The sequence below is a fragment of the Pyrus communis genome, chromosome 10, assembly GCF_041283825.1.
Source record: "Pyrus communis isolate YQ-2024b chromosome 10, ASM4128382v1, whole genome shotgun sequence".
NCBI lineage: Eukaryota > Viridiplantae > Streptophyta > Magnoliopsida > Rosales > Rosaceae > Pyrus > Pyrus communis.
In genome coordinates this window covers 9863550-9935638 of record NC_142574.1, presented here as the reverse complement: position 1 = coordinate 9935638, position 72089 = coordinate 9863550, and the positions used below count along the sequence as shown (strand labels likewise).

The following is a 72089-nucleotide window of genomic DNA, read 5'->3' as shown; positions in this document are numbered from 1 at the left end:
CCAACAAAGAAAAAGGAAAAGCCTTCATCTTCAATATGTTGCTGTCCACGTTCACCGGTGTCATACTTGAGCATACGACTTCGAACTCCTTTAAATGCTTATTGGGGTCCTCCATCGATAACCCATGGAACTTGGGTATATGATGTAGCAAACTGGACTTCAACTCAAACTCATCGGTCTTTTCAGGGGCTGCATTGGGGTATTGGATGCAAAGAGGGGCTGCATTGGCCAAACCCGAGGCAGAAAGCTCTTTGATGGTTCGATTGTCTACTGCCATGGTTGGTACTTCCTCTTCAACCTCAATTTCAACTTCTTGCTTTTCTAATTCAGGTTCGGGACTAGGAGGATTAGACGCTTGTGATTTCTTTTTCCTTCTCAAATTCCTCTCGAAATCACCGTCAAAGTCGGAGATATGCTCACGAACAGGTTGTGAGCCACGGGTCATAAACTAGTATCTACACACAAGAGCAAACAAGATAAATAACCAACTTAATAGACTCGGCACAAGTAAGGAAATAAGGTGCCATACACGGCACAAAAACAAAACACACACACACGGTGCAAAAGAAAATTAAAACAAAACAGAAACTAAACAATTTAAACAAGACTCAAGACAAAGGATTAGCAAATTTGCCAATCCCCGGCAACGGTGCCAAAATTTGATGCGAGATTTTATACGCACACACAAATTAAACCCTATTTGTGACAATTGTAGTAATGATGTAAGTAGGGATCGTTCTAACCGGGGATTAACTAGGGGTGCTAATCTACTTTGAATTGACTCAAAAACATAAAAACTAAACGTAAAGACTCTTAAGAAGACTACTATGACTCAGAACAGCTTTGAAACACTCAAACTGCCTAAAACAATCAAATTGACTCAAAGAGAAACTAGAACTTGATTTGGACGAATTTAAAAGTGTTTATGACTCCAAATGCTTAAAGACACAAAAATAAAAACAAATACGAATTATTACGACTCAACAGAATATGGGGGGAATGTGTTTGGACGAGATTAAATTAAATGGATAGATTATAATTAAAACAGATTGTAAAACAAATTGTGATGAATTAATGGATGATGGAATAGCCAAGGGGTTCTTCTCCACACATGTTACACTTGCATACAAGATGATTTTCAGTTGGTCTTTCGATAAATTATGAAACTCAACACCCCGGGTTAATTAGGTCCGCTTAAATTAACCGTCAAGTTTTCCTTAAGTTAATGAATTGGATGGGTTTGCGCAACGCAATTCACAACATTCTCCAAAAGTCCTTTACGTGAAAAGCACAATAAAGATACAATCAAAGATCATTAAGCATTATGAAAACTATAAGTGTTGACGAGGCCTTCGTTACTATGATGAGCATGAAACTAGTGCCAAGAATTCATTTAACGCGATTGTTTATATGCAACCTCCACTACTTGTGAATATAAGTTCATAACTATTAGGTGAAACTCACTTATATTCTAGCGTCATATTCATGCATGAAAATTAAGCGTGCACTCTCAATAAACATACATAAATAAGTTATCAATCAAACGGTTAAACAAATTGAATCCACAACTTATGAAATTCCAACCAAAGGTAATCAATTCATATTGCAAGCATAAACATGGTTTCGAATCACCCCCTAGCTAAAGGGGGTTTAGTTCCTTATCCGTACAAGACAAAGAGAATTGAAATTAAACATTGAAATCAAAGAAACACCTAAACATTCCAACAACTCAAACTTGAATTGTATGAACGTTTAGGCCCTCTTCTCTTCCTCTTCGTTGCGGCACAAGGTCTAAGGATAGGTTTTGGAGGGATGAGGAGTGGTTGGAGTGGCTGCAATGAAGAGAAAATATGCAAAAAATGGAAGGGATATGCACGGCAAGAATGGGGGATTTTGTGTTGGTGTGTTGTGTGATTGTTTTGTGTTGAATGGAATGAATTGTATGAATGCATTGCATGGTTTTATAGGGAAAGAATGGATGGGAGAGCATGTGAATGGCAGCTAGGAATGATTAAAGAAGGGAATGCATGTGGAATGACAACTAGATTGGTTGGTGGAAAGCTGAAAATGCAAATGGGAATGCTGGAAATGCAAGGGATAGGCACGGCATGGGTGTGTTTGGTGTAATTATGGGTGCATGTGGCTGAAATATAGAATGGGAATGCATGTGAGTGACAACTAGGGTGAATGGTGGGTTGGAAATGCATGTGGAATGCTGGAATTGCACAAGGGAGTGGACGGCAAAGGTGAGGATTGTGGTGCAATGATGAAAGAACAAGTGCATGTGGCTGAATTGGTGGTGAATGATTATGAATGATTATGAATGCATGTGGATAAAAGAGGGGATATGGCTGCAAGGTTAAAGGGCTAGGGTTTAAGTACATAGAATGGGCTTAAAATATGGTGGTTTGCATGGCAAGGGAAGGGGAGAAGGGATAAGCCATGGCAAGGTTATGTAATTGGGCTAGGGCCATTGTTTTGTGTCCTAAAGTGCCTCAATTTCATCCAACACCTTAGCTCCAAACATAAGGTATCCATTCCAAGCCCAATTTTGCTCCAAAATGCTCCAAAATGCACCTTTTTGCTTCCTTAGCCATATAAACCTAGAAACACACGAAAATGGCATAAAGGACTAAACTAACTAAAGAAACACAACGTAAATGCACGAGAACAAGCCAATTAAGTCGCATAAATATGCTCCTATCAGCTACCCAAGGAGTTACAATTGTTTTAGCATTTCCTCTCACTTATTGTCATCACTAAATGGCTATTAGTGGGTTAGTTAAGGAGAAGAAAATGATGCAGCAAGAATTGGTTTAAAAGAAGTGTTGGGGAATGAAGGAAAGAGGAGGCCTTAATCGATTTCTTTCGGTTCTATTTTCTCAAACTCATGTCTATCTTTTGTTTTAACTTAAGGATTGTGTAACCAAATTTTTAGTAGTTAGGGGCTGTTTTGAAGCCCCAAATATGATTGCAAGTTTGTTATGACATTTCGTTTGAATTACTTTTTTGAATGGATGAAAATTGATTCACTACTTGTCTCTTTATGTGTTTTCTACGGATGCATACTTAGTAAGCATATCTAGGATTCTAATGCTATGAATATGTGTGTGCCTGCCCTTGTCAAATGAGGACCTACATATGTTCTAGAGTAGTACCTGTTAATTGCGATTAACATGTGAACCAATTTCTAGGATAAGTAAGACAACGCCAATACTTACGATGCCTTGTGATGACTCAAACTCTTTTTGTTCTTAATGATTTCTACTTGTTAAATCTATGAACACGCCATTCTAGATTGCATGTTAGGGACTAAGTTAAGTTGAAAACGCCATTCTCTTAACATACTACATAAGAAAGAGTAATAGGTTGATTTCTAACATTGAGCCAACTTAAGCATCTTCATCCGGAAATAGAAGGAATTTGAATGAAACATAACATGTTTGCATGATTATTTGGTGGTGGATAGCAATTCCCCTAACTCGTTTTTCTAAATTTGCTAACTACTTAAAATCAGTTTTTGTCCTGTTTTTGTTTGATTTAATTTAAATAGCAAATCAACTCCAAAAATCCCAAATATTTGTGTGATGTAGCTCTATGTGTCTAGTATCTGCATATAAAATTTCGTAGACTTTAGATAAGTGTAAGTTGGTCTAATAATTATTTTTCGATGGCTAGTCAGTAGGGACAACAGCCCAGTTTTTGTGACATTTTAAGTAGTTAGATAAAACAATCTTCTGTAGGAAAGACCCTTATTTTCATATGCTACAATTGATAAATCTTATTGTTAATAAGGAAAATTAATAGGACATTTGTCTGCTACTTTGTGGTGTTCTTTTAATCCTATCAAACATAAACGTCCTTATAGACTTCGATCTCGGGGAATTTTGAACCCTCCTGAAATAGAAAAAGATAAGAAAAATGTTAGTGCGCAAAAAAAGAAATTATAATTTGTCACTGATGCGAAATATATAAGCACACAAATTAAAACCCTCTTTTGACAATTGTAGTATATGTATAAGTAGGGATCGTTCTAAACCGGGGATTAGGAGGGATTGCTAAATCACTTGAAAACTGACTCAAAAAGGTAAAACAAAGGTTAAAAACACTAAACTAGACTCAAAGAATGCAAAACTAAACACTCAAACACTAAAACAAACCAAAAGACTCAAAACAGCACCAAAACACTCAAAACTGCCTTAAAAACACAATCTAGGCAGTTTTGAGCACTTACACTAATTTGGACGAATTTGGGTGATGAATTGAATCAAAACACTTAGAAACACAAACTAAGACACTTTCTAACTAAATTGAACACTAAAGTAAAGGGGGATTTAGTTTTGACGAAATTAAAACAAAGTGCACAGATTGTAATAAAAACAGATTGTAAATACGAATTTGATGAAAATATGGATGGAATGCTAGCTAGAAGGTTCTTCTCCACACATGTCACACTTGCATACAAGATGATTTTCAGTTGGTCTTTCGATGAATCATGAAACTCAACACCCCGGGTTAATTAGGTTCGCTTAAATTAACCTTCAAGTTCTCCTTAAGTTAATGAATTGGATGGGACAGCGCATACACAATTCAAAACATTCTCCAAAAGTCCTTTACGTGAAAAGCACAATAAAGATACAATCAAAGATCATTAAGCAACATGAAAACTATAAGTGTTGACGAGGCATTCGTTACTATGATGAGCATGAAACTAGTGCCAAGAATTCATTTAACGCGATCGTTTATAAGCGACCTCCACTACTTGTGAATATAAGTTTGTAACTATTAGGTGAAACTCACTTATATTCTAGCATCATATTCATGCATGAAAACTAAGCGTGCACTCTCAATAAACATACACGAATAAGTTATCAATCAAGCAGTTAAACAAATTGAATCCACAACTCATGAAATTCCAACCGAAGGTAATCAATTTATATTGCAAGCATATACATGGTTTTGAATCACCCCCTAGCTAACTAGGGGTTTAGCCTCTCATGTTCACAGAAAGAGAAAAATAATTGAAATTAAACATAGAGAACAAAAGATTGATTACACCTAAAACGCCCAATGATTCCACTTGAATTTCTGCACTTTTAAGCTCCTCTCTCTTCTTCTTCTTGCTGCGGCAGAGAGTTCTTAGGATGATTTGGGATGTTATTTTGGTTTAGGGAGGGATTTAGGGTGGTAAAGGGTTGCGGCAAGGGGTGTGGGTGGTGTAGGGAGGTTTGAATGATGTTTGGAATGGATGGGAGGCTACGGCAAAGAGGTTTTAGGGTTGATGGTGGCTGCAGATTGAAGGAAGAAGAGGGAGGGTGGCTGCGGCAGAGAGGGTTTTGTGGCTGAATGATGAAAGAATGAATTAGAGAAAACCTAGGGTGCGGCTAAGTGCAAGAATATATAGGGTTTCATAAAATAAAACCCTAGCTTATTTTGGTTAATTAAAATTAAGTCAAAGGCTTCTAGAATTAGGAAATTAAATCAGAAATTAAAAGGGAATTGGCTGCAAGGTGCGGCTAGGGTTTAATTTAGAAAGGGCAATGTGTTTAAGTGCATAAAATAGGACCTAAATACCCCCCCTTGCACGGCAAGGGAAGAAGAGAAAGGGGGAGGTGCGGCAAAGGTGTGTAAGTGGTCTAGGGCCTTTGTTTTGTATCCTAAAGTGCATACAAAGCCTTCAAAGTAGCTGGAAAATACGGACTTTTAAGATTAGGAAAGGTTACCAAAATGGGAAACCTAGGCTTAACTTTCCTACTTCAAGTAGGAATCCTTGTTGGAGTAGGAATCCTCGTTAGAGTAGGAATCCTCGTTGTTCTAGGAATCCTCATGTGAGTAGGACTCCATCTTCGATTAGGAATTCATATTTCTTCAAGTCTTCAACTCATTCTTTCCTCTTTTGCTCCAAAAGACTCCAATTTGCATCTTCTTGCACACTTTGGCTTTATAACCTGAAAAGACACAAAAGTGACTTTAAACACTAAAATAACTAAGGAAACACAACATAAATGCACGAGAACAAGCCAATTAAGTCGCATAAATATGCTCCTATCAAATTCCCCCACACTTAGCTTTTGCTAGTCCTCGAGCAAAACAAAACAACTAAAGAAAACAAGACGAAACAAAACAAACAAAACATAACCTAAACCTTCCAACGTTTGCCTCAGGGATTTCCAATTAACATGACATGTCAAAGATCATTACTCACATAGCTTTTCGTCTTCCTTCCCCTCGAGCACATACTTAATCATAGTCACCATTCACTAGCTTGCATTTAATCAATTAAAACAACATTTTGAATGTAGTAACATGCCTTAGAGAATTCCCTCAATTCCTCACTAGTTATGCACTCAATTTTCACTCAGATTTTCTGACTACACACCCAACACTAGTTATATGTGAGAAGATTGATGTAAACATGAAAGACTAGTACTCACATATGATATAACAAAGAAAGCAATTTCTGGAGTAATTAAACATGTTTAGATATGATCTCATGAATGGAATGCTACTACTTAGATGTGAGAACCAGTGACACCATATGCTCATACCAAATTCAAACTCCACAAATTGAAATGCAAAACACTCAAGATAGAAGTCAAGGGTTGTAAAGAGGCTTAGGGTATTGGCTAACAAGGAAAGATAGGGATAAACAAAAGTTCTTTAAGCAATAGCAAGCAAAGTAATGAATTTAAGACTTAGAATTCACTTGGAATGCAGAAATCAACTTTTAGACATAGAGGGGAGATTCAAACAACTCTTAGGGCCTAATTCATTGTTTTGGGCCCTTCCTTCAACAACAATACTTTGAAACTCTTTTCACTTCTTTTCAACTCTTTTTTTTTTTTTTACAACTTTTTTTTTTTCTTCTAGCCGTGCCTATGGCACATAAACTCACATAAAAAATCCTTCCCCCACACTTATTTTTTGCAACACATTAATCAAAAGGAATTCATTTTCAGTCATGCTTACTATGCTTCAAGAACAAGGGTATGGATGGTCCTAATCTAGGCTAGGTGAGGATAATATGGGTTAACAAAGAACATGGACTAACACGGCTCAATGGGGTTAAACTTAAACACAAAATGAGTGAAGGGCACATGGCTATTTGACTTTGATGGTGGTCACTACACAACTTCATCTTGAATACGTGTTATGCAAATCAATAACATGCTTTGAATGAAATGGGCATGAGTTCTAGCATTTCGAACTAAGTGATGAAACGCCTTCTAAGTAGTAACCAAGCAAAGAATAATGAGATCATGCAACGACTTTAGAAAACAATGATGCACAGATTATTACTCTCCAAATAAACGTTTAGGCTCAAGTCTCACAGGGATGTAGCGTTAGTTTGAGTTCATTCCTTCAAGCATGTTACAAAAACTAATTTTCCTTTGTGATTACATGTGAATTCGTAAACTATAACTACAACCAAGCATAAACCAAAGAGTATATCAAACGTCCATCCATGTTTGTAACTTTCTTTAACCATCATGCAATTAAAAACCAAATCCTCATCATTGTGTTGGAAGGTAACTGATAGGAGCATATTCATGCGACTTAAATGGCTTGTTCTCGTGCATTTACGTTATGTTTCTTTAGTTATTTTAGTACTTTAAGCTATTTTCGTGTGTTTGTAGGTCCAAAGGGCTAAAGGAGCAAAAAGATGCATTTTGGAGACTTTTGGAGCACTTTTGGGCTAAGGATGGATAGCTTATGCTTGGAGCCAAAGTGTTGGACGAAATTGAAGACCTAATTGAAGACCAAAGTGTTGGAACCTTGTTCCCTTTAGTTTTAGGACATTTAAACCTTTCCAATTTCCTTAGCCGTGCATAACATTCCAACATTCCACTCCTTCATTTCAGCCACACTCCCACATATCATTACTTATCATCACATATCATATCACTTATCACTTATCACTCATCACTTATCTTATCATTCACCACTTATCATATCATACACTCAATCACTTATCACATAGCACTTATCACATATCATTCACCACTTATCATTCACCACTTATCATATCATACACTCATTCACTTATCACTTATCATCATCACTCTAGCTTTAATTCACATGCACATTCACTCACCACAAACATTTCACATGCACTTGTTCCTCCATTAAATCAGCCACATGCACTTCCCACTCATCATAACCTAGCTGCACAAGCCACCCCACATGTCCCTTTAATCATTCAAACATGCACTCCCATTAATTAAACCATGCAGCCACACCTTTAATCACATGCACATTCAAACAAACACAATCATTCCAGCCATACCTTGCATTTTCAGATTGTTCCTCCATCATTGCACCATAATGCAGCCACATGCACTTGTTCCTCTAACATTTCAGCCACATGCACTCATAATCATTCAACCAACTTTGCACATGCATTCATCATCATAACCTAGCTGTCATGTTCCCCCCATTTCACCTATAAATAAGCATCCATTGCATTCATTTTCATTCACAACACAATACACTCTTCCATACACATTCATTCACGCCAGAAATTCATTCCCTCTCTCTAACACAGCCATACTTCACCATCCTTCATATTTTCTGCCCAAGAACACTCCTTGCCTTCCCTATTAATCCAAACACCACTCCCCAAACCATTCACACCATCAAACTATCCTTAGACCTTGTGCTACAACGAAGAGGAAGATAAGAGTGCCTAAACGTTCATACAATTCAATTTTGAGTTGTTGGAATGTTTAGGTGTTTCTTTGATTTCAAAGTTTAATTTCAATACTCTTTGTTTTGTACGTATGAGGAATGGAAGAGAAGAGTGCCTAAACGTTCATACAATTCAAGTTTGAGTTGTTGGAATGTTTAGGTGTTTCTTTGATTTCAAAGTTATGAGGAACTAAACCCCCCTTGGTTAGGGGGTGATTCAAATATATGTTTATGCTTGCATTTTGATTTGAATACTTCTAATTGCGTTTCATAAGTTGTGGATTCAATTCGTTTAACTGTTTGATTGATAACTTATTTATGTATGTTCATTGAGAGTGCACACTTAATTTTCATGCATGAATATGACGCTAGAATATAAGTGAGTTTCACCTAATCGTTATGAACTTATATTCACAAGTAGTGGAGGTTGCTTATAAACAATCGCGTTAAATGAATTCTTGGCATAAGTTTCATGCAATCCATAGTAACGAATGCCTCGTCAACACTTATAATTTTCATAGAGCGTAATGATTCTTGCTTGTATCTCTTCTATGCATTCATGTTGAGGACTTGTGGGGAATGTTTTGAATTGTTGTATGCGCTAACCCATCCAATTCAATAACGTTAGGAAGATTTAAAGGTTAATTAGTGCATCACGGTTAACCCGGGGTGTTGAGTTTCATGGTTTATTGAAATGCAATTGGAAATCATTTTATTATGCAAGTGTAACATATGTGAAGATGAACCCCTTAGCTAGCATTCATTCATTTCAATTCCATTCAATTCTATCACACATTCACATTTACATTTTGCTTTAATTTACAATCTGTGCAATTTAATTTAATTTCGTATAAACCTCAATCCCCCTTTACTTTAATGTCCAATTTAGTTAGAAAGTGTCTTAGTTTGTGTTTATAAGAGTTTTGAGTCATTTTGTTACACAAATTCGTCCAAATTTGTGTTTGTGCTCAAATCTGCCCAGAAAGTGGTTTTTAGGCAGATTTGAGTGTGTTTGTGTTGTTTTGAGTCTTTTGGTTTGTTTTAGTGTTTTAAAGTTTAGTTTTGCATTCTTTGAGTCTAGTATAGTGTTTTATATTGTTATTTTACGTTTGAATCAAGCCATAATCTTAAATTCGTCCAACATTGGGTTTAAGGTCAGAAACTGCCTAGTTAGTGTTTTTAGGCAGTTTTGAGTCTTTTGAACTTGTTTTGAGTCCTTTGAGTCTTTGTGAACGTTTTTAACTTTGTTTTTATGTTTTTGAGTCAAATCCAAGTGATTAACAATCCCTCCTAATCCCCGGTCCAGAACGATCCCTACTTATACATATACTACAATTTGACGAAAAGAGGGTTTAATTTATGCGCGTATAATTCTCGCATCAGTAACCTACGACACAAACAAACACACAAAAACAACTCTTTTTGGGTTTTTCAAAACAATTTTTCAAATTTTTATGGGTTTTTTGGATTTTTAAGTCAACACACACTAAAAAACTCTAAAATAGCTTAAAAACACTTAAAAACAGCAAGGAACAACATTGGTTACCCCCCCCCCAACACTTAAATCAAACATTGTCCTCAATATTTCAAGCCTAAAATCCCACTAAACAAAAGTAAACACACAAACAGCAACTAAACACATTAAACATGGCAGAATGTAAATAACAAAGAGAAGAGGTTAGGGACGCAAATCTGGTTATGGAGTGTAAATGCCATCCTCTCCTTGGTGATTGCATGGGTTGCCTCTCACGAAGCGCTTGCTTTAACGTCTTGCAGCCGGATGATGGTATGCTCATTCCCCATTGGAGCCCACAGCATGCAATGGGATCTCCTCCACAACATGCTCAACAAAGTTCTCATAGTAGGGTTTCAACCTATGGCCATTCACCTTGAATTCTTGTCCAGTTTTCAAACTTTGTATTTGGACTGCACCATGCACAAAAACATTAGTGATAACAAATGGACCAACCCACTTAGAACGTAACTTACCGGGGAATAACCGAAGACGGGAATTAAATAACAACACTTTCTGCCCGATTGAGAAGGTTTTGCCTCTAATCATCTTGTCATGGATTGCCTTGGTCTTCTCTTTGTAAATTCAGGCATTCTCATAAGCCTCATGCCTAATCTCTTCAAGCTCGTTCAATTGTAGCTTCCTATGGGTTCCAGCCGCGTCCACATCCATATTGAAGGTCTTGACCGCCCAATGTGCCTTGCGTTCAAGCTCCACGGGTAGATGGCATGGCTTGCCATAGACTAGCCGAAATGGGGACATACCAATGGGCGTTTTGTAAGCCGTTCGATACGCCCACAATGCATCCTCTAAGCGCAAGCTCCAATCCTTCCTATTTGGCCCAACGGTCTTTTCTAAGATTTTCTTTATTTCTCGATTTGAAACTTCGGCTTGGCCACTGGTTTGGGGGTGATAACGTGTAGAAACCTTATGCATCACGTTGTACTTCTTGAGCAACGCCGCAATGGTGCGGTTGCAAAAATGAGACCCACCATCGCTTATGAGCACTCGAGGCATCCCAAATCTAGAGAAAATGTTAGATTTTACAAAATCTGCAACAACTCTAGAATCGTTAGTTCGGGTGGCTTTAGCTTCCACCCACTTTGACACATAATCAACGGCAAGTAAAATGTAAGTAAAACCAAAAGAAATAGGGAAAGGACCCATAAAATCAATACCCCAAACATCAAAGATTTCAACAACAAGGATTGGGCATTTGGTCTCTTTACCCTAAACTTCTTGTCTTTTGACATCGATCACATGTTAAGCAAAAAGCCCTAGCATCTCTAAACAATGTAGGCTAATTAAAACCACTTTCAAGAACCTTAAATGATGTGCCTTGTGTACCAAAGTGTCCACCACATGCATATGTATGAAAAAAACTCAAAATGGAATTAAACTCAGATTCATGAACACAACGACGCACAATCTGATCCGGGCAGATTTTCCACAAATAAGGGTCGTCCCAAACATAAAAACGTGCATCCTTTTTTAATTTATCACGCTGGGCCTTGCTTAAGGTGTTAGGAACTTGCTTAGACACCACAAAATTAACCAAATCCGCATACCAAGGGGTACTTACCTCAACGGACAGAACTTGTTCATCCGGAAACGTTTCTAAAATGGGAAGGGCCTCTTCTTCATGCACCATTCGACTTAGGTGGTCAGCCACCACGTTTTCACATCCCTTCTTGTCCCTAATTTCAATGTCGAATTCTTGAAGTAGGAGCATCCAACGAATGAGCCTTGGTTTGGCCTCCTTTTTGGTGAGAAGATACTTCAAAGCTGCGTGGTCAGTGAAAACAATTACTTTAGTACCAATTAGATATGATCTAAACTTATCTAATGCAAATACAACCGCCAAAAGTTCTTTTTCAGTTGTAGAATAATTCAATTGAGCATCATTTAAAGTGCGTGAAGCATAATAAATAACATGTGGCTGTTTGTTTTTCCTTTGGCCCAAAACAGCTCCAAGGGCATAATCCGATGCATCACACATCAATTCAAAGGGAATGGACCAATCTGGTGGAGTGATGATTGGTGCCGTGGTGAGGAGGTCCTTGAGATGGTTGAATGCTTTCTCACACGCCTCGTTGAACTCGAAAGCTACTTCCTTTTGTAGGAGACGGCATAGGGGTTGTGCAATCTTGGAAAAGTCCTTGATAAATCGTCGATAGAATCCTGCATGACCAAGAAAAGAACGAACCTCTCTAACCGAAGTAGGAGAGGGTAAGTAGCGTACAAGATCTATTTTAGACTTATCAACTTCAATTCCTTTTTCAGAGATTATATGACCCAAAACAATACCTTGTTTAACCATAAAGTGGCATTTCTCCCAATTTAACACAAGGTTTGTTTCAACACAACGTTTTAAGATTAAAGTGAGATTAGCCAAACAATGATCAAAGGAATCACCAAACACACTAAAGTCATCCATGAATATCTCAATAATCCTCTCAACATAATCAGAAAATATGCTAACCATACACCTTTGAAACGTGGCAGGAGCATTGCACAAACTGAATGGCATGCGTCGATATGCAAATGTTCCAAAGGGACAAGTAAAAGTGGTATTTTCTTGATCATCCGGGGCAATAACAATTTGATTATAACCAGAATATCCATCAAGAAAACAATAAAATGAATGACCTGCTAACCTCTCAAGCATTTGATCTAGGAATGGCAATGGGAAGTGGTCCTTCTTTGTGGTGGCGTTTATCTTCCTATAATCAATGCATACACGCCAACCGGTTTGGATTCGGGTGGGCACAAGCTCATTCTCTGTATTTTCCACAACCGTCACTCCAGATTGCTTGGGAACACATTGGATAGGTGAAACCCAACGGCTATCGGAGATGGGGTAAATCACTCCACAATCAAGGAGTTTGATTATCTCCTTTTTCACCACTTCCATCATAGGAAGGTTGAGACGGCGTTGAGCCTCTCTAGTTGGTTTGGCCCCCTCCTCAAGAAATATGTGATGCATACATGTTGTGGGACTAATACCTTTGATATCGGCCAAGGTCCAACTTAGGGAAGATTTGTACTCCTTCAAAACATGCACTAGTTTCTCTTCTTCTTGTGCCGTGAGTGATGAAGAAATAATGGCAGGTAAGGTCTCCTTTTCCCCCAAGAAAATGTACTTCAAATGGCTAGGTAGTGGTTTGAGATCAAGGGTAGGTGCCTGAACTATGGATAGAAGCAACTTGTTAGTCGAAATGGGAATTGACTCAAAGTTAGAAGACTTACGATCGTGCTTAGGCAATGACTCAAGGGCAGCGACCAACTCAATGCATTCCTCACTAGGAGGCACGGCATGGGATAGAACATGTGTGCCGTGGGTTAGCAAAAATTGCCCTCCCTTGGTTTTGAGTTCCATGCTTCTTGTAATGACATTTTCAAGTGCATCGGCGTTTAAATCTTCAAGGTATCCCTGCACCAACGAGTCAATTATATCAATGGAGAAACATGAATGATTTTCACTAGGATACTTAATAGAATCAGATAGACTAAAATTAACAACTTCCCCATCAAATTCCATGGACAAAGTTCCATTAAACACATCAATCTTCGTCCGAGCCGTCTTCATGAATGGCCGTCCAAGGAGGATTGGCAACGAAGGGGCATGGTCAGATTCATCCATCTCGAGCACATAAAAGTCCGCCGAAAAGATTAAATGATTGACCTACACTAACACATCTTCCAAAACTCCCTTTGCATAGGCATGAGATCTATCGGCCAATTGTATGATCACACCATCATTTTTCAATACTCCTAGGTTCATAGATGCATAAATTGAATATGGCATGACATTTATAGAAGCACCTAGGTCTAGCATGGTAGATTCAAAACGAGTGTTACCTATGACACAAGGAATGGTAAAACTACCCGGATCTTTGCATTGGGGGGGTAGTTTGCGTTGCAAGATGGCGGAGACATTTTCACCTACCTTTACCACTTCTTTGGTCGACATCCTCTTCCTAGTGGTGCAAAGCTCCTTTAAAAACTTGGCGTACCTCGGGACTTGCTTGATTGCATCCAAGAGGGGTATGTTAACTTGAACTTTCCGAAATGTCTCAAGGATGTCCTTCTCGGCTTCTTCTTTCTTTGTTTGCATGAACCTACTAGGAAAAGGCACATTCGAAGGAAAAACATTAGTAGGAACCGAATTTGACACATTCTTACCCTTTTTGGACAAATTGGACATTTTTGGATCACTAGAAACTTACGGCAAAGGTGTTTCCACCTTTGCCGTGGGTTGGCTTGCTTCCTCCTCTTCAATTCTCAGTTTTTCATCCTCGTTAGGACCTGATGGTGATGGTGTAGGACCTGCCCCAACTTCTTTTCCACTTCTTAAGAGTATGGCCTTTGCACTTTCGAAGCCTCCCTTTGGATTTGGAATGGTAGAACTAGGAAGTTGGCCTTGGTCACGAAACTTCCCCACAAAATTTGCAATCTGCCCAATTTGTTTCTCCAATTGATCCACCTTCTTGTCTTGGTTTTGTATGGCTTTGGCTTGATTTTCTTGGCCCTGAGACAAATTAGTTAGTAACTTAAGAAGTGTATCATTGTCTAGGGATGTACCTGAAGCATTTGGGGCGGATTGTTGTGGAGCATGTGTGGGTGCGTATGGCTTAGTAAAGAACCCCGGGGGTTGTTGTCTAAAGCCTCCTTGTTGTGGTGGTTGTTGGGGCTACCTCCACTTGAAGTTTGGGTGGTCTCTCCAACCTGGATTATATGTGTTAGAGTATGGATCGTTCCTTGGTTGGTTTTGGCCTTGAAATCCAATTGCATTTGCGCTTTCCCATCCACCATTTTCAATTAGTTGTGGGCACTTCTCAGAAGCATGTCCTTGGATAGAACACACTCCGCATACAATTGGTCCTTGCATCCTCATTCCTTCAACCATCTGAGACACAATGGAAGTAAGATTAGCTAATTGTGAATGAATGTTGGGTGTGGAACTTACCTTATGAACTTGCTGCCGTGGGGGTCCTCTTTGGCCTACTCCTTCGTATTGTTGATAGGAGCATATTTACGCACCTTAGTTTAGCTTTTTTTGTGCATTTATAGTGCTTTTCCTTAAGTAAAGTAGTCTTTTAAGCTAGTTCTATGTGTTTTCAGGTTTTAAGGGCAAAGTATGCAAAAGGATGCATTTTGGAGCCTTTTGGAGCAAATTAGAGCTTGGAATGGACATCATATGCTTGGAGCCCAGATGATGGACGAAATTGAAGATTTGAAGATGATGTTTCCTACTTGAACAAGGTTTATTAGTCGAAGTAGGAAAGCGCCTAATTAAAAGATGAAATCCTAGTCAACAAAGGATTCTTAATTGAAGAAGGATTCCTAATCAACGAGGGATTCCTAGTTGAAGATGGATTCCTAGAAGAATGAAGATTCCTACTCAAATAAGGTTTCCTACTTGATGAAGGAAAGTCAAAATCCAAATGGTCTCAAGTGAAGCAACAAAGAAGTTTTCCAAGTCCAAGAAGGAAAAGGAGTCCAAGATGAAGAAGGAATGACGAAGACAAGGTTTCCTAATCCTAATAGGCAAAGTTTCCAAGTGCAATGAGGAGTCCTTATCCATTTAGGGCACTTTATCCATTTAGGATACCTTATCCTTGTTCTAGAAACCTTATCCATCCTTGTCGTGAGTTTTCCTTGCATTAGAGGGTTTCTAGAAGCCCTAATCTGCCCTATCCTTTAGTGCCACACCTATCCCTTCTAGAAAGCTGCTTTCCCTTGCCTTGCAAGGCATTCTAGAAGCCTTATCACCTCATCTCCTTACCTGCCGCACCTAGGAAGCATTATCCCTTTTTATTTCTGATTTCTAAGCCTATTTCCTTGTGGATTTGGGTTATTCAAGTCCATATCTGATTACCCTAGGGTTTTAAGTGCCTATATATACTCATATTAACCCCTAGATCAGAATACGACCTCTCATACACATTCATTCATTCCAGAAATTCGTCCAACCCTCTCCACACCCTTGCCGCAGCCACCAAACACCTTTCTCCTTAGTTTTAAGCTTTGCCGCACCATCCCCTTCCCTTAAACACTACTACATCCCTCTATGACCATGCATCCATACACCTAAGGCCCTAAACCTGTCCCTAGACCTTTGCCGCACCAAGGAGGAGGAGAAGGAAGCTCGGAAGTTTATGCAATTCGAGTTCGCGTCGTTGGAATTTCTAGGTGTTTCTTTTCCTTTGATTTCAATGTTTAATTTCAATTCTCTTTGTTTTGTGCGTATGAGGAACTAAACCCCCCCTTGGCTAGGGGGGATTCGAAATACATATTTATGCTTGCGATATGAATTGATTACTTCTAATTGCGTTTCATAAGTTGTGAATTCAATTTACTATGTGAATTACATTGATTTGTGTGTGTTGGTTGAGAGTGCACGCTTAATTATCATGCATAAATGGGATGCTAGGATATAAGGAAATTTCACCTAATCGTTATGGAATTATATTCACAAGTAGTAAAAGTTGATGATCTCAATTGCGTTAAGTAAATTCTTGGCATAAGTTTCATGCAATTCATAGTAACGAGTGCTTCGTCAATGCTTATGGTTTTCAAAGAACTTAATGATTCTTGCTTGTATCTCTATTATGCAATTCATGTAGGGAACTTGTGGGGAATGCTTTGGGTCGTCGTATGCAATCATCCAATTCAATAACGTTAGGAAAATCTGAGGGTTAATTAGTGCAATTCATGGTTAATCTGGGGCGTTGAGAATTCATGGGTTATTGAAAAGCAATTGGAAATCGTTTTATATGCAAGTATAACATGTGTGGAGATGAACCCCTTAGCTAGCTTCCCATCCATTCAATTCCATCAAATTCGTTTTTACAATCTGTTCTAATTTAAAAAGTTTGTTTTGTTTTTAAATTCATCCAAAACCAATCCCCCTTTACTTTGTTGAGTCATAGTAGTTAGAAATCACTTTAGTTTGTGTTTTTAAGTGTCTTAGGTCAAGTTAAAACCAATTTTCGTCCAAAGTTGTGTCTAGTGTTCAAAACTGCCCAGATTGTGTTTTTAAGGCAGTTTTGAGTGTTTTGGGTGCTGTTTTGAGTCTTTTGGTTTGTTTTGGTGTTTTAAAGTTTAGTTTTGCATTCTTTGAGTCTAGTATAGTGTTTTAAACTTGTTTTTACGTATTTGAGTCAGTTTTCAAGTGATTTTGCAATCCCTCCTAATCCCCGGCCTAGAACGATCCCTACTTACATACTTACTACAATTGATAAAAAGAGGGTTAATTTGTGTGCTTATAAATCTCGCATCAATTGTTGAGCGTTCAACGCTCGATTAGCAATTAAGACCTTGGCAGCCATGGGTGTCTTGTCCACCAATGCTCCACCCACCGAGGCATCGAGCATTTGACGTTCAATTGGTAGGAGCCCCTCGTAGAAGTATTGTAGAAGTAACTCCTCCTTCATCTGATGTTGTGGACAAGAAGCAACAAGTGATTTAAAACGTTCATAATATGTAGGAAAAGACTCACCTTCTTCTTGCTGAATTCCACTTATCCTTTTACGTAAAAGGATGATTCGAGAAGTTGGGAAAAACTTTTCCATAAATGCCCTCTTCATACTCTCCCATGATGTGACAGTTCCGGGAGCTAATTCATACAACCAATCTTTGGCTTTGTCCATTAAAGAGAATGGAAAAGCCTTCATCTTCAAAATACTTCCATCAACGTTGACGGGAGTCATGCTTGAACACACCACTTCGAATTCTTTCAAATGCTTGTTCAGATCCTCCATGGACAACCCATGGTATTTTGGAATGTGGTGGAGCAAACTTGACTTCAACTCGAACTCTTCGGTCTTACCTTGGGCAAGTGGGGGATATTGGATACACAAAGGTGTGGCATTATCCAATCCCGAAGCAGAAAGCTCCTTGAGTGTCCGGTTGTCCACGACCATGCCTTGTGGTTCTTCAAAAATCCTTGCCGTGACCTCTCCTTCCTCTTCTAGGACTTGTTCTTCAAGGCCAGGTTCTGGGCTTGGTGGATTTGATTCGTGTTGCTTCCTTTTCTTGCACATGTAGGATTCTATAGGCAATTTATCAAGGATTTTTCAAAGATTGCACAACCTCTTTGCCGTCTCCTTTAAAAGGAAGTGTCCTTTGAGTTCAACGAGGAGTGTGAGAAGGTATTCAAGCACCTTAAGGACATGATTACCACGGCACCAATCATAGTCCCACCAGATTGGAGCATGCCTTTTGAGCTAATGTGTGATGCATCCGATTATGCAATAGAGGTTGTTTTAGGCCAAAAGAAGTACAAGCAACCACATGTCATCTATTATGCATCCCGGACCTTGAATGATGCTCAATTGAACTACTCTACCACTGAAAAAGAACGTCTTGCCGTTGTGTTTGCTTTAGATAAGTTTCATTCATATTTACTTGGCATTAAAATTGTTGTTTATTCTAACCATGTAGCCTTGAAGTACTTATTCACCAAAAAGGAGGCCAAACCAAGGCTAATTCGTTGGATGCTTCTCCTACAAGAGTTTGATATTGAAATTAGAGACAAGAAAGGGAGTGAAAACGTGGTGGTTGACGATTTGAGTAATTTGGTGTGCAATAAGGAGTCTTTACCCATCCAAGAGACATTCCCTGATGAACAATTGCTATCCATTAAGGTAAGTGAACCTTGGTATGCAGATTTGGTGAATTATTTGGTGTCAAAATGAGTTCCAAACACCTTAACCAAACACCAACGTGATAAACTCAAGAAAGAGGCACAGTTTTATGTGTGGGATGACCCATATTTGTGGAAATATTATGCAGATCAGATTCTTCGTAGATGTGTGCATGTTTGTGAGTTTAATTCAATTTTAACTTTTTGTCACACTTATGCATGTGAAGGACATTTTGGCACACAACGCACAGCCCTTAAGGTGTTAGAATGAGGATTTTATTGGTCTACAATCTTTAAAGATGCTAGAACTTTTTGTTTAACTTGTGATCGTTGTCAAAGAATGGGCAATATAGGTGCAAGGGATCAAATGCCGCAAACCCCTATATTCAATGTTGAAATTTTTGATGTTTGGGGCATTGATTTCATGGGTCCTTTTCCTTCTTCATATGGTTTCACTTATATTTTGCATGCGGTTGATTATGTTTCCAAATGGGTGGAAGCAAAAGCCACCCGTACTAATGATTCTAGAGTGGTTGCATAATTCATCAAAACTAACATCTTTTCTAGATTTGGGATTCCTAGAGTGCTCATTAGTGATGGACGGTCTCATTTTTGTAATTGCACCATTGAGGCGTTGCTCAAGAAATATCATGTCACACATAAGGTTTCAACACCTTACCATCCTCAAACCAATGGCTAAGCCGAGGTTTCCAATAGAAAAATCAAGCAAATTTTGGAGAAGACCGTTGGGCCAACAAGAAAGGATTGGAGCTTGCGTTTGGAGGATGCATTATGGACATATCGTATGGCTTACAAAACACCCATTGGGATGTCCCCCTTTCGGCTTGTCTATGGAAAACCATGCCATCTTCCCGTGGAGTTAGAACACAAGGCACATTGGGCTATCAAAACATTCAACATAGACATAAATGCAGCTGGAATTCATAGGAAGCTTCAATTAAATGAACTTGAAGAGATTAGGCTTGAAGCTTATGAGAATGCTTGCATTTACAAGGAGAAGACCAAGGCCTTCCATGACAAGATGATTCGTGGCAAAACATTCTCCATAGGGCAGAAAGTGTTACTTTTTAATTCTTGCCTTCGTTTGTTTCCCGGTAAGTTACGTTCTAAATGGATTGGCCCTTTTGTTATTACTAATGTTTTTCCATATGGTGTAGTTCAAATCGAAAGCTTAAGGAATGGCCAAGAATTCAAGGTGAATGGCCAAGAATACAAGACGTTAGAGCAAGCGCTTCTTGGGAGGCAACCCATGCATTCAAATAAAGAGGCCTTAGGCAATTCAACAATCCACCACCAGATTTGTGTTTCTTAACTCTTCTCTTTTGTGCTTTTACTTTGCCATGATAGTTGTGTTTGTTAGTTTATGTTATTTGTTTTCTAAAAGTCGTTGCATGATCTCATCATTTTTGCTTGGTTGCTACTTAGAATGCATTTCATCATTATAGTTCCAAATAGTAGAACTCATGCCAATTTCACTCAAAGCATGATATTGATTGCATAACATACAATAAGATGAAGTTGTTTAGTTAAACCAAAGCCAAAAAAAAGCCTAACCCTTTTGCATATGTATTGTTGGATTAACCCTTTTGAGCCTTATCAAGCCTATTTTCTTTGTTACCCACATTATCTTTACCGAGCCTAGAATAGGATTATCCATACCCTTGTTCTTAAAGGATAGTGAAGCATGACTTAGAATGAATTCCTTTTGATCAACATATTGCAGAAAACAAGTGTGGGGGAATGTAAAAGGGCACGGCAAAGAAAGAAAACAAAGAAAAAAAAATGAGAAAAGTTGTGAAAAGAAAGAAAAAGAGTTGAGAAATAAGTGAGAATGAACTCACAAGTGTTGGTTGTTGAAGAAAGGGTCCAAAAGTTTGAATTTAACCCTAAGTGTTGCATGAATCTTCCCTTGTGTTTAAAAGTTAATTTCTGCCATCAAAAGTGAGTTTAAGTGTCAATTTCATTACTTTGCTTCCTATTGCTTTAAGAACCTTTGATTATCCTTACCTTTCTTTGTTAGCCAACACCTTAACCTCATTACAACCCTCAACTTCTATCTTGATGTTATGTGTTCAATATGTGGAGTTTGAAATTGGTATGAGCATATGGAATCCCTGGTTCTCATTCTAAGTAGTAGCATTCCATTCATGAGATCATATAACATGTCATTGTCATAATTCCAGAAAATGCATTCTTTGAAATAACATATGTGAGTGTTAGTCTACATGTTTACATCAATCTTCTCACATATACTTAGTGTAGGGAGTGTAGTCAGAAAATCTGTGTGAAAATAGAGAGTATATCTAGTGAGGAATTGAGGGAATTCTCTAAGGCATGTTACTACTTTCAAAACGTTGTTTTAATTGATTAAATGTGAACTAGTGAGTGGTAATTGTGGTTAAGTGTTTGCTCAAGTGTAAAGAGAGCTAAAAATCATGGGAGTAGTGTTCTTTAATGTGTATATTCATTGAAAATCCCTGAGGTAAATGTTGGAAGGTCTAGAGTTTGTTTTGTTTTGTTAGTTTTGTTAGTTTTGTTTTGCTTGAGGACTAGCAAAAGCTAAGTGTGGGGGAATTTGATAGGAGCATATTTTGGTGACTTAGTTAGCTTGTTTTCTTACATTTATGTTGTTAGTTCATAGTTATTTTAGTATTTTAAGCTATTTTCGTGTGTTTGTTGGTCCATATGGCTAAAGTAGCAAGAAGGTGCATTCTGGAGCCTTTTGAAGCAAAATTGGACTTGGAATGGATAGCATATGCTAGGAGCAAAAGGAATGGACGAAATTGAAGACATAAAGATGTTAGGATTCCTAATCAAAGAAGGTTTCCTACTTGAAGTAGGAAAGTTAAGCCAAGGTTTCCTATTTTTGGTTGACCTTTCCTAATCCTAAAAGCCCCTAAGTTCCAGCAACATTGAAGGTCTCTTATGCATTTTAGGACACAAACTAAACCTTCCTTGCACCATTCTAACCCTTGCCGTGGCTCACCTTACCCTTTCCTCTCCATGCCGTGCAAGGGGATTGTTTCTTCCCTATTTTGTGTCCCAAAATCACATTCCCTTTTAATCCTAGTCAATGCTGCACCTACATTCCTATTCTATTCTAAATCCTTGCCTAATTTCAACCTTAAAATACACTCCTTTTCCTATTCTTCCTTGTCGTGGGTTTCCTTCCCTTTTCCCTTGGGATTCTGATTTTAAGTCTCATTTTCCTTGATGATTTGGGGTCCAATTCTTTCCTAAACCAATTAATTAAAGTTAAGATCCTTTCCCTCAAATATATAACCCTTTGCCACACCCATATACAAGATTATTGACTCATACACACAACCATCCACCATTCACCCTTCTACACCTTAATCCGTAGCCTTCATCACCTTCCTTAAACTATTCCGTGTTCTTCCCTTCATCATACATTCAACCACACATCCATACACTATTCCTCTACTTTGCTGCACTTTCTTACCAACCTAAATCCACGCCTAACCCAGGAACACATCCAAAATCATCCCTAAAACCCTTGTGCCGCAACATAGCAAGGAAGAAGAAGAGGAGAAGAAGCCTTAGGCATTTTTGCATTCAAGTTGGATTGTAGGAACATTTTCAGGTGTAATCTATCTTTTGTTTTCAATGTTTAATTTAAGATTTCTTTGTGTTGTTGTGAACATGAGAGGCTAAACCTGTTTTAGTTAGGGGAGGCTTTGAAACCATGATTATATTTGTGATATGAATTGATTAATTCCAGTTGTGATTTTATAAATTGTGAATGCAATTTACTTAACCATTTGATTGAGAACTTATTCTTGTATGTTGATTAAGGAGGCCTACTTAGTTTGCATGCTTGAATTTGATGCTAGAATATAAGGGAGTTTCACATAATCGTTACAAACTTATATTCACAATTAGTTAAGGTTGTTTATCATAATCATGTTAAGTTAAATTCCTAGCATGAGTATCATGATGTCATAGTTACGAATGCTTTGTCAATGCTTATGATTTTCATAGAACGTAATGATCTTTGATTGTATCTCTATTATGATGTCATGTAGGGAACTTTTGGAGAATGCTTTGGTTTGTCGAATGATGTCATCCAATCCAATAACTAAAGGAAAATCTGAAGGTTAATTAGTGATGTCACGGTTAATCTGGGGTATTGAGGTTCATGGTTTATTGAGAAAGCACGTGGAAATCAATTTGTATTCAAATGTATCACGTGTGGAAAAGAATCCTCTAGCTAGCTAATCATCCATAGTTTTTCCCCAAATTCGTCCAAACTTTGTTTAAGTCTTTAAGTTACTTGTTTTACTTTAAATTCGTCCAAAAACCCAATCCCCTTTACTTTGTTGTGTCAAATATGTCCTATTGTGTGTTTTTAAGTGTTTTGAGTCAAAACCAATTCTATCTTCGTTCAAATTATGTCTTAGAGTCTAGTTTGAGTCCAGTTGATTGTTTTGTGTTGTTTTGAGTCTTTTGAGTTTGTTTTGAGTCATATAGGTTTAGTTAAGAGTCTTTGAGTTTGTTTAAGTGTTTTTAAGCATATTTTTGTATCTTTGAGTCAATTTTTATTAGATTAGCAATCCCTCTTGATCCCCGGCCTAGAACGATCCCTACTTACATCTTTACTACAATTGTCAATAAGAGGGTTTAATTTGAGTGCTATTATTTATCACATCAATAATCTTCTTGTCCCGGTTGATCTTGTTGGCTTTTGCCTTCTTCTGTTACTTACAAAATGAACGTAGTTGTAATATTTAAAGAAAATATAACAAAAATTAATTAACATTTGTATGAATTTAAAAAAATTATAATTAATTAAGTCGTATTAACATACATACCACGTATGAGTCCTCCTGAAAATGGCCGCAAAGCCATTCCCAATCCTCTGGGCACTCCTCTAACTCTTGCGGGAAACCTTCCAGAAGAGTGACCTACAGACAATCAAACACCTTAAAATGTTTGTGGAGGTCGCTCTTCCACTGCTTGTAGCGATCAGTGAAGAGCTTGATTAGGTAGGTGGTCATGGACGCGTTTATGTTATCGAAATTGTTGTTTGTCTACAATTTAACAAATATTATATCAAAATAATATTAAATATTACATACATTTATTAATAAAAATATGAAAACGAATACAAGGTAGTTGGATTGTCACATCCCGGCCCGGGGTGGATGGGCCCGCTCCACCACCGTAGCATGATATTGTCCGCTTTGGGCTTACCATTCCCTCACGGTTTTGTTTTTGGGAACTCACGAGCAACTTCCCAGTGGATCACCTATCATGGGATTGCTCAAGGCCCCTTCTCGCTTAACTTCGGAGTTCCTACGGAACCCGAAGCCAGTGAGCTCCCAAAAGGCCTCGTGTTAGGTAGGGATGAGAATATACATTTAAGGATCACTCCTGGGCGATGTGGGATGTCACAATCCACCCCCCTTAGGGGCTCGACTGTTGGAAATATGCCCTGAAAGTCAATCTTTGGAAGAAACCTTTCAGGACAATGAATTGATGTATATATATGACTCTTATACATCGGAAGGCAAAGATACTAATTAGGACTATCTCAATGAACAAAATATGTCCTAAATAGTGAATCCATGGACAATGGATCGATGGAAGAAGTAACCTAATGATGTTAGATTACAGAGACCTTCTTCTCATAACCATCATGTCCAAAAAGGTTCCTGGTCATAGGATTGTCGGAGGGATACTGACAATCCATAGACCGGTACATACTATGTCCGCTTCAATTGGAAGGATGGAAAGCCTCATCCCATTCGTGTAGCGACACTAAGACAAGTATGTAGGTGCTCATTAAGGGAATGAGTTCACTGAACACAATCGAACGAGAGTACTTGCATGGAGGTCTACTCACATGTCAAGCAAGTAACTCTAATGGTTGGAATAATGTAAGTAATCCTTTGACCTGAGGCATCGTCGTTGTCTTGTGGTTAAGTACTTAATCTTTGATTATGTTAAAGTCATTCCGTTCGCGAGTGTCCAAGGCATCGTTGGGGTTAAGCCACTTAGCCATGAAGGCAAGTGAATGCGCAATAAGGAATCTCTAATCCTCGATAAGAGAGGATGAATACTCTAAGATATGATTCGGGAATCTTCGGCCGAAGTATCGAGCGTAATAAAGGAAAGCGTTCCTATACGTCTCAAATGAATCATATAAGAAGGAATAATCACATTAGGGGTTTGACATTATAAATCCATACCCTAGTAATGTGATTGAGAGTATTGTTTTAGAGAAGGATCGAATTACATTGTAATTCCAACTGAATAGGTTCTCCGAATAACTTCTACATTAGCTTGGGTAGCCATGATATATGGTTAGATGTCACTCATGGCTTGTGAGTTCATCAAAAGGAAGGTGAATTAAAAGTAAGTTTTAATTCACTAAGTGATTGGATAATCAATTGGATTGGTGCCAATCACCTCACTGCCTTGCTAATTAGAACCTAAAAGATTGTTCACCAATACACTCTTGTAGTGAGTAACTAATGGATGAAGGAAATAATTAATTGGATTAATTAAGTGTTTTGATTAATTTAGAAAGTCTAAAGAAATCATAAAAGCGATAAAGATCGTTTTGGGCTTATAGAAACGTTCGGGTTTAATTAGGCCCATTGGGCCAAAACCCATTGGGTTTTTATTCAAGCATTGGATGACTTGAAATAATTAAAAGCCCAAAGCCCAAACCAAACACATATGGCCGGCCAAAGAGAGGGAGAGAGAAGGTCAATTGTTGACTTGTTTCTTTATGTAATAAAAGGAACTTTATAGTGAAAGATTCATTAGGGTTTTGATGTGTTCTAAAACAAAAAAAGAGAAAAAGAAAAGCTCTCTCTCTTGAACACAAAGGGCCGGCCACCAAGGGGGTGATTTAACTAATCATCTATACACCCTTTTGGTTATTCCTTCATCTTTCTCATTACAAAGTGGGTGAGGATCTTTAGAGGTTTTCATATCTTTGGAAACTTGAAGAGAACCTAGGAGCACTTACTTTACAAAGTGGAGGAAGCAAGGAGGGAGGCTAGGCTCAAGGAGTTTGAGGAGCAAAGATCTTGGAGGTGGTCCATCCTTGGTCTAAGATCTAGATCAAGAGGTATAAAACTAAACCTCTAGTTTGTTCTTCTTATAAATTTTGTTTTGATGCATCTTATATAAACCTATGCATCTTGAAGGGGATTTGCATGACTATAGCTTTGATAAAATGTATGACATGCTTCCGTTGCTTTCGTATATAAATTTTGAATTGTATATGCATGCTAGTCACTAGAAATCCCACATGAATCTCATAGATTTCCCTTCAAGTGGTATCAAGAGCCAAAGGTTTATGTATGATGTGTCCTTTTAGATTTTATGCATATGGGTTTTAATTTTATGTATGTCATATTATTGCTTCATTCAAAATATGTTTATCTTTTGTTTTTTCAAAGTGTTGAAAAATTGTAAATCAAAAGTTGAAAAGGATATGCAAGAAAAGTGTTTTTGATGCATGAATGAAGTTTGAGTTTAAATTGTTTTTCATTCAAAATATGTTTATCTTTTGTCTTTTCAAATGTTGAAAAAGGTGTATCAATAGTTGAGAAAGATATGTATGCAAAAATGTTTTGGATGCATGAATGAAAAGAGGGTTTAGAAACAAAAATTTTGGGGTTTTAATTCCTTAAAGGGGGTTCGGCTAAATGGGGATTTTTTGTTAGTGTTTGTGTTTTGTTTTGAACCTCACACACACACTTTGAAGCTAGAAAGTAGTGATCTTGTCACTTTTGTTTTTTGGGTTTGAAAAATCACCAAGAACATACAAATCTTGAAAATATGTTCATGGTTTTGTTCTTGGTGTTCATGGTTTGGGTTTTGGTGAAAATGGTTTTACATGCATTGTTTTGTGGTTATGGATGATGTACATACCATCCATAGCCTACACCAAAATTTAAATTAATACCTAGACTTGTCTAGATATATATTTCCATCACCCTTTTCCCTAAAGTCCTTAAAGCAAAACTAAGTGGCAAACAAGATATATTTTTCTTCTTTATGTTGAAATAATGCAAGGTGGGTGAGACCTACCCACCTTCCCCTTCATTTGGCCGGCCAACTCAAGTGGTTTTCCCACTTGAGGGTCCTTTTGTAATCATGAAAAGTTTGGTATTACTTTTAGTATTTATGGTTTGACCCCTAACTTTTTCATATTTGCATTTAGACCCCTACTATTTAAAAAATTGAAATGTTTGATTTTAATTTTGTTTAATGTTTAAACTCATCATTTAATTATGCCCATATGCACTAAATCTAATTGATTATGTTGCATTCCATTTAATTATTTAATTTGATTAAGTAGTTAGAAAATGGGTGACTATGGACTTATGCCTTAAACGATAATTGAGCTATGAGAAAAGGCGCTAAACTCAAATTGTTTGAACCTTGGGAATGTGTTTTAATTTCTATTTCAATTGGACCTTATCATGTTTGACATTAATCTATCTCTCCCTCTTAGTATGTGTAATTTGTAGGAATTTGTACAAATCGGTTTGTAATTCTTATTACTTCTTAATCTCTTTTAGTTAGTTGATTCCCTCTAGTACTAGACTAGAGTTTCTTTAACTATTGGTAAGGAGACATAACTAAAAGAGGGTTTTGACATGAGATTCAAGATTAAATGGGTCCAACGCCCTAATAAGCAATGAATGATTGTCTTTCATTTCTAATGGCTCAATGAAAATGTTTTAATTGGATTGAAAAGCACGTAATTAAAATGACACAACCTCCCCGAGAACTTATTCAACAATGTTGGCACGTTGTTGCAATAACCCAAATAAGTCCATGGTCATCCAAGAGCCTAAGATAACTATAAAGTCCAATTTCAAAGGATTGCAAAAACCGTAGTAGTAGTAGTTACTTCCAATATTTAAAAAATTCGTTTTTGATATTGATTTGTTTTTCTCAAAACAAATAGTGGGAGTATCATACGCTACTAAACTATAATGATTTCAATTAGTAGTTATATATATCTCCAATATTTTGAAAAATGTTTTGATATTGATTTGTTTTATGAAAACGAATAGTGGGGATATCATATGCTACTAATTTCATTAACTTTGGACTAGTAGTTGTAATAGGACAATTTATTTGAATATGTTTAAATAAATAAAATTGATGAGACCTTAAAATCCCTCAACCAACAAAGAATATTAAGTTGATAAACGAGAGATGTTTTGAACATTTCTTCGTAGGCCTTCCACCGTGGTGGGCTCCAATCGTTTGTGACTCATGCACCGGCTTCACCCTATAATGGGGAAGTACAAAGTATGGGCTTACATTCAGGAGGAGTCCATAAACATATGATGAGGTGAGTGTAGACAACAAGTATGACCAACATGATATAATTCTAAGGTTGTGCTTGAACCTCTACATAAACTAAGCATGGTGGGAATAACTTAACTAAGTGCAATGGTGCCAACATGATATAATTCTGAGGCATTCATTCTCTAGAGGCCAAACTAGATGGGTAATTACAAGAGTTGTAAATGACTAAAGTGTTATTCTCTCATCATTATTTTTGCTAACCAACATGATATAATTCTGAGGTGGGCTTGGTAATGGTGAGTCTCCCATACCCCGCTAAGAGTTCAACGTAACTCTCGGATTCTATTGAGGGATATGGAATTTTCCAAAAATGGTGGGTGGTGTCATTCGGTTTAAAGACCCGAATCGTGTGACTTAATCAACAATCAAACTAATTTATTTTATTGTTTATGTATTTAGATATGGTTGGAAGCACGTTCGCAAAAATAACTCGACAAACATTGGCTAGAGGGGCATAATTTCCCAACCTGGTATCGTAATGTCAAGATTCTCCTAACATTGGAGAAGATTATTTACGTACTTGACAAGCCTCTTCCTGACATACCTCTTGGCCCTGAGGCCACAGAGGATGAACGTGCTAAGTATGACAAGCACGTTGAGGATGATACACAAGCCAAGTACTATCTGTTGGCTTCCATGAATGAGGAGCTATAGAGACAGCACGAGGGCATGGACAGTGCATTTTCCATAATACTCCATCTTACGAAGTTATATGGTGAAGGGACGCGCAACCGTCGCTTTAACACTGTTTGTGAACTTGTGAAGACCAAGATGGTCAAAGGGGCTCCAGTGCATCAACATGTACTGAAGATGATAGGATTCATAGAACAACTGGAGAACCTAGGTACTCCACTTGACGGGGAATTGGCCCAGGACTTTATATTGGCTTCTCTTCCTGATTCATTTTCGCAGTTCGTAATGAACTACAACATGAATAAGATGGATCATACTCTCTCTGAGTTACTAAATATGTTAGTAACTGCTGAGAAGACTATGAAAGAGAACGTTGTAGGGACTGTTGCAGTAGCCTACAACAAGCCATCCTCTTCCAATCCTAAGCCGTATGGCAAAGGAAAGGGGAAGGAGATAAAGTCTCCCACTCCTAAGCCGAAAGGAGGAGTGAAGAAAAAGAAAAAGGAAATGGAGCCCAAGGGGACTTGCCACCACTGTGGAAAGGAGGGGCATTGGAGGAGGAATTGCAGGTTTTACCTTGCAACTCTTAAGGACAAACCAAAAGGTATGGTTTATGTTCTTATCTTCAATTCTAAATGTTAGATCTTCTAAATATTTATATTTGATATAAAAGGCTAATCACTTGTATAATTGTATATAGGTGGAGAAGCCAAGTAGAAGAGGAACAAGCAAAGGAAAAGTGGAGAAGGGTTCGATCACCATGTTTTTGCTTACTACTTCGGAAGTTTGTTAGGCATTTAAAGATTGTCTTTAAACTCTCTTATTTTGTTAAGAACTTATTATGTGGCTTCATATGATGGATGATCACTAATATTGCCTAAATGTATGAAGGTATTTTAATTAGTCTCTAAAAGTATAGAGCTAATGTCTTTTGTATTAAACATTATGAATGTTTGAATTATCATATTAATGTAATGTGAAGAATGCCTTCTAATATATTATTTCCTTAAAGTAGTGTTATGAATTGAATATTGTCTTGTTGTATCCTAGTTGAGATACAAGAATTATATCACACTATAATGATATAAGTAATAAGAAAAACGTTTCTTATATGGTTATCACTTAAACCACAATAATCAAGGTCACTCTTGATTCAATTAGTAGTTTTGAACAACTAATTGGGCATTCTTAAAATTGTTTTTAAAATGTTAAGTGTGTTAGTGATTAAAACCAAGAAAGAAGTGTCTAAATCTATAAAAAGTTTAAAGATTTTAAATCACTTAATAACAAGGCATCAACTTAATGAAGGTTGAAACAAATGAGCTTGAAAGGTTTTAAAGCTACTACACAATGTCCTCTACCCGTATATTCCACGTTTATACATTTTTGAATGTATGAAATTATTTCTCATTAAAGTCATGAGAAATAGTGGGAGGTGTAAAAATGGATATAAACTTGAATATGATTGGTTTATAGTTGTCTAAATAATAATAGTATTTGACTATTATTAAGAGTTTGTAATTTTAATTGTTAAAAGACTCAAGCCCTTCAAAACGTTAAATTCTATGTTGTGTAACATTCTAAAGAATAGTCTTTGAATGTTAGTTTCGTCAACCTAGCATAAAATGGTTATATGTTGGAAGTTGTCCATCATTCTCTTTTATGAGAACAAGCTAATAACAAAGCATATGGACAAGTTGATGAAACAAAAGGGAATAGTTTCAAAATGAGTCACAACATATAGTTTAACAACAAGACAATCCAAATTCGTCACCTCATGGTTCAAATCATAAAATGAAGATTTAAGAAAGCATTTTCCTATATGATAGAAAATCATTTTCATATCCCTTATAATGAATGTGTCATAAAATCACAAAAGGGACACATGTATGGACTTGTGAGTAGATATCCAAAAGTGAAAAACCATGGGTTATCACTTTAAGATATTACTATATCCCAGGATCAGAACCAAAGCAACTGATAGAGTATTATTGCCTTTAAGAAAGGAACATCAGAGTGGGACTTTGGAAGCGTGCATTCACTTAGGTTACGAACCAAAGTGAAAATAACCCATTTTAAAAAATGGAACTTCATAATGGATGAAGTACTAATCATATGAATGTATTGTTAGTATCGTACTACAATGGTCTCAAGGTTGGAGCAAAGTTTGTATAAAGTATACAAACAAAATATATGTCGATATATTGTTTTAGAAACTGCTTCAAAAGGTGTTTTGAAAGGAAGGGGTTCTTTTAGAACCAATGATTGAATCCAAACCATAAGGTCGTTAGTAGGATACTACGACGTAATGGGGCGATAGCTCAAGCCATGGAATCAAGGTCTCATCAAAGTATTCGAACACAAGAAAGAGACATCATCAAAATGTTTTAGAAACATTTGATAAGTAAATCCCTTTTAAATTAAAAGGTGATTAATACATAACCAAGTTAACCTACGAGCATAAGCTCACTCAAACTAGCATGTATAAGATACACTAGTGATTGACTTTAGTGCAAGTGGGAGATTGTTGGAAATATGCCCTGAAAGTCAATCTTTGGAAGAAACCTTTCAGGACAATGAATTGATGTATATATATGACTCTTATACATCGGAAGGCAAAGATACTAATTAGGACTATCTCAATGAACAAAATATGTCCTAAATAGTGAATCCATGGACAATGGATCGATGGAAGAAGTAACCTAATGATGTTAGATTACAGAGACCTTCTTCTCATAACCATCATGTCCAAAAAGGTTCCTGGTCATAGGATTGTCGGAGGGATACTGACAATCCATAGACCGGTACATACTATGTCCGCTTCAATTGGAAGGATGGAAAGTCTCATCCCATTCGTGTAGCGACACTAAGACAAGTATGTAGGTGCTCATTAAGGGAATGAGTTCTGATAGGAGCATATTCATGCGACTTAAATGGCTTGTTCTCGTGCATTTACGTTATGTTTCTTTAGTTATTTTAGTCCTTTATGCTTCTTTTGTGTGTTTTCAGGTTCTAAGGGCAAAGTTTGCAAAATGATGTCTTTTGGAGTCTTTTGGAGCAAATAAGAGATTGGAATGGTTGCATATGCTTAAAGCCAAGTAGATGGACGAAATTGAAAATCAAAGGAGACAATCCCCTTGTGCCGTGCATCCACCATCCCAGAAATCCACCCATCCCACCATCATTCACTCTTGAATCCACATGCATTCCCACATGCATTTCCTTCATTAATTAACCCACATGCACCCTTTATTCAATTCACCACAACACAACACACAACACACCAACACAAAATTCCCCATTCTATGCCGTGCATCCCCTTCCATTTTCTGCAGTTTTTCTCCTCCATTGCAGCCACTCCAACCACTCCCCATTCCTCCAAAACACTTCACACCACCCCAAAACCTATCCTTAGTCCTTGTGCCGCAACGAAGAGGAAGAGAAGAGGGCCTAAACGTTCATACAATTCAAGTTTGAGTTGTTGGAATGTTTAGGTGTTTCTTTGATTTCAATGTTTAATTTCAATTCTCTTTGTCTTGTACGTATGAAGAACTAAACCCCCTTTAGCTAGGGGGTGATTCAAAATACATGTTTATGCTTGCAATATGAATTGATTACCTTTGGTTGGAATTTCATAAGTTGTGGATTCAATTTGTTTAACCGTTTGATTGATAACTTATTTATGTATGTTTATTGAGAGTGCACGCTTAATTTTCATGCATGAATATGACGCTAGAATATAAGTGAGTTTCACCTAATAGTTATGAACTTATATTCACAAGTAGTGGAGGTTGCTTATAAACAATCGCGTTAAATGAATTCTTGGCACGAGTTTCATGCTCATCATAGTAACGAATGCCTCGTCAACACTTATAGTTTTCATAATGCTTAATGATCTTTGATTGTATCTTTATTGTGCTGTTCACGTAAAGGACTTTTGGAGAATGTTGTGAATTGCGTTGCGCAAACCCATCCAATTCATTAACTTAAGGAAAACTTGACGGTTAATTTAAGCGGACATAATTAACCCGGAGTGTTGAGTTTCATAATTTATCGAAAGACCAACTGAGAATCAATCTTGTATGCAAGTGTAACATGTGTGGAGAAGAACCCCTTGGCTATTCCATCATCCATATTTTCATCACATTCATATTTACGTTTTGCCTTTAATTACAATTTGTGCAATTTAGTTAATTTCGTCAAATCAAACCCCCCCTTTACTTTCTTATTCTTTAGTGCTTAGAATCTGTTTAGTTTATGTTTTAAAGTATTTTTGAATTCTTTGAGTCTAGTATAGTGTTTTATATTGTGTTTTTACGTTTTTTTAGTCAAATCCAAGTGATTAACAATCCCTCCTAATCCCCGGTCCAGAACGATCCCTACTTATACTTATACTACAATTGTAAAAAAGAGGGTTTAATTTGTGTGCGTATAAATCACGCATCAAGTTCACTGAACACAATCGAACGAGAGTACTTGCATGGAGGTCTACTCACATGTCAAGCAAGTAACTCTAATGGTTGGAATAATGTAAGTAATCCTTTGACCTGAGGCATCGTCGTTGTCTTGTGGTTAAGTACTTAATCTTTGATTATGTTAAAGTCATTCCGTTCGCGAGTGTCCAAGGCATCGTTGGGGTTAAGCCACTTAGCCATGAAGGCAAGTGAATGCACAACAAGGAATCTCTAATCCTCGATAAGAGAGGATGAATACTCTAAGATATGATTCGGGAATCTTCGGCCGAAGTATCGAGCGTAATAAAGGAAAGCGTTCCTATACGTCTCAAATGAATCATATAAGAAGGAATAATCACATTAGGGGTTTGACATTATAAATCCATACCCTAGTAATGTGATTGAAAGTATTGTTTTAGAGAAGGATCGAATTACATTGTAATTCCAACTGAATAGGTTCTCCGAATAACTTCTACATTAGCTTGGGTAGCCATGATATATGGTTAGATGTCACTCATGGCTTGTGAGTTCATCAAAAGGAAGGTGAATTAAAAGTAAGTTTTAATTCACTAAGTGATTGGATAATCAATTGGATTGGTGCCAATCACCTCACTGCCTTGCTAATTAGAACCTAAAAGATTGTTCACCAATACACTCTTGTAGTGAGTAACTAATGGATGAAGGAAATAATTAATTGGATTAATTAAGTGTTTTGATTAATTTAGAAAGTCTAAAGAAATCATAAAAGCGATAAAGATCGTTTTGGGCTTATAGAAACGTTCGGGTTTAATTAGGCCCATTGGGCCAAAACCCATTGGGCTTTTATTCAAGCATTGGATGACTTGAAATAATTAAAAGCCCAAAGCCCAAACCAAACACATATAGCCGGCCAAAGAGAGGGAGAGAGAAGGTCAATTGTTGACTTGTTTCTTTATGTAATAAAAGGAACTTTATAGTGAAAGATTCATTAGGGTTTTGATGTGTTCTAAAACAAAAAAAGAGAAAAAGAAAAGCTCTCTCTCTTGAACACAAAGGGCCGGCCACCAAGGGGGTGATTTAACTAATCATCTATACACCCTTTTGGTTATTCCTTCATCTTTCTCATTACAAAGTGGGTGAGGATCTTTAGAGGTTTTCATATCTTTGGAAACTTGAAGAGAACCTAGGAGCACTTACTTTACAAAGTGGAGGAAGCAAGGAGGGAGGCTAGGCTCAAGGAGTTTGAGGAGCAAAGATCTTGGAGGTGGTCCATCCTTGGTCTAAGATCTAGATCAAGAGGTATAAAACTAAACCTCTAGTTTGTTCTTCTTATAAATTTTGTTTTGATGCATCTTATATAAACCTATGCATCTTGAAGGGGATTTGCATGACTATAGCTTTGATAAAATGTATGACATGCTTCCGTTGCTTTCGTATATAAATTTTGAATTGTATATGCATGCTAGTCACTAGAAATCCCACATGAATCTCATAGATTTCCCTTCATCGACATCCTCGTCGGCACACACGCGACCAGGGTTAGGTTCTGATACCAAATTGTCACATCCCCGCCCGGGGTGGATCACTTCCCAGGCCCGCTCCACCACCGTAGCACAATATTGTCCGCTTTGGGCTTACCATTCCCTCACGGTTTTGTTTTTGGGAACTCACGGGCAACTTCTCAGTGGGTCACCCATCATGGGATTGCTCAAGGCCCCTTCTCGCTTAACTTCGGAGTTCCTACGGAACCCGAAACCAATGAGCTCCCAAAAGGCCTCGTGTTAGGTAGGGATGAGAATATACATTTAAGGATCACTCCCCTGGGCGATGTGGGATGTCACATGGATACTTACTGACAAATAATTGCACACCTTCGCCTTCGCCTTCTCCAACATCACTCACCAAGATTTTGACTGCATAGTGCAAAAGGTTTGAACGATGTGCCCAACATCGTGGACCAATGCACTATGTTGATCTAGCATAAGTGCGGCCCGATGTTGCTCGTCATATCCAATCGTTATGCGATCGTTGGTCACCCAAGTGATCTTTGTTGTCTTCAACTGTCGGCAAGGACCCCAGGTGTTTTTCTTAGCTAAAAAAAAATTAATAACGTCAAACAGATACTAAAAATTTTACAAAAAAATTAAGAACGACAAACATATACTATAATTATAACATTTCTCAAATCCTGCAAACAGTAATAACCAATCTTTCATATCCAACCAACATTTGCAACAATTAAATCACACAAATTGGCACCAAACACGCAATTGGAGCATGCAACAAATTTTTTTGAATAGAAAATATTTTACAACTGAAAAAATAATGAAATCAACGGACTTTTTTTTATAATTATTTTACCTGTTGCAAGTCATCGACCTCGGATGTGGAAGCCGATGTCATGTTGGCGCGTGCGGGGCCGCCGATGAGTATGCCGCGCGCTAAGGGGAAGAGCCACCGAAGACGTGGATGAACCGACACCTGGGCAACCTGGGGACTAACTAGATCAACCTGGGGAAGTGGCGTAGGGTCCAACTGCGGTGGAGCAGTCGCATTAGTAGTAGCAGGTAGGGGAGGCAGCGGAGATGCACTCATCACACTCCTATGGCTAGAAATAAGATGAGACATCTACACAAATGTAAAAAGAAATAAAATTTAAATCATTAAATTACAGAAACTAAATATCCAAAAAAATTATCCCAAGTAAAAAATTAAGAAATTCTCCTTACATTAATAAGGAGAACTAAATCTTAAATAGAAAAATGTAAGCATTAACAAAAATTACTAATTTATCTCGGCTCCTTTATCATCTTTAACCCTTGTGATCGTGACCCTTAATCAAATACCATCGTGACACCGAAGAATTTTTTAGCAACCGCGATTATAAGGGTTCGCAGGTTGGGTGTTACCGTTACAACCACGATGTGGTCCTTCTGGTGTTTTGCCTGGGTCAACGACCCCATGATCAATGCGGTTTCTTTGAGCTTCGACTTCGGAGTTTAGCACCACCAAGGTAATGATGAGGAAACAAAGGATGAATGACTTCATGTTTGAAATACCCGTGAATATTATTCTCAATGTGTCTCTAATAGTTTGTATTTGTATTCACTAATGGAATAGATGGGACTATGAATTTATGAGAGTTTTGCCGCGGATGAGTCAAAGACATTGGGTTTTAACGGATTTTTCTGTTTGTTTATACGGTTTTATTTGTTGTTGATCTTGAGAGATATATACAACAATTATATAACACACTACTATTAAAAGGCCAAATAGTTACTCAATGGTTGAGCACTTATCTCTGTGTCAATGACATGGTTAAAGCTTAAACAAATATCTCATGAATAGCGTGCAAACAATGCACGCACTAGATTACACCTAAGTAGGACCTTGAAAATCTCTCGAAGAGATAACTATTTTTAGTATTTTTTTTTTTCTATTTGGAAGATATCTTAAGGAACAACATATTATCTAACAATAGTAGGTTTTTTGGAATCACACTCTGGATGATTTATAATTGGTGTCAAGTTTGAACAAAGACAAGTGTATGTAATGTTGTTCTAGAATAGATTAGCAGATTTTTTTTTTTTTTTAATTTTGGAAGAAATAGATCAATAGAAAAGAAAAGAAAAAAAAAATTCTAATCCCCATTCAAAATCCCAAATCGAAACCCTAATTAAATTTGACGAATTAAGGGGGAAATTTTTTATGACAACAACTTAAAGGTGGGCGTAGTCTAGCTTTCCTTAGTTGCACTTACGACAACGACTTCCATACTCTCTAGTGTGAGGGATAAACTAATCCCTCGACACCTGTCTGGGTAAGCTCTCTAGTGTGAGAGGGTAAACCAATTGTCCGACACCTATCTGGATATGTTCTCCATTATGATAGGGTAAATTGATTCCTTGACACCCATCTGGGTAAGCTATCTAGTGCAATAGGGTAAACTAATTGTTATCCAATGCGAAAGGGTAAACTAGTTCCCCGGCAACGGCGCCAAAATTTGATGTGAAAATTAACTTGACACACAAATTAAACCCTATTTGTGACAATTGTAGTAGATATGTAGGTAGGGATCGTTCTAGACCGGGGATTAACTAGGGATGCTAATCTATGTAAATAAGACTCAAAAACACTAAACTAGACTCTATGGACTCAAAACTAACTTTAGACACTTAAAACAGCAACCAATACTCAAAAGACTCAATTTTAGACTCAATAAAGGTTTTGGACGAAAATAGGACTTGACTAGACTCAAAAGACTCAAGGAAAACAAGTTTTGACTCAACTATGAAGACTAAATAACATGAGGATTGTGTTTGACGAATTTTAGACTCAAAACAAAAACTTTGTAGAAAACACTTTTGAAAAACAAATTTAAGTAAAATGAATGGGTGGAAGGCTAGTTAGAGGGTCCTTCTCCACACATGATATATGCATACAAACCAATGTCCAGTTATTATTCCTTTACACTATGAATGACAACGCCCCAAATTAGTTGCATCGCACAACTAACCCTCAAGTTTTCCTTATTTCATTGAATTAGATGGAATACGCATCTAAACCAAATTATCTTTTTCAAGTTCTTTATATGAGACGCATAACAAAGATACATATCAAAAGTCATTAAGTTTTGTGAAAACTATAAGCATTGACAAGGCATTCATCACTATGAAACACATGAGACTCATACCAAGGATTTACTTAACGCGATTGTGACTAGCAACCTCCACTACTTGTGAATATAAGTGAATAACAATTACGTGAAACCCCCCTATACTCTAGCATCAAGTTTATGCATCCAAATTAAGTGTTAACCCCCAACCACATACATAAAACAGTTTTAATAACTTAGATAAGCAAATCACATTCATGCCTAAAGAAATAATAACCGGACGTAATCAATTCATATAAAACATATAATCATGGCTTCAAATTCTCCTCTAACTAAAAAGAAATTAGTTCCTCATGTTCGCAAAACAAAGATAATTAAATTTAAACATTGAACTAAGACAAAGGATAGAATACACCTAGAAACTCTCCACACTCCAATGGCAGATTTCAAACCCTCCTTGGATGGCAGATTGCACAAGTCCTCATCTCTTTGCTTCCTTGCTTGCGGCACTAGGGTGGTGTAGAATGGATTGTGGTGTTTGATGGATGAAAGTATGAATGAATGAATGAGTGAGTGGATGGATTAAATGGTGAGGCATTGGCTGTTTATATAGGCTAATTATGCACACTTAGTGAAGGAAAAGGATTGCACAATCCCATGGAAAAAGGGTTAAGTCTTTGTAGAAACCAAAAGGGAAAGGGATAGGGAATTTTTGCTAGAAATTAAGGGCTTCTAGAAACTAGGTATTTTTTGGCAGAATTTAGACTTCTAGAAGGGGTAAAGGGTAGATTTCTGGACCTAAATGGATAAGGACTCATGATATAGGTGTAGAGGAATGATTGCAACTCCTAAACCTACAAGGAATGGTCCACATGCGGCAAACAAATGGATAAGGCTTCTAGAAACTGAATAGGTGTTTAAATGTGTAATTATTCCCCTCTAATTAGCTAGATTTAAGTCCTAACCTGATTTGGATAGGATAGGATAGGATAATGTTAGAGTTAGGAAAGGATAAGGTTGGTTAGGATAGGATAAGATAAGGTTGGATAAGGTTCCTTATTTCTTGCTATTTCCTTATTTTCTTTGCATTAGGACTTCATCCACCAGATTTGTAGTCTTTCCTAGCCCTTCTTGACTTCAATTTCGTCCATCCTCTATGCTCCATAGTTAAGCTATCCAATCCATGCCCAAAAATGCTCCTTTTAGCTCCAAAATACCCTTTCTTGCTCCTTTTGCCATTAGGACCTAAAAACATACGAAAATAACATAAAAGACTGAAATAAATAGTAATTAACTCACTAAATGCAAGGAAACAACATAACTAAGTAGCATAAATATGCTCCTATCATGATAGGGTAAATTGATTCCTCGACACCCATCTGGGTAAGCTATCCAGTGCAATAGGGTAAACTAATTGTTATCCAGTGTGAAAGGGTAAACTAGTTCCCCGACACCCATATGGGTAAGCTCTCCAGTGCGAGAGGGTAAACTAATTCCCCGACACCCATTTGGTTCTGCTCTAGTGCGAGAGGATAAACTAATTGCTCTTTAGTACGAGAGGGTAAACTAATTGCTCTCCAATGCGAGAAGGTAAACTAATTGCTCTCCAATGCGATAAGGTAAACTAATTCTCTGACACCCATCTGGGTAAGCTCTCAAGCGCGAGAAGATAAACCAATTCCCTGATACCCATCTGGGTGAGCTCTTTAATGCGAGAGGGTAAACGAATTCCTCTACACCCATCTGGGTAAGCTTTCTAATGCAAGAGGATAAACCAATTCTCTGACACCCATTTGGGTAAGCTTTCCAGTGCGAGAAGATAAACCAATTCTTGGACACCCCTCTGGCTCTCCTCTTCAATGGGATGGGGCAAACTGCCCATGAATTTCCACACAACTACTTATTTTGATGTGATTAGATAACGATTTCCATATTCCACAGATCTTTATCATGTTGTGATGTAAGCCACGCAGCTCAAAAGATAAAATAGTCAAACACTAGCTAAGCAACAAATGGTCAGGGGGTAACAGCCGACAACGAACTCAACATCTCAACACCCCAAGAATCCAAAATTCACTACCATAGTGACTCTGTGTGATCGTCAGCCTTTTTCAAAGTAGCGTACCCAACCGACGGTTTTAGGACTAAATGTTTTACAAGACGCTTTAAGCAAGCAAAGTTTCAAGAAAAACAAAGATGAAGTAAAGCGAAAAGAGTTTATTAAATTTCTAGCAAATTGATAAACTTATATGAAGGTCGCAGAAATCTAACACAAGCTAAACAGAGCAGACTACTCATTTAGCAGCTTGGATAACCTTGGGCTCTCCTGCAGGCATCCTGGCTTCAGCAACCATTTCGCACTCAATAGTTTGCTCACTCGACACTTTATCTTTAGCAACTCTAATCTTGGCAGCACCATATTCGATTACTTCATCTATGGCAGTTGAAAAATTAAACTCAAGTAGTTTCCCCCATTTGGTAAGCAGCTTATACATGGCTGCCCAAACTATGGCCCATGCCACACCCCTTCTTCTACCCATGCCGGGCCAGCCTTTGGCTTTGGCCAAGTTGAGCAGCCCATGTCGTGGCCCCTGCCACAAAGCCTACACCACCCCGACGGCTGCCTCGCAGCAGCACCACCCAAGAAGAAGACAAAGAAAATTAAGCTTTTCTTACCTTGGTACGGCGCCGAGAAGACAAAGAAACTAATAGAAGATGGTACTTCACACAACCCAGTCGAACAAAAATAATCTTTCATCTTCTTCAGCTAAAATATGTGTAGTAGTGGTAATGGTTTCTCAATGAATTGCGCCGGGTGGTACGCAATCAAGCCGCATAGCACCTTCAACGCCTCCATTAAGATCGAATCTGAGAATGAAAACAAAAATCGAAATAAACTCAAATTCGGTGACGAAATCGATTTTGCTTGAACAATGGCGAAAGCTTGTTAGGATTTTCGGCTTGGTTTCATCGTTTTCGTTCATTACCTAGGTCTAAAAGGCCAGTGAATTCACCAACTGGGAAAGAATTGGACAAAATAGAATTTTTAACGGAATAGTGACGGAATGACCATATCAACACATAACAGTCCTGGTTTCATTGCTATCTATTATGTGCCACAACAACACATAACTGAATTTTTAACGAAATTGTGACGGAATGACCATATTGATTTGTGATACCTATTTTTAGGGACTACAGTGATTGAATTTCAATTTTAGGGACCATCTTGATGAGGCGAGTCAATTTCATAGACTATTTGTGATAAAAAAAACCCTAAAAACATTGAATACACTTTGAATTAAATATAATGAATGGCCATGTAATAATTAGACGTGTCCAGATTAGGTGTCATTTTTCCTTTTCTTGCTGTACACAAAAAAGTTTTACAGGGTACAACTTCCATAAACAAAGTCCATAGAGTTCAATAGCAACAAGAGATATCAGGCCTTAGCATCAAAATCAAAGATACATTGTCCTTATAGCATCCGAGATTATCCTTATACTAGGGAATTTGCATCTAATACAAACAAATTGAATGGTGATTTACAAATCAAAACACTATATGAAGTAGAATACTTTTCTTTTTCAATAACGTTTTCGTATACAATACAAATAATACACCCCAAAGGTTATTTCACCTTGAAAGGCCCTTATTATCGTTTTAGAATATAAAAAAGTACACAAGAGCTGCTACATCAAAATGCCAATGTTTTCCCACCATCTTGACCCACCTACTTAGCTCTTTTATCATCTTTAACCCTTGTGATTGGGGGCCTTAATCAATTAGCATCGTGACACCCAAGAATTTTGAGCAACCATGGTTGTAGGGGTTCGCGGGTGGGGTTTTACCGTTACAACCACGACGTGGCCCTCCTGGTGTTTTCCATAGGTCGACGACTCCATAGTCAATGCGGTTTCTTTGAGCTTGGACTTTGGAGTTTAGCACCACTAAGGTAATGAGGTGGAAACAAAGGATGAATGACTACATGTTTGAAATGCCCGTGATTATTATTCTCAATATGTTTTTAATAGTTTGTATGTGTATTCACTAAGGGAATATATGGGACTACAAATTTATAAGAGTTTTGCCACGAATGAGTCAAAGACATTGGGTTTTAACGGATTTTTCGGTTTGTTTATATGGTTGTATTTGTTGTTGATCTTGAGAGGTATATACAACAATTACATCCCACACTACTATTTAACGGCCAAATAGTTAGTCAATGGTTGAGCACTTATCTCTGTGTCAACGACATGGTTAAAGCTTAAACAAATATCTCATGAATAGCGCGCAAGCAATGCACGCACTAGATTACACCTAATTAAGACCTTGAAAATCTCTCGAAGAGATACCTATTTTTATTTTTTATTTTTTATTTTTTATTCTATTTGGAAGATATCTTAAGGAACAACATATTACCTAACAATAGTAGGTTTTTTCAAATCACGCTCTGGATGATTTATAATTGGTGTCAAGTTTGACAAAGAAAAGTGTTCGTAATGTTGTTCTAGAATTGATTAGCAGATTTTTATTTTTTTTTATTTTGGAAGAAATAGATCAAAAGAAACGAAAAAAAAAAAGAAAAAAAAAGAAATTCTAATCCCCATTCAAAATCCCAAATCGATACCCTAATTAAATTTGACAACTTAAAGGGGAAATTTTTTACGACAATGAAATAAAGGTGGGCGTAGTCCTGCTTTCCTTAGTTGCTCTTACGACAACGACTTCCATGCTCTCTAGTGTGAGAGGATAAACCAATCCCCCGACACCCATCTAGGTAAGCTCTCTAGTGCGAGAAGGTAAACCAATTGTCCGACACCTGTCTGGGTATGTTCTCCATTACGATAGGGTAAACTGATTTGGCGACACCTATGTGGGTAAGCTATCCAGTGCAACCGGGTAAACTAATTGATCTCCAGTGCGTAGTATCTCATTCATCCAGACTACTAACTTTCCCACATTTGTACATAATCACGTGTTTAATTGAATTCGGTCACATGTATACAAGAAACATGATTCAATTAACTCATATTCGAGGACAATATCGATAAGATTATCCATAACTAAAACAAACACCAAACGTGAATCTAAGAACATAAAAAAAGTGTTCATAAAATAAACCAAGGTTACTAAGGGGGATTCGGCCAACATGGTCATTCATGTCAAAATTATGCTTTTCCAACAATGTTTGGTGGAGCAAAATTAGTCTCACATATTGACTACTAGAATGGTACTCCTTAACGACATTGGTAGGGGCACAAACAAATGCATAACCAATGATCTATTCCATCAAGACAAAAGTAGATTCTGCAGGGTTAAGGTTCGGGAACAATATCCCTAATTCTTGAAGTTTCGGGCATGATGCCACACCTTGGTAGTGCCAAGGATCACGCTTCGGGCATGATGTCACATCTTGGCAGGCCCTGATTCTACCATATGTTGTAAAAACAAACTCGAAATTGGATTGTGAGAGAGACAAACCTAGACTTGGATTCGAGAGGCTCTAGCTGAAGCTGGAGAGGTCTGTTTGGTAGACCTCTGCCTAAGCAGAGCAATACCATTCAGTGCACCTCTGCCGAAGCAGAGCATGCCATTTGGTGCATCCCTACCGAAGTAAGGCACCACCATTCGGCAGACTCCAGTTGAAATCGGGTCTATACTATTTAGTACCTCCCAACCGAATTGCTGGGGTACTTTTCTCTTGCATGTGTGGTAGTAATCAAGTTCAAGAATTTGGTAAACTTCTGTTCTCTACACTGCTGCTTTGAGAGCGAGTTAGAAGCAAGGAAGGATGGGAAAAGCAATTTGGATTTCAACAAAAAATTATAATTGAAATTAATAAATTAACCTAAAATTACAAATTTTAACTAAAAAATATAACCAAGATCCTAAAACTACTAATTTCAACAAAAATTATAATTCCAAATTTAAATTATAACTAAAATCCTAAAGCTACTAATTTCATTTAAAAATATTGTTTCAACTATATATTATAACTAAAATCTTAAAATTAATAATTTCAACTGACACACCCCAACCCGAAATATCCACCTGAACACCCGAATTGCGATGTGCTGGTCGACATCTAGAAGGTGACGAAGCCATAAAGTGTAGTGACGTGGTAAATGTGAATAAATAAAAACCCAAAAGTGACTAATTTAGAGTGCACATGTGAGCGGGGATTGAACCCATATCACACAAGTGATGTCAGAGCATAGGTAAATTGTAGTAAAAGAAAAGTAATGACATTTATACCGAAAAGAGAAGTCTCCTACATAACAGCTTTTGCCAACCATCCTTGTTGTCATGAAACCTCTAGCACTAAAATCCTGGAGGGGCGAAAAACAAGGGTGAGTGGGCTTGAAAATAAAGTTTCGTAAAAACCTTTTCGAAAAGTGTAACCTCTCGCTGTAAAAAAGGTATAAGCATGGTTTCCTAAAAATAATATAATATTAGTATGTAATACGGTACCCTGCAATAAAAGTGAGTGAAAAGATGTAGGGTACACCAACAAGGTATCTCAACATTAAATCTCAAGTTGTTATTATACAAAATCATTGCTCATTAATTTATGTAGGCACACAAGTCCACTGTAGAGATATTCAAACAGTGGAACAGGCTGGGTGTAGGTTTACATTCTAGTACTACATCACGTGAGTTGCGCTAGTCGCATCACATATGACTCCAAAACATCACACAAAAGGATAGGCTATCACCTAACTCTGGATCCAAAGTGAATGTAAACGATGCATGTGAACTACACATGAAGCTGGTCCTTGGCCCATGACAGTACAAATAACTAAATGACACCGTACAAACGTGTAATAATGAGCAGATAACATGCAAGAATGTCATGCCACAAGTTTATGCTCACAAATAATATTAAAAACATAAAATGTACGGAAAGTCTATTTGTAAAGCTAAACATGGCATGTCACATCATAGTATATAAAAGCAATTGCTGGGAAAAATCACATATACATATATATACGTAAAAACAAAAGACTCACTCACATATACATGTAGGTCATAACCGTTCAACTATTTTGTTTGCAGTACTCCTCTGGGTGATCATCTCCTATACGGGAAATTATTACACTAATCACTAAACTAATAAGAATTAGTGCACTAAACTTAATTTCCCCGAGTTTGCACAAGAATTGGATTTTTGTTAGAGAATTCTAAAATAACACAACCGAGTCATTTCTCAACCATTTTACCCATAAGAGGTATCAACACGAAGCTTGGGACGAGGAGAGCATTTTAATACCTCTTGGGGAACAAAACTTGGTCGGAGGTGACCGGAAATTGGCTTAAAAGCCACAACCAAAATTGAGTTTCGCACAAACTTGATGCATTTGAGCATGCATTGCCTGAAACTAGTTCTTTGGACATTGGGAAAGAGTTCTATGATTTCAAACTCGACCAAACCAAAGAGATTTCACCGGGTTTTGAACGGAAGTCCTACAAACTCGCCGGAAAAACTGGTGGGTTAGATATTCATCCCTCAAACGCACTGAAACACACATGCATGCATGAAACCTTGTTAGAACTTGAAGAAAACCTTGAGAAAGAGTTGGAGCTTACCAAGATGAAGTGGTGTGGTTTGTTGGAAGATGGCTCGAAAGCCACGGAGGTCGCCGGAGTTCGTTGTCGGGGAAGGCATGCACATGCAGAGGATAACAGGGCTAAAAACACACGGATTCAAGTTTGAACTTAACATAACATTCATTTCCATCACAAATGGAAACCCAGAAGTTGAAGAGAATGAGAGAATCTCACCTGAGATTGAGAGTTAGAGCTCGAAGCTCTCGGATCTTCAATGGTAGAGCACTCAGAGTTGCTATGATGCTGCATGCAAAGCTGTACGTAGTCATGTTCCCTATGTCCCAAAGGTTCGAAATATGGATTTATGGGACTAGATTTGGTCGAAAAATGTGGTTTGCTGGAGAAATGGAGGGTGAAGATCCTTGGCCGTTCGGCCTCTCTGTTTCCAGAGATGAAAAAGATGATGGAATGAGGGTGAGAGTTTTAAAAATAAAACAATTAGTGAGAGGGAAAAGAGAGAGAGAAGCCGAAAAGAAAGGGAGGGAGAGAGAGAGAGAGAATCGGTTTTAAAAGAAGGAAAAGAAAGTGAGATGTCGAATATAATAATAGTTGAGTGATGTAAGTAGAGAGAGAAAGAGCCGAAAGGAGAGGAAGGAAGTTGGAGGGACTTGATTGTCTGTCCTCCCCATCTTATACCTTTTTCATCCTTTTTTATTTTTATGATGACGCTTAAATTATGTCAATATTTTATATTTTTATTATTTTTTATCTTATTATTTTTATAAAAAAATTAATATAAAATGTTGACGTTACTTAACCGTTACCATAAAAAATAAAAGGCATTGAAAAAGGTATGAGATGGGAGGGGAGAGAATCTAGGTCAACTGGTGAAGCTTCCACTTGATAAACGAACAGGGACCGCAAGTTAGTGTGCCTTGCTGTTGCCGCGCGCGCGGCATTGGTGATCTATATAAACAAACCTCCCTCTACTTATAGCCTTTCTTTCTCTCTGTCGCTCCTCTGACTTCTGAGCTCCTCACCATTTCTTGGAATGTTGGCTACAAACCCTAGCCTCTTCTTCCCCACCAAACCCTCACCCCTCCGCTGCCGCGCCGCCACCGGCGACCTCCATCGGGGCCCCACATTCCCCCGCCTAATCCAATTCCCCTCCACCGCTGTCGACGCGTCTTCTGTCGGCGTCCGAATTGGCCAAGATTCTGACCTCGAGGGCGGTAGCAGCGGGAGTTCTGGTGTTAAGGTGAACGCCAAGGAGAGGAAATGGTCACGCGATAGAGAGAGCTATTTGTTCGACAACGGCGACGCCCTCCCTCTCCCGATGACTTATCCCAATACGTCGCCCGTCTCGGCGGAGGAGGTTGACCGCAGGCTCCGATGCGATCCTGTAGTTGAGGTCAGGATCGGAATTTCAGTTTTGATTTGGTTCAAATTTGCAAAATTACCTGTGGATAATCCATTAACCAAAAATTTATTTAAAAAGAAAAATTGGAAATTGTTGTAGGATTGCAAGGAAGTTGTGTATGAATGGACAGGAAAGTGCAATAGTTGCCAAGGCTCAGGATTTGTAAGTTATTACAACAAAAGAGGAAAGGAGACAGTCTGCAAATGCATACCCTGCCAAGGAATCGGTATGATTGTAAATTTTTTTAATTTTTGGGGTTTTCTGAGCTGATTTTGTGCTTTGTATGTTGGAGGCTTGTGACAGACGGGTTCTACTCGATTACATGTTAAATTTTGTGCTTTCTCGTTTTGGGTTGTGATTGGAATTGTTCATTACATATGTGTTTGTTCAACTGTTTACTGGTTTAAACACTCACATGAATCATAGGTAAATAGGCTTTAGCTCTTGAACAATAGATTTTGAGACCATCATGTTGAACATTTTCTTGTGATACTCTGTTCAAGGTGTAGAAGTGTATTTCAATTTTTAACATAGACTGGTACAAATACCGGTAGGCTTGTTGGATTTGTCAAAGTTCTTCCTTTCTAAACAATATAAGCCTTATATAATTCAACTGGTAGGCTTGACAGCCTAACTGAACAGGAATAGAGCATAATCAAAGTTATTGTTCGAATTCTCAGATGTAGACTAGTTGGGGACAAATGGAATTTTTTACTTGGGAATAATTCTTTGAAATATATTATTGGGGTATCTGGAAGTGTTCCTTGGTTTCTTTATGCCTCTAGGAAATTTTATGTTGTCGTTGTTCCATTTGGTTTCTCTGAACTCTTGTATACATAAATTATGTCAAGAGTTTATAGAGTTCTCTATCGTGTCTCTTGTTTCTCAATTACTGAGGCCAACAGGCAGTAGCACAGCTGAACCGTTTTCCGGTGGCATAAACATTGTCCTCCATCTGCGTGTGTGTGGTGAGACAGAGAGAGTAATATAAAAAGTTACCTCAAAGGAGCTATGATGGTACATTATCAACTAATTTATGTAATTATATATATTTCGGTACTATCTAGTCTAGTGTGACATAAACGATCTAAGTATGTGAAACTTGAAACTATATAGGTAGTGATTGACAGTTATCCCGAGTACATTAAACTTACTGGTTAATGTTGGACAAAGCATCCTTGTGGTTTTAACTTTTGAACTCTCGAGTGTAAATAATATGCTCTCCTTTCATCTTATTTCATCTTAACAGATACAACCTTTGTCTTTTCTGTTGGACGCAATCCTTCTAGCTCTCATGTGTGACTATAATCGATAGGATTTGTTGTGACAGTTAGAAGCAAGAAACCGGGATATTTGAATTTCTTACAATGGTTCCTGGCGGCTAAGTTGAGGCTTTCCTTTAATATCATGACTTGTATTGCCTGGGGCCTTTTAACAGATATGTTAACATGTCAGATTGCTGCATCTCCCCTATTATTGTCCATTATCCATTTCAGCCACCCATATAAATCTCATGGTAGATCAGTGTTTTAAAAAACTCACCTCAGGGCACACCTAGGCGGCCTTGAAGGCTGGGCGGTTGGATTTTCGCCTCTGTTTTGTGGGGGTGGCCGTAGGGCGGCGTCGGGGTGTGCCTAGGCGGCTGAGGCATGCCTAGGCGTTCAACATGGGCGTATTTTCCCTTCAAAATTGATGTTTGTTTCTAAAATGTAGGAGACTGTTCTAGTTAAACGAAGAAGAAAGAGAGCTTCTCTCTCCAAATGACAAAGTCTAACTCCAACTCTAACTCTTCCTTTATTTTCTTTTAAATTCCCTATAATAATTGCTCCACTAAGCCTTTATTTCCTTTTAAATTCCCTATAATTTCTCCACTCAGCCTTTATTTCATTTAAATTCCCTAGAATTTCTCCACTCAACCCTTATTTCCTTTTGAATTTCCCTATAATTGTGACACTCAACCTTTATTTTCCTTGAAATTCCCTATAATTGTGACCACTTACCCTTATTTCTCTTAAAGTTCTCTATAATTGCTTACAATAAAACAAATAATTACAACATTTTAAGACTTTATGACATAGTTTCTAAGTACAACTAGACTTAGTAATGAAGAAGATGTTATTATCTTTGATTTAGTTATAATTATATTTGTTTTACAAAGTAGTATATCTATAAAATATAATTATATATGTAATATATATTAAAATTTTAGGTACCGTGAAGCTTCGCCTCACACCTAGACGGGGCTATCCATGGGACGCCTCGCCCACGCCTTGGCCTTTTAATACATTGCGGTAGATGCATGTTTTCGAGTCCAGTCCTCAAATAAGGTTTAAGTTTTAAACTTAGGTAATGAAATGATATATCATCTGAAGATGTATGGAATTTAAGATAAGCGTGTCTCTACCATTTTTCAATTCTTTTGCTTTAACTCCAATACTGCCTAGGTCTGCCAACTTTCTTCTCTTGGTTGGAGGTTTAGTGCCAGAAATAGGAGCAATGAAAATGTTTGGCACGCAGTTGGGCACAATTCCATGTTGTAAAGGGGAGGTATATGAGAATATTTGATGATGCGGAAGACAACTTTAACATTTACGTTATGAAAGAACCCTACGGGTAGGATGCTTAAAGTTAATAGGCATCAAAGCTTGTGCAAAGCTCGAATGGAAACTTTACTGATTCATTTGGGTCATCATTTATGAACGCAAATCTTTTTTTGGAACCCTTGTGTTTTTTATTTACAACCCTAGAGTTCTTACTCAAGATATTCATCATTGTAGGATACGTACAGAAGATAACAGCTCGCAAGGACATTGAAGTGATGGTGGATTTGGATAATGGAAAACCGCCATGAGCTAAACATAGTTATTTCTTATTAATTTTTTTGTATATCGGGAAATATTTTACGATTAGTTTGGTGAGTTCTGTTTTAACTCCCTTTGAGTACTTATTTATAAATTTCAAATAAAAAATAAAACCAATCTTCAAGGGGAGATTGTAGTTGCTTAGCCCTTGTAAAGAATGTATTCCTTTCTTATCTATTCTTAGCTTTTTTCTGCCATTTATCACCTAAGAATCTATTCTTCTTGAATTGCCTCAGCTTTTTATGGAATGAAATTGTTGTATACAGTATATAAAGATCGGAGATGCCAAGTTTCTGCAACCTTGTATTGACGGTTACCTGGACCGTTGAATAAAAGTCTGATTTTGGTATTTGCTCTGATCGCCTGAGATGGATATGTCGAATGTCAACTCCCTCGACTTCCAGTACAGCCTCTCAAAGTGGAAGTTTCTGTGCAAACCATCTCGGATATTTTCCTTCCAAGACAGGCAAAACTCCGGCTTAGCACTTACTTTTGAGCCAAATCACAATGAGATGAAGAAAGTCTTTGACAAGTTCGACTCCAACAAAGACGGGAAGATATCTTCGCCTGAGTACAAGGCCATATTGAGAGCACTAGGAAAGGGAAGCAAGGTTGGACAAGTGCAGAAGATTTTAAAGATTGTTGATCTGGATCGGGATGGCTTTATCAATTTCAAGGAGTTCATGGATGTACACAACGGAGGGATTCGGACGATAGACATCCAGAACGCTTTTCAGACGTTTGATTTGAATGGCGACGTTAAAATAAGCACAGAAGAAGTTATGGAAGTGCTAACGGGATTGGAGGAGAGTTGCAACCTTGACGACTGCCGGCGGTTGACTTAAATGATTTCATGACCATGATGTGTTAGGGTACTGCCAGATGGCATACTAGGATGATGACATCTGTATAAGGTTGTTAGTAGTTAGTTACTTGTTAATGGATAAATAGGAGACTGTAAAGATGGAAAGGCAGTTAATGAAATTGTATTGTTTGTATTGTTATTCTGTTACTCTCTCTTTGTGCAATTGTGGAAGATGTAGAGCAGGTTCTAACATTGGTATCAGAGCCAAACGTTCGTTCCTCTCAATCCTTCTCCGTTGTATACCGCCGCAAACGTTTTGCAAAACCATGGAATCGAGGGTTTCCAATCGGGAAGCCAAGTCCGACGAGTTCAAGAAGTCTCAAGAAGAATTCAGGATTTCTCAGGCCAAATTTCGGACCGAATTCAAGACTACCACTGATTTAATTCTTCTTCAATTGAAGTTGCTTGCGGAAAAACTTGGTGTGGAATCTTCTGCAGCTACATCGACGCATCAGCCGTTCATCAAATCGACATCTCCTCTCTCTCTTGAGAAGTCTAATCAAATTGTTCTCAAGCTTCAATCCTTCCACAAGGAAAAGGTTGGTGCTCGAGAGGAAGTGGATGAATTCTTGTCTCAGTACCGTCCAAAATACAAGCCCAAAAGTCCTCCTTGTCTGCAACCCATATTGAAGAGATTCAAGAAGGTTCACGACTACGGCAAACACCACGACGATGATTCTGCGACATTTCGTTCCAACCCCAGATTTCAACTAAGTTTTGGGTTTTCTTTGAAAGTTCTGGCTGGGGAGAACAAGAAGGTTTTCGATTTGTTTGGCAGGAAAGCTAAAGATTCTGTGCGAAGTCCTCCATTTCTTGATTTTGATTACAAAACAGGTGCCACAAACGATTTGGTTTCTGGGTTCCCTGTTTCTGATTGTGAATTTATAGGAATGGAGAAAAAAGTTTATGCTTCAAAATTGTTGGCCAAGAAAGGTGAAGACTCCTTGCTCTGTGATGTGGGTCTTTGTTCTTTTCCTGAAGTGGGTTCTTTCCCTAAAGTGTTTTTAATTTCGGTTGCGAAATCTGGTGAAAATGATGCCCACCATGTGTTTGTTGGACTGTAGCAAACGGTCGACATTGCTTCTTTGAAGCTTGGCTTCCATGAATTCACTCGTGACAAAGGCGGAACAAATATTCAAAGGTTCTTTCATTCGAAATCAGCGACTGTTCTTGAATCTGATTGTAAGAATGGCAAATCCCAAGTTTTTATTTTGGAAATTCATGTTTCTAATGTTGAGTTCAGGAAAGCTAAATTGCCTGGTTCGCGTGCACTCTACCTGTTCGACAAAATGTCGAACTCAGGTTACATTCTTGATATTAAACTTGGCTACCATACGAGCATTCGTGATAAAGGAGGTACCAAGTTTCTCTCCAGTTTTGAGTCAATGGATTTATTGGCAAGCTGTGAGGACTCAAGTTTCTGTGTGGTTATCAATCGTTCGATGGGCTACTACTGCAAGGGAATTCGGGACAAGGGTGGAACAATTAGTTAGAGGCTCTTCAATTTGAAGTCCCAGAATAAAGATTGTGTTTCTGATTGTTCCAAGGTGGTCAAATGTGAGGTGAGTTTTGATTCTTCCATGATCATTCATAGGGAGTATACTGGTAATTTGGGATTGCATCATTTAGAAGCTTGTATGGACAAGAACAGAAAAAATGAAAGAAAGTTCAATCTCTCCGTATTTGAAACTGGTTGCTGTGTTGTTTGCTATGTTGTTCCCAATCGTGACTACTGCAAGGGCATTTGGGATAAGGGTGGTGGCAAATTAGACTACGGGTTGCAGTTGTGTGAAAAAATGAGGATACAAGATGTCTTTTCATGGACATCAATCTTTACAACTTACGTTTGGACAGGTCAAGAGGACCGTGCAATCAAAGCCTTTATAAGAATGCAGGAAGCCGGTGTCAGTCCTAACGAATACACTTTTGCAGGTGTCATATCTAAAGTTGCCAATCTTGCTAGAGTTGAATGGGGTGAACAATTGCATGCCCACGTTTTACAAAGGGGTCTTATCTCTTTGTTGTCGGTGGAAAATTCCATTGTAACCATGTATGCGAAATGTGGGTGTTTGGCTTCAGGTTCTAAGGTGTTTCATGAGATGAGCAGGAGAGATATTGTTTCATGGAGCCCTTTAATTGCCGGGTATTCTCAAGGAGGTTACGGGGAAGAAGCTTTTCAGTTTTTGTCGTGGATGAGAAGGGACGGACCACAACCAAATGAGTTTGCTCTTGCTAGTGTATTGAGTGTTTGTGGAAGCATGGCAATGCTTGAACAAGGGAAACAACTGCACGCTCATGTTCTGTTTGTCGGTTTAGAGTTTACATCTGTGGTACAAAGTGCTCTTGTGAATATGCATTCGAAATGTGGAAGTATAAAAGAAGCTGCAAAGATCTTTGATGTGACAGAACTTAGTGATATTATTTCATGGACGGCGATGATTAATGGATATGCTGAACATGGGTTCTACCGAGAACCCATTGTTCTCATTAAGAAGATTCCTAGGGTTGGTCTGAAACCAGACTTGGTGACCTTCATCGGTGTTCTTGTTGCTTGTTGCCATGCTGGAATGGTTGATCTTGGTTTCCACTACAATTCAATGAGCAATGACTTTGGGATTAATCCTGCAAAAGAACACTATGGCTGCACGGTTGATCTCCACTATCAAGCTGGACGGTTAGGTGAAGCAGAGGATATGATCAAACGTATGCCATTTCAACAGGATGATGTTGTTTGGTCTACACTCCTTAGAGCTTGTAGGCTCCATGGTGACACCGACTGCAAATCCGAAATGTGAGTTAAAAGCTCAATAAATAAAAGGAAATTGAAAACAGGTTGGAAAATAAATTCCTCTTATAAAAATAATTCATGATTCGTAAACAAATCAAGAATTATTTACAACCTACAGTAAATAGATGAATAAACTTTTTCTACTCCAATCTAATCCAATCTCATCCTACCTGCTCTCTTGAATGTCTAGTTCGTAAACCTGACAATAGAGGAATGAGCTTCAATAGCTCAGTAAGGACATAACCTTATCACAGTAAATTGACAATATTAAATTAAGTGTCATGAAATCATATAGCCAAATATCAAATCATTGTTGATAATAATGCATGAATGCAATGCAACCTCTTCAGCTACCCCTGTTAATTTATATAATAAAACATGCAGACTTGCACGTCCCATACCATGCATTTTACCACTACAATAGTGCTTCAAATGTTCCATTATAGAAACTAACCCCTATATTGACAATGTTTTTTGCTGTGATCATGTTGGCCGCACCGGGGGGCTTTGTTTATGTTGGAATGCTTCCAAGGTTGATATTAATATAATTTCCTCTTCCCCTAGATTTATTCATTGTTTTGTTAAGGATTTAATTAGTAACCAAGATCAAGTTGTTACCTTTTTTTATGCCTTCCCTCACGCAAAAACATATGCAATGCTCTCTTTGGGAGGATGTCTTAAAGTTGGACTCTATAGATAAACCTTGGTGTATAATTAGTGACTTAACAATGTCACCGAATGATGCGAAAATTAACTTAACACACAAATTAACCCTCTTTTGACAATTGTAGCATATAAATAAGTAGGGATCGTTCTTACATCGAGGATTAAGAGGGATTGCTAAACACTCTAAACTGACTCAAATAAATAAAACTGACCTTTAAAACACTTAACCCACTTAAAAAGACTCAAACAAGTTCACAAGACTCAAAATAGGCTAAAAGCACCCAAAACTGCCTAAAAACACAAACTGGGCAGTTTTGAGCCTAAACACAAACTTGGACGAAAATTGGTTCTAACTTGACTCAAAACTCTTAAAAACACAATCTAAAACATATTTGAACCAATTAGACACTCTAAGACAATTGGGGATTTGGTTTTGGACGAAAATCAAACAAACAAAACAATAATGTAAACTAGGCAGATTTGGACGAAATTGATAGAATTAAGTGGATGGTGAGATGGCTAGGAGGTTTTTCTCCACACATGGCATACTTGCATACAACACAATCTTCAGTTGCTTATTCAATGAATTATGAACCTCAACACCCCAAGTTAATTAGGTACGCTTAAATTAACTCTCAGATTTCCCTTAGGTCATTGAATTGAATGGAATTAGCGCATTGCAATCAAATTATTCCTTAAAAGTTTTCTATATGAAAGCGCATAATAGAAAGACAATCAAAGATCATTAGGTTCTATGGAAATCATAGGTGTTGACGAGGCATTCGTAACTATGAAAGCGCATGATACTTATGCCAAGAATTTACTTAACATAATTGTGACCAACAATCTTAACTACTCATGAATATAAGTTCCCAACGATTAGGTGCAGTTTCCTTATACCCTAGCATCATATTTATGCATACAAATTAAGTGTGCACTCTCAATTCATATACATAAACAAATTTTAATTAAAACAGATAAGTGAATTGAATTCATCATTCATGAAATCACAACTGAAAGTAATCAAATCATCATGCAAATATAACCATGGTTTCGAAATTCCCCCTAGCCAAAAGGGGATTAGTTCCTCATGCTTGCAAAACAAAGATTATTGAATTTAAACATTGAAATCATAAGAAAGATTTCACCTAAACGTTTCAGCAATTCCCATATGGATTTGATGCACGGCTTGGCTCCTCTTCCTCCTCCTTGCTGCGGCACAAGGTGTGTGTGGTGGAATTGGGGGTTTTGGATTGTGTGTGGTGGAATTGGGGGTTTTGGATGATGTTTTCTTGTTTAGAGGGATGGAGGATGGTTGATTATGGTGGTAGGGTTGCGGCAGATGTGTATGGAGGTGTATGGAGGTGTATGGAGGTTGAAGAATGAAGAATGGGGGTTGTGGCACAAGGGTTCTGAATAGCATAAAGGGGGTGTACGAATTTTTGGCTGAATTTATGTTTATATAGTCCTAGGGTTAGACTTAACAGATTTTATGGATTAGGGCCCTAGAATTCGGCTATAGGTGATCAAATCCACCTAGGAGGGGGTTTGGCCCACTTAGTTTCATAATAGGCTTGTGTAACCCAAATCCAAAAGGGATTAGGCCCTAGAAATCAGAATCCAAAGGGAATTAGGCCTAGGAAGGTGCGGCACAAGTGAGGGAAAGGGTGGATTGGCTTGCAAGGCAAGGCAAGGCCTTCTAGAAGGGTTTGATGCGCCACTTCTGTAGGGTTTCTAGAAAGAATGGGTTTTGTGGCTGATTTGGGCCTTCTAGAAGAGGATGCTTCTAGAAATAGGTTCTAGAATTACCTATTTAGGTCCCCTTGCAATTAGGATTAATACATGATAAGGTTTGGATAGGATAAGATGAGATAAGGTTTGGATAATGTTTTGGATAATGTTGGATAAGGTTTTAGATAAGGTTTTGGATAGGGTTTCCTCTTTTGAGCTACTTCCTTATCCACTTTGTCCTTAGCGTAGTTCCTTCCTCTTCTTATCACATTTCTAGCCTTTGAAGTCCAAATTCGTCCATCCATGTTGGTCCATATGCAAGCTATCCACATAGTGTCCAAAATTGCTCCAAAATGCACCAAAATGCACTTTCTTGATACTTTAACCCATAGGACCTACAAACACACAAAATTGAGTTGTAATATGACATTAACTAAGAAATAATAGCACAAATGCACAAGAATAAGCTAGCTAAGTCGCCTAAATATGCTCCTATCACTGAATTATAGAAAAACGTTAGGGGTAATCAAGTCACTACGCCGGATATGAATAATTTCATCAATTTTCTTAATCGTGGCAATCTTATTTCTTTGAATGCGTCTGGGGTTCCGTTTACTTCGAGTAATTGTGATACAGATAGCACTGTTATTTTTGAAAGACTGGATAGGGTGGTGGCTAACCCCTTTTGGTTAAATATGTACCCTCATTATCAATTGCATAATTATCCAATCTTTGGAGCCCTATGTTACTAACTCTAAATGCAGGAGAAGAGACCAAGAGACAATATGCTATTAAGTTTGAGGCGATGTGGCTTAAACATCCAGACTTCAATTCTCTAGTTCAAAATTCTTGGAGGTGTCATCCTAATATTAATCCTAGAGATAAAAATTTAGAGCTTGTGCCGACACTTTCAAATTCCTTGTTTATAAATGGAATAAGGATACCTTGGGTAATATAAAGGAAATGAAGAAAGATCTGCTTAATGAAATTGGTGAAGTGCAGTAACAAATTATGAACAATAACAGTGTTGACTTAGTTAAAGGAAAAAAATCCTCGTGATGAATTAAATCATGTGTTGCTAAGTGAAGAAACCATGTGGGCTCAAAGAGCTAAGGCTAATTGACTACAACATAGTGACAAGAAAACTAAATTTTTTCAAACCATGGCTGCTATTTGTAAGAAAAGGAATGAAATTACTAGGGTTAAGGATGATAATGGTTTTTGGTGGTTCGTTGGGCAAGATCTGGAACAGGTTTTTGTGCAAGATTTTAAAAAGCGTTTTTCTTGTGACATACCTCCATCGAATGATGACCTTTGCGCCTTAGCGGATATTATTCAACCTTGTATTTCAAGTGATCATAACAAGAGTTTGTTGACTCCCATTTTAGATGACAAAATTTGGGATGTAGTGAATGGTATTGGAGCTCTTAAAACCTCTGGTCCTGATGGGTTGATTGTAAGCTTCTTTCATGGCTGCTGGGATCAAATTATGGACTCCGTTATTAGTTTGATCAAAGATTTATTTAATAATGGAACTAGCTTAAGACTCATAAACCATACAAATATTGTGTTAATTCCTAAAATTGATAAGCCAAAGACTGTTAGTAATTATAGACCTATTAGTTTATATAATGTTAGTTATAAAATAAGGGAATTGTTATAAGCACTCCAAAAATCTCATTATACACTCCAAACTTTCTATATTAGGAAAGAAAAATACACTTGTGAGGAGTGTAGAATGAGATTTTTGGAGTGCCAATAACACTTCCCTAAAATAATTACTAAGATTATCATTAAACATTTAAAACCTCTTTTGGATCTTTGCATCACTCAAAATCAGGGTGCTTTTGTGTGAGAACCTGTATTTTAATATTATCTACATATTAGCTTATGCTTTGTTTGGTATAGTAATATTTGTACTACTTCTAGTTAGATTTATTAACGCCTTTATTGTAAAAGTATTTTTGCATGATCATTATTAGAAGAGATCTTTGCTGCCACCATTTCCTAATATCATGGCACCTCTAGCTTAACCAAATGCATTATCACCTATTCACCTGTCACGTTATAAGCCCCTTTTTCCACAACTAAGTTGACACCTCCACTTTCCACCATTGTTTACAAGCCACCTGTTAAACCCAAGTTATTTATCTCATGCACAATAGCACCTGGAAGCCATTTATCAACGTATCATTCATCAGATCTAAACAACATTGCTTGAATAAAACTTGAGAACCCAAGAACACCCGCCTCTCTAAGCCAATCCCAACAACATACAAACACTCGAGGAGACTGCCGAATTATCAAAACCCTAGAAATTAACGTACCCCAATTAAACCCCCTAAATCTCGAGACACCCACTTCAATTATCACACTCAAACACCTAACCCAATTATCAGCCCTACACTTATTGAATTCTAATACACCTATAGAACTATTAATTAACCCATCTAATAATTTTTTCTTGCTAAAATCAACTTTCCCTATCTTATGGACGAATCCGATGCAAAACACCCATGAAATCCCCCCAAGGAGCTAGCTTCCTAAGAGGCGGGGGAGAGAACTTCCCTGAAATACTAAAGCCGCTATTTCCTCCCACACTTGAGTGCCGTCTGTTAATACCATGAATTGATGGTTTTTTTATTTTTTATTTTTTTCAATTGTCTATATAAAAACTTTTGACATATAGCTAAAAATACATGTAAATAAATTCACCTTTAAATATAAAAACCCATAAGTGAATGAAACCACCAACCAATAAGCATGTGAAGAAACGATTTATAGTTCCGCAATGGGTTAGTCATAACAATGCAATTCAAATTCGTTTTTTACGAGAATCAAATATAAGACCTCTTACTTAGTACTAAATAACTATTTAAGAAAGGACTTATATACTTTAGCTAAAACCTTATTAGTTCTCCCTATATAAAATAGGTTTTTCTAGCCAAAATGGTCTCTGAGATTTGCATAACTCCTTACTTTGGTCCCTAAGATTTGAAATCAATAGAAGTGGTCTCTGAGATTGTCCACCATCAATCATTTTGGTCATTCAGCAAAAAATCATGTTAAATAAGGATCAAAATGAAAAAAATACCCTTAATTTAACAAACAATAGGCCAAATGATTTGACAAAAAATGGAGGGTATTTTTGTTATTTGCTCTTATTTAATGGAGATTTTTCATGGAATGACCAAAGGGATTGATGATGGACAATCTCAGGGACCACTTCTATTGATTTCAAATCTTAGGGACCAAAGTGAGGAGCTATGCAAATCTCAGGGACCACTTCTATTGATTTCAAATCTTAGGGACCAAAGTGAGGAGTTAGGCAAATCTTAGGGACCATTTTGGCTAAAAAGCATATAAAGTATGATGAGATTTTAATTTTTAAAAGAAGGAAGAAAACATCTGATTTCTTCATGGCCTGAGATATTTCAATTCCTTTGTTTGTCTTGTGGTGATAATAAAAGGAGGAAGAAGTAGATTTGAGAGTCATGTTCATGTGCTTATTATATATGTATTTGAGCTTGAATTTGATAGCATTTAGGTCTATTCAAGTAACAGTCCGACTATATCTGAAAGATATTGTAAAAACTGACATATATGAAATTAGGGATTAAATTTTGGCCATCTGTGATAAAAATTCTTACATTACCTATTATATTCTTTTTTTTTTTAAATGATAACATTGTTGTAGGCCTATTTTATGAGGGGAGATGAGAGAGAGTGGGCACAAGGAAAAAGAGAGAAAAGAGAGAGAGTTTTGGAATTTTTGTGATGCTCTTTCTCATCACTTACCTTTATTTACAGTAAGCATTGTGGGTTTACTTGCCTTACAAGTAATACAAAAGCCTATAGGAAATATCTAGAATATAATCCTAAACACAATCTACTAGGATTTACACAATCATATTCCTAACTAAACTAGAACTGCAACACTCACCCTTGAGTATGTAAATACTCAAGTAGTCGGCACATCAGCTCTTCATGGATGAAGTAGAAGTGATAGGGGCATATTTAGTCGACTTAGTTAGCTTGTTTTCTTACATTTATGTTGTTAATTCATAGTTATTTTAGTATTTAAAGCTATTTTCGTGTGTTTATAGGTTCATATGGCTAAGGTAGCAAGAAGGTGCATTTTGGAGCCTTTTGGAGCAAAATTTGACTTGGAATGGATAGCATATGCTTGGAGCAAAAGGAATGGACGAAATTGAAGATTAAAGATGTTAGGATTCCTAATCAAAGAAGGATTCCTAATCAAGAAGGATTCCTAGTCAAAGAAGGTTTCTTACTTGAAGTAGGAAAGTTAAGCCAAGGTTTCCTATTTTGGTTTAACCTTTCCTAATCCTAAATGTCCCTAAATTCCAGCAACATTAAAGGTTTCTTATGCATTTTAGGACACAAACGAAAGGTCCCTTTTCTCCTAGTCTATGCCGCACCCTTCTTACCCTTTTTCTTCCAAAATCTGCCACATATCTTCCTTTCCCTAGATGTGCCGCACCCCACATTCCCTTATTCCCCTTTTCCTAGCAATAAAACACCTTTCCCTTCTCTCCTAGTCAATGCCGCAACTTTCCTTCCCTTTTCCTCTTAGAATTCTGATTTGTTACCCTTTTCTTGGGGGATTTGGAGTCTTAATACATTCCCAAATTAATTAATTCAGGCCTTAACCCTTCTGCCTCTATATATACACAATATGCCGCACAAAATAGCTCTCTCTAGACATCCATACTCAGAAATAAACATTCTTCATTCATTCAGCCATCATCCACCCTCTACCACCATCCAACCTATCCATCCATCACCATAATTCATACCCAAACACCCTTGTGCCGCATCAAAGAAGGAGAAAGAAGAGAGGAGAAGCCTTGGATGTTTTGGCCATTCAAGCTTGGATTGTAGGAGCGTTTCTAGGTGTATTCAATCTTTGTTTTCAATGTTTAATTTATATTCTCTTTGTTTTGTTGTAAACATGAGGAGCTAAACTTATTTTAGCCAGGGGAGACTTTGAAACCATGATTATATTTGCAATATGAATTGATTAATTCCAGCTGTGACTTCATAAATTGTGAATGCAATTTACTTAACTGTTTGATGGATAACTTATTCTTGTTTGTTGATTAAGGGTGCACACTTAATTTGCATGCTTGAATTTGGTGCTAGAATATAAGGGAGTTTCACATAATCGTTACAAACTTATATTCACAAGTAGTTAAGGTTGTTTTCACAATCATGTTAAGTAAATTCCTAGCATGAGTATCATGATGTCATAATTACAAGTGCTTTGTCAATACTTATGATTTTCATAGAACGTAATGATCTTTGATTGTATCTCTATTATGATGTCATGTAGGAACTTTTGAAGAATGCTTTGGGTTGTCGAATGATGTCATCCAATCCAATAACTAAAGGAAAATATGAGGGTTAATTAGTGATGTCACGATTAATCTGGGGTGTTGAGGTTCATGATTTATCGAAAAAACAACTGAAAATCAATTTGTGTTTGAATGTATCATGTGTGGAAAAGAATCCTCTAGCTAGCCAATCATCCATAGTTTTTTTCCCAATTCGTCCAAATCTCTTTTAAGTCTTTTAGTTACTTGTTTTTCTCTTAAATTCGTCCAAAACCCAATCCCCTTTACTTGTTTCAAATCTGTCTTAAAGTGTGTTTTTGAGTCTTTTGAGTCAAAACCAATTCTATTTTCGTCCAAATTAAGTCCTAGAGTCTAAATTGAGTCTTTTTTTTATTGTTTTGAGTTGTTTTGAGTCTTTTGAGCTTGTTTTGAGTCATATAAGTTTAGTTAAGAGTCTTTGAGTTTGTTTAAGTGTTTTTAAGCATATTTTTGTATCTTTGAGTCAGTTTTCATTAAATTAGCAATCCCTCCTAATCCCCGGCCTAGAATGATCCCTACTTATATCTATACTACAATTGTCAAAAAGAGGGTTTAATTTGAGTGCTATTATTTAACACATCAAATTTTTGGCGCCGTTGTCGGGGATTAGCAAAGTTGCTAATCCCCCATTGTTTCCCTTTGTTTCTGTTTATGTATTTTAGTTTTAGTTTCTGATTTGTGTTTTATTTTGTTTTGTTGATTTTAGGTACTAGAAAAGCAAGACATGGAACTTGATAATGCTTCTCTTTTGTCACAGCTCATGGAAAGGTCCCAAATGCAAAGAGTTGGTACATTTGATCATAATCAATCAAGAAACGACGTGTTTTCCAATACTTACAATTCGGATTAGAGTGATCATTCAAACTCTATGTGGTGGGAACCTCAAAATGTTCAACAAGAAGGATATTGGCAGCCATATGAGGAATTCTATACAACATCTATGCAGCCACCCCAACCTGCCCAAACAAATTTAGGTACGTCTTTGTATAATGATACGATTATTAAGTTACTTACCAATTTGTCTCAGGGGCAAGAGAATCAAAACAAAGCAATGCAAAATCAAGAAAAAGCAATGCAAAACCAAGACAAAAGGGTGGACCACTTGGAGAAGCAAATTGGGCAGATTGCAGAGTTTGTAAGGCAATTCCGAGACCAAGGCAAGCTCCCTAGTTCAACCATTATCAATCCAAAGGGAGGGTTCGAATCTGCCAAAGCAATCACCTTGAGGAGTGGAAAAGAAGTTGACATTAATCCAAAACCATCCACAACAAGTCCAAATGAAGATGAAAAGCTGCAATTGGAAGAGGAGGAGTCAAGCAAGGCCATGGCAAGGGTAGAAACACCCTTGCCGCAACCACCTAGGGACCCTAATGCATCCAATTCATCCAATTCGGCCACTAGAGGTAAGTTGGGTTCAAATTCGATTAATTCTAACCCCATTCCACCCAATGTCCCTATTTCTTGCAGGTTCATGATTTCCAAGGAAGACGAAAGTGAAAAAGACATCTTGGAAGCCCTTCCAAAGGTGCAAAGTAGGGAATATCAAGAATTCATCAAAGAGGATGTTCTTGAGACAAACAAACCCAAGGAAGTTGAATTTTATGACACAGGACAAGGAACAGTCCTCACACCAAATCTGTCCAAGTGCAAAGTTCCTTAAACGTTCAAAGAAGATGTGGTTATCCTTAAATTCTTGTTGGAGCACATAGGTAAGCCACCTCCTCCAATTTCAATTTTGTTTTATACTAACAGGTTGTTGATGATTCAGGCACCCAATCTTGAATTTAAACCATTACTGATACGATTTTTATACGCATACAAATTAAACCCTATTTGTGAAAATTGTAGTAATGATGTAAGTAGGGATCGTTCTAACCGGGGATTAACTAGGGGTGCTAAACACTTGATTCAAATAAATAAAACTAATTTTTAAAACACTTAACTTACTTAACAAGAACTCAAAACAAGTACACAAAACTTCAAATACTTGAAAACACAAAAATAAAACAAATACGAATGATTAAGACTTAATAAAAGATGGGGGGGGGGATTGTGTTTGGACGAGATTAAATTAAATGGACAGATTATAATTTAAAACAGATAGTAAAGATGAATGTGATGAAAAGATGGATGATGAAATAGCTAAGGGGTTCTTCTCCACACATGTTACATTTGCATACAAGATTGATTTTCGGTTGGTATTTCGATAAATTATGAAACTCAATGCTCCAAGTTAATTAGGTCCGCTTAAATTAACTTTTAGATTTCCCTAGATTCGTTGGATTGAATGGAATACGCATTACAACCAAATTATTCTTAATCAAAGTCCCTAACTATGGAAAACGCATGATAGAGACATTCAACAAAGATCATTAAGTTCAACGGAAATCATAAACATTGACGAGGCATTCGTTACTATGGAATACGCATGAAACTTATGCCAAGAATTCGTTTAACGCGATTGTTTATAAGCAACCTCCACTACTTGTGAATATAAGTTCGTAACTATTAGGTGAAACTCACTTATATTCTAGCGTCATATTCATTCAAACGGTTAAACAAATTGAATCCACAACTTATGAAATTCCAACCAAAAGTAATCAATTCATATTGCAAATATAAACATAGTTTCGAATCACCCCCTAGCTAAAGGGGGTTTAGTTCCTCATAACTTTGAAATCAAAGAAACCCCTAAACATTCCAACAACTCAAACGTGAATTGTATGAACGTTTAGGCACTCTTCTCTTCCATTCTCATACGTACAAAACAAAGAGAATTAAATTTAAACTTTGAAATCAAAGAAACCCCTAAACATTCCAACAACTCAAACTTGAATTGTATGAACGTTTAGGCACTCTTTTCTTCCTCGTTGTTGTAGCACAAGGTCTAAGGTGAGCTTTGGGGATTACGTGAAGTGTTTTGGAGGGATGGGAAGTGGTTGGATAGTGGCTGCAATGGAGGAGAAAAACTGCGCAGAAATGGAAATGATTTGCGGCACAAGGGTTGTGTTTGTGTTGTGTGAAGTGTTGTGAATGGAAATATGAGATGTTCTTGAATGAATGAATGCAAGGGTATTTACAGGAGTAGTGGAGGGAACATATGGCTGTTTGTTTAAGATGCAAGTGGCTAATTAATGATGGAAAATCAGTTAGAAAAACATGTGAAAGCTGGAATTGCATGTGAAGGTGTTGGAATGTGCTGAAATGGTGTGTGAAGGCACGGCATTGAGTGTTTTCTTGCTTATTTTCTGGCTATATGATGAAAGGTTAATGAATAATGCATGTAGGTGGCTGCAATGATGAAGAATGAGTGGTGGAAATGAAAGGGAAAGCTAGAAAGACATGTGAAGATGCTGGAATTGTGAGTAGGCCACGGCATGGATGTGTTTTGGGTGTGTGTGTGTGAATGTGTGGCTTAATGATTAAGTGAATGAATATGTGGCTGCATGTGGATTAAAGGGGTGTGAATGGTGGTGTAATGATGAAATGAAATGGCTAGAAAGGGTATGAAATGCACGGCAAGAATTTCAGGATGCATGTGTGTGTGAAGGGTGGTGAAAATGCATGTGAGTGCATGTTTTGGTGCTGGAATTAGGGGGAATGCACGGGTTAGGCTTGGTTGAATGATGATGATGCATGTGATTGGTGGGAACAAAGGGGGAAACAAGGCACAAGGGTGCTTGAGTGAATGATTAAATTTGCATGTGGGTGAAAGTGAAGGGAATGCATGTGTTTGATGAAATTGCATTTGGAAAGGTTGGAAAGTGGAAGGGAAAGGCACGGCTTTGGGGAAAGAATGAGTGGATGTGCAAATGTGTTTTAATTAATGAAAGTGTTTGGAGAATGAATGCAATGATGAAGAGTGAATAAAGAATGCATGTAGGGTTAGCTAGGTTGGCTTTGTTTGGGTGCATGTGTGTTAATGGTGGTTTTGCATGTGAATTGATGGATTGTTTTTGATGGAATGGATGGTTCTTTGCATGGCTATAAGGGAGAGAATAAGAGAGAATGGGCTAGGCCCTTTGTTTTATGTCCAAAGTGAATACAAGGCCTTCAAATTCGTCCATCCTCTTGGCTCCATGGATAAGCTATCCAATCCATGCCCAAAAATGCTCCAAATGGCCTCAAAATGCACTTTCTTGCTCCCTAGGCCCTTAGAACCTGAAAACACACAAAAGAAGCATAAAGGACTAAAATAACGAGAGAAACATAACGTAAATGCACGAGAACAAGCCATTTAAGTCGCATGAATATGCTCCTATCAAACTCCCCCACACTTATCTTTTGCTAGTCCTCGAGCAAAACAGAAAAACAAAACAAAACCTAAACCTTCCAACAATCGTCTTAGGGATTTCCAATGCACATGACAAGTTAAAAATCATTATTCCCACAAATTTTAGCCATCTTTACACTTAAGTACATTCTTACTCATAGTCACCACATATTATTTCACAATTAAGCATTTAAAACCATGTTTTGAATGTAGTAACATGCCTTAGAGAATTTGCTCAAATCCTTACAAGATATGCACTCGTTTTTCACACAGATTTTCTGACTACACACCCTACACTAGTTATATGTGAGAGATTGATGTAAACATAAAAGACTAGTATCTCACATATGTTATAACAAAGAAAGCATTTTCTGGAGTTAATAAGCATGTTTAGATATGATCTCAAGAATGGAATGCTCCTACTTAGATGCGAGAACCAGTGACACCATAAGCTCAAATCAATTCCAAACTCCACATTATTGAACACATAACGATCAAGATAGAAGTCAAAGGGGTGTAACGGGGCTAAAAAGTGTTTGGCTAACAAAGAAGGGATATGGAAAACAAAGGTTCTTAAAGAAATAGCGAGCAAAGAATTTGAATTAACTTAGAATTCACTTTTGAATGAAAAACTCAACTTTTGAACAAAAAGGGAGAACAAGCTCTTTTTTCTTTCTTTCTTTTCTTTTCTGTTTTTCTTTTTCATATGTTTTTCACAATTTTTTTCTTTTCTTTTGACTCTCAAAACATACATAAACGTTTAAGAACAAAACATTCTCCCCCACACTCATTTTCTTTCATAATGTACTCAAAAGGAATTCATTTAAGTCATGCTCACTATCATTTAAGAACAAGGGTGTGGACTGTCCTACACTAGGCTAGGTAAGGGGTGATGTGGTTAGCAAAGAAAATAGGCTAAACGAGGCTCAACGGGGTTAAAACTAATATATACGAAATATGGGAAGTAAGGCTATTTGGCTATGGTGGCAACTACACAACTTCATCTTGATATATGTTATGCAATTCAATGTCATGCTTTGAATGAAACGGATATAAGTTCTAGCATTTAGTTCTATCATGATACAATTGCATTCTAAGTAGTAACCAAGCAAGGAATAATGAGATCATGCAACAACTTTAGAAAACAAAGAATCACAGAAAATAACTCTCCAAAGAAAGTAATGGCTCGAATCTCACAGGGATGTAGCGTTTGTTTGATTCCTTCCTTCAAGCATGTTACAAAAACGAATTTTTCTTTTATGATTGCATGTGAAGTCATACATTATAACCATAACCAAGCATATACCAAGAGTAAATCAAACTTTTTTCTATGTTTATAACTCTTTTTAACCGTCATGCAATTACAAACCAAATCCTTATCATTGTGTTGGAAGGTACCCTAAGACATAAACACACAAAAACGACTCAAAACACTCTTTTTAGGCTTTTCAAAACACTTTTTTTTTTTTTTTTTTTTTTTTTTTTTTCAAATTTTTATGTGATTTTCGGAGTTATAAAACAAAACACTCTAAAACAATTTAAAAACACCTTAAAATAGCAAGGAACAACATTTGAAGTTATGTGGGTGATAATATCCCACGAATTTGCATTAAATATACTTAGTTACCCCCCCACACTTAAATCAAACATTGTCCTCAATGTTTTAAGCATAGATTCACACAAAACATAAGTAAACACACAAACAACAACTAAACATACTAAACATGGCAGAATGTAATTAACAAAGAGAAGAGTTTAGGGACGCAAATCTGGTTATGGAGTGTAAATTCCCCCTTCTCTTTGTTGATTGCATTGAGGCTTGATCTTGATGATTCCACAGGCTTACTCTCGAACTGGTTTCCGCCCATCATTGATTTTCCTTTGTGCTACTGGGCTGGAGGATTCTTTTGGTCTTCCCCGAAGGTCTGAGCTTACCCCTTTGGTCTGTTTCTTTGTTCAATCTTTCCAATTCGTAATGAAAAAGGGTTGGAGGATAACTCAGCCTATGTTTGTCTCCACATGCTTCAATGTATCATTTTCACTTGCCTTACTCGCTCCCCTTTGCAGAAGTGGTCCCTTCTCCGGAAGTGTATCAACCGTTGAAGATGGCTACTCGAGAGCAACGCTAGGTAAGCAATCAGGAATAGATTCCAGGCAGTTGGCTCCAGAACGGAAGACTGACTCCAAGTGCCGGCTGATTGCTTGTTTTACTTTGCCATGCGAGTAAGAACAAGGACAAAGAAAAAGACAGGGAAAGAGCATGATATGAGATACTTTTGCTTTTGACCTTGATGATATGAGATACCTTTGCTTTTGAAGAAGCGGTGAATGAATCAGCACATGTATTTGTTGTGCTGTTTCCTCCTGGGTCATCTGTACTCCAGACATCTGGTATCATCTTTGGGGAAGAAGAAAGAATTTAGTATTTCGAAAGGCTTTGCTGGGAGTGCACCCTCAGAGGTGAGGGAGAGTTGGGCATTTTCTTCAGGTTTGCCCTGCCATAAAAGACGAAGGTCGACATATATAGAGATAATAGCAAGTGGTGGTACTTTTTACCTTTGTCGACAAACGTTTTGATCCCGCAACTCCGGCTTTTTGAAATAGTGGCGCCTCTTCGATTTTTGAATACGCCTCTTCGATTTCTGAGCAGGCGCCCCTTCGATTTCTGAGCGACACGTGGTAGTGTAGATGCGGCTCCTTTTGACAAAGCTGCACGCGTCTTCTGAAAAGCAGAGAAAGCGTCGCCGAACTTTGCGCTTGTCGGCTAAAGATGTGTAGTTGTGATGATGGCCTCCACGTGTTGTCTGAAAAGAAGAAATCTTTTGACAAAGTTGAACGCGCCTTCTGAAAAGCCAAGAAAGCGTCGCCTAAATTACGCCGGAAATTCCGGCTTTTTGAATTGGTGGACGCGTCGCCTTGGCTTTTTTATTGAGCTATCGATCACCACAACAAACACACTCTGAAGATTTCCCATTCTTGAAAATCGACTCCGGCCCTTTGAAATTTAACTCCATCCCTTCTCTTTGAACACTTTTGAAAAATGGCAAACTCATCGAACCTTAGCTTGGAATTGAGCCTTAGCAGTGATACGGGCGCGCCGCGTCAAGGTAACGAATGGCGCCCTTCTTTCTTTTCTTCTAACGGTCCTCTCACAGGTGAAGACTCCGTGATGCAGGACACCACAACAGCTACAATAGTAGCTAGGAACCTCCTCACTCCAAAAGATAGTAGGCTGCTGTCAGGACGGTCCGATGAGTTGGCCGTTCAAGAGTCCCTCGCACTTAGTGTTCAGTGTGCGAGTTATGTGTCCAACATGGGCCAACGCCTGCTTGCCCGCTCCCGTCAGGTGGAATCATTGATGGCAAAGGTGGAAAGTCTCAAGCAGGAGATCCAGCAGCTTAAGTACGAGAATAGAAGTTTGCATGTGCTTGCAAATAACTATTCGTCGGGCATGAAGAGGAAGCTTGATGAGCTGCAAGAATCTGAGGGTCGGATTCAAAGCGACCGTCAAAGGTTTTCTGCTTATCTCCAGAGGCATCTTTTTCCTGGCTCATCCAGCGCTTGGCCAAGTATTGAGGCCTGGAATGCTCTAGCTCCGATGCCTCCCGCTCCGATGCCTTCTGCTCCTATGCCTTCCGCTCCTATGCCTTCCGCTCCGATGCCTTCTGTTCCTACGCCATCCGCTTCAAGAGTAAAGCCACGTAGTGGGGCCTCAAGCAAACAACCTTTGTGAAGCACCATCTTTCTTTGTTTAGCAGTGCCTATCAATAAATCAAACATTTTCTCAATGTTACAATCATAGACTCACACAATTAATAAACAAACAAACAATAACAACTAAACAACCTAACAAGGCAGAAACGAAATAGCAACAAAGAGAAGAGTTTTTTAGGAATCTGGATTTGGAGTGCTTTCTAAGTCTTCCTTTGTTGAATGCATGGGTTGCCTCCCAAGTAGCGCTTTCTTTTATGTCTTGCAGCCGGACGGTACCTCCGTTTAAGCTTGACTAGGTTCCACGGCATGGAGGGGTACCTCCTCCACGACATGCTCCTCAAACATCTCGTAATAAGGCTTCAATCGATGCCCATTCACTTTGAATTCTTGCTGCGTCCTTGAACTTTTGATTTGCACTGCACCATGAGGGAAAACATTAGTGACAATAAAAGGACCAACCCATTTGGAACGCAACTTACCCGGAAACAACCAAAGGCGAGAATTGAACAACAACACTTTCTGCCCAATAGAGAACGTCTTGGCACGAATCATCTTGTCATGAAATGCCTTTGTTTTTTCCTTGTAAATCCGGGCATTCTCATATGCTTCATTTCAGATTTCATCAAGCTCACACAATTGAAGCTTCCTATGTAAACCTGCGGCATCAAGGTCCATATTGAATGTTTTGACGGCCCAATGTGCACGATGCTCTAGTTCGACGGGAAGATGGCATGGCTTCCCATAGATGAGCCGAAAAGGTGACATCCCAATGGGGGTTTTGTAGGCAGTGCGATACGCCCACAATGCATCGTTTAAGCGCAAACTCCAATCCTTCCTTGTAGGCCCCACGGTCTTCTCAAGAATCTGCTTGATTTCCCTATTCGAAATCTCGGCTTGCCCGCTCGTTTGAGGATGATAAGGTGTGGCCACCTTACGTGTGACATTGTATTTCTTGAGCAACGCCTCGATGTTTCGATTACAAAAATGGGAACCTCCATCACTGATTAGCACTCGTGGCATTCCAAACCTTGCAAAAATGTTAGTTTTCACAAAATCTGCAACCACTCGAGAATCATTAGTTCGGGTGGCTTTTGCTTCCACCCATTTCGACACATAGTCCACAGCAAGCAAAATATAAAGAAACCCATGTGACGAAGGAAAGGGACCCATAAAATCAATACCCCAAACATCAAAGATTTCAACACCAAAAATGGGGGTTTGCGGCATTTGTTGTTTAGGACCAATATTGCCCGTTCTTTGGCATCTATCACAAGACATGCAAAATGTTCTAGCATTCCTAAAGATGGTAGGCCAATAGAAACCACATTCTAACACCTTAAGTGCTGTTCTTTGAGTGCCAAAGTGTCCCCCACAAGCATAAGTGTGACAAAAGGTTAGAATAGCATTAAACTCAGAATCGTGCACACACCTACGTATAACTTGGTCAGGGCAATATTTCCATAAATACGGGTCATCCCACACATAAAACCGTGCCTCTTTCTTTAATTTATCACATTGGTGTTTAAGTAATTCTCTAGGAACATGTTTAGACACCAAATAATTCACCAAATCAGCATACCAGGGTTCACTTACCTTGACGGACATCAGTTGCTCATCTGGGAATGTCTCTATGATAGGCACGGCATCCTCTTCATGCACCATACGGCTCAAGTGGTCAGCCACCACGTTTTCACTTCCTTTCTTGTCCCGGATTTCGATATCGAATTCTTGGAGAAGAAGCATCCATCGGATAAGCCTCGGCTTTGCTTCCTTTTTCGTGAGCAAGTACCTCAAAGCTGCATGATCAGAATAAACGATTACTTTAGTTCCAATTAAATATGAACGGAATTTATTTAAAGCAAAAACCACAGCTAGAAGTTCTTTTTCCGTCGTGGAGTAGTTCAATTGGGCATCATTGAGAGTCCGAGAGGCATAGTATATGACATGCGGCCGCTTGTCTCTTCTTTGTCCTAGAACAGCTCCTAATGCATAGTCGGATGCATCGCACATGAGCTCGAACGGAAGGCTCCAATCTGGAGGTATAATAATGGGGGCCGAGACTAGCTTCTCCTTGAGTTGGTTAAATGCCGAATTACACTCTTCATCAAACTTGAATGGCACATCTTTTTGAAGCAATCGGCAAAGAGGGTTGGACATCTTGGAGAAGTCCTTGATAAAACGCCTATAGAACCCTGCATGGTCAAGAAACGAACGTACCTCTCTAACCGAAGTAGGAGAGGGTAAGTGACGTACAAGGTCTATTTTTGATTTATCTACTTCAATTCCTTTTTCTGAAACAATATGTCCTAAAACTATACCTTGTTTCACCATAAAATGACATTTCTCCCAATTCAAGACAAGGTTAGTTTCAACACATCGTTTCAAAATTAAGGTCAGATTATCCAAGCAATTATCAAATGAACTCCCAAATACACTGAAATCATCCATGAAAACCTCAATGATCTTTTCAACAAAATCGGAAAATATACTTACCATACACCTTTGGAAAGTGGCCGGTGCGTTGCATAACCCAAATGGCATGCGACGATAAGCAAATGTTCCAAAGGGACATGTGAATGTGGTCTTCTCTTGATCATCCGGGGCTATCACAATTTGGTTATATCCAGAGTATCCATCAAGAAAACAGTAAAAAGCATGACCGGCTAACCTTTCGAGCATCTGGTCGATGAATGGCAAAGGAAAGTGATCTTTCCTAGTCATGGCATTTAGCTTCCGGTAATCGATACATACTCGCCAACCTGTTTGAATGCGGGTTGGCACAAGCTCATTCTCAGCATTCTTCACCACTGTCACTCCGGACTTCTTTGGAACACATTGCACCGGTGACACCCAACGACTATCAGAGATCGGATAAATCACTCCACAATCAAGAAGTTTGATAATCTC

General features: G+C 37.9%; 2 protein-coding genes and 2 pseudogenes across 3 annotated transcripts; all 4 read left to right on the top strand.

Moving 5' to 3' along the window:
• Nucleotides 1-28954: 28954 nt before the first annotated feature.
• LOC148693511 (uncharacterized) lies at nucleotides 28955-29867 on the top strand. The gene is made up of 2 exons (XM_088678822.1): nucleotides 28955-29475; nucleotides 29572-29867. The coding sequence occupies exons 1-2, from the start codon at nucleotides 29010-29012 to the stop codon at nucleotides 29586-29588; spliced, it is 483 nt and encodes a 160-aa protein (XP_088534948.1). The 5' UTR covers nucleotides 28955-29009; the 3' UTR covers nucleotides 29589-29867.
• A 16532-nt stretch (nucleotides 29868-46399) lies between these two features.
• On the top strand, nucleotides 46400-50756 carry LOC148693509 (protein disulfide-isomerase SCO2-like). 2 transcript variants are annotated; one of them, XR_015952615.1, is made up of 4 exons: nucleotides 46400-46882; nucleotides 46991-47117; nucleotides 49669-49805; nucleotides 50019-50756. XR_015952615.1 is itself a non-coding variant. In XM_088678495.1 (3 exons), exons 1-3 carry the CDS (start codon nucleotides 46523-46525, stop codon nucleotides 49740-49742), a joined length of 561 nt encoding a protein of 186 aa, XP_088534621.1. In that variant the 5' UTR covers nucleotides 46400-46522; the 3' UTR covers nucleotides 49743-49896. The 2 variants fall into 2 exon arrangements, 1 of the variants encoding a protein (XP_088534621.1); XM_088678495.1 differs by lacking the exon at nucleotides 50019-50756 and having other exon boundaries at nucleotides 49669-49896.
• On the top strand, nucleotides 50121-50756 carry LOC148693510 (calmodulin-like protein 30 pseudogene; annotated as a pseudogene).
• An 818-nt stretch (nucleotides 50757-51574) lies between these two features.
• LOC148693508 (putative pentatricopeptide repeat-containing protein At3g47840 pseudogene) lies at nucleotides 51575-53548 on the top strand (annotated as a pseudogene).
• The last annotated feature ends 18541 nt before the right edge of the window (nucleotides 53549-72089 follow it).

Excerpts from the sequence above, each read along its gene's own strand:
- LOC148693511 (XM_088678822.1), top strand. The coding sequence starts at position 29,010 with ATGGTCAAAGGGGCTCCAGTGCATCAACATGTACTGAAGATGATAGGA.
- LOC148693509 (XM_088678495.1), top strand. The coding sequence starts at position 46,523 with ATGTTGGCTACAAACCCTAGCCTCTTCTTCCCCACCAAACCCTCACCC. Across the intron at positions 46,883-46,990 it reads GATGCGATCCTGTAGTTGAG|GATTGCAAGGAAGTTGTGTA; the intron begins GTCAGGATCGGA and ends AAATTGTTGTAG. Across the intron at positions 47,118-49,668 it reads CATACCCTGCCAAGGAATCG|GATACGTACAGAAGATAACA; the intron begins GTATGATTGTAA and ends TCATCATTGTAG.